A 72,089-nucleotide genomic window follows, 5' to 3' on the forward strand; every position below is an offset into this window, starting at 1 on the left:
TACATCACACTAATTCTGAAAGGTGAGTATGTTGTGAAATGGCATCTCTGAAAGGGTATCAATGTTTTGTACATTTTACATGATATTTTACATACTTAGCTTTGTACTCTCTACCTCTATCTATCTATCTATCTATGCATATATATATATATATATATATATATATATATATATATATATATATATATATATATGCAGACTGCAGTGTTAGTCAAAATTTGGTTTACGGTGAGGAGTTGGCCTTAAATGTGCCTGCGGACGCGTCTGTGCTGGAGTTCACCCATTACCTCTCGGACAAACACTCGGTCCTGTGGAGACAGTTCGAAAGACGGACGGACAAGTCACCAAGGGGCACGGTTAAGGACGGCCGCTGGACAGCACAGAGGATGACCCAAGGGGATCAGGGACGCTACACTTTACTCAGGAAGAGCGGTAGCCAGATATCCAGCACTGTGGTCTCTGTTAAAGGTAAGAGCAATGAAGCGCTTGCTGAGATTATGGGACAGAAGATTGACAAAATAGTAAAAGAAGACAAGGTGTTGCCATATTTCTCTGTAAGTAACTTCTACTTCTGGTTTATATAGGTTGAGGTAACTTTCAAAAACAAAGTGAACTGATTTGCGAATATCACAAATAATATGATTTAAATATCTCCCATCCTTCATTTGTGCAATCACTTGTCTTTATTGATTGTAGGAAAACTTTGCCACATATACTATATGCCGTTTGACATGTTTAAGGAAGTGCTTTGCTTTGAAGAGCCTCCCCTTTTCAAGCCTTTTCACCTCAATTTCACATTTGTTTATGATTTCCTACACTTCCCAGAATGCATTTCAACCACTACTAGCTTACAATTGCAGTTGCTGATTTGTTTGTTGTAGCCTGGTTGCAGTTTTATTTAGTCTTCTTAAGCTTTAGATTATTCTGAGTATGATTAATAAATGTTGCCTCAAAAACTGTTGGAAAAGAGAAGCCCTTGCATTTCTCTTATATGGTTATAGCACCACAACATAGTGGCTACCATTTTAGATTGTGACGGGAAAAATGTTTTCTTAAGTGCATTGTAGCCTTTTGACATGTACTTTAGCTGCAACACTATGGTTACTCATGCGGATCCATCTGCAGTGTGTGTTCTGGGACTCCATTAGTGTAGCGGTAGTCTGGCGGGAGACATGATCATACAATCTGGAGACAATTCCTTCATTCCTCAATCTGGAGACAATTTCTTCATTTTTCAATCTGGAGACAATTTACACACCTAAACTGTGGACACACTGTCCAAAAGTAGGCTATTAAAGAGGTGAGCTCAGTGGAGCTCAGTGGACATTTAAAAAATATTTCAAAATCAAGATCGTCTTCATCTTCTTCTGTGATCTTCCCTGTTTTATGCCCCTTGGGTTGTGAGATTTATCTTTGTTAATCATTGTTTGGTTTATTTAATACGATACATTTTTTTAAATTATGTATTAAAGCGCTTTGAGCTGCATTCTTCGAATGAAAAGTGCTATATAAATAAAGGGTTACTAACTTACTTACTTTATTTACAGAGTGATTTGTAACCAAGATTTGTTTCCCTTCTGTCTCGTTTGTTTTTCTCCCTTCAACTGCAGAACTACAAAAACATGCTCACGTGGCTAATGCCGACGTCAGAGATGACTGGAGAACTGATGTTAATATCTCTGTACGCGAAGTTGTAGTGACTTACATTGAGGCTTCCGGTGAACATGTGCTATTCCAAGACGCCAGTGAGACTGACGTGGGGTACGACATTTTTAGAGGACGTATCGTTCTCGAAGGAGATCGCCAAAAGTCAACTTTCAGCATCAGCGAAGTGCAGCCAAGTGATGCAGGACGATACGAGATCCGTGACAGGAGTGGGCATCTGGCCATCATACTGCTTCTGGAGAGAGACCCTGGTCAGTCGTATGCCATGCTCTGTTATTATTTTTGTATAATTGTAGTTATTTATTCAACTTTAATCTCTTTCTGCGTGTCAACATTTGTCTCTCTCCTAAAATCTCTTTCTGCGTGTCAACATTTGTCTCTCTCCTTCAATCTCTTTCTGCGCGTTAACATTTGTCTCTCTCCTTCAATCTCTTTCTGCGCGTTAACATTTGTCTCTCTCCTTCAATCTCTTTCTGCGTGTCAACATTTGTCTCTCTCCTTCAATCTCTTTCTGCGTGTCAACATTTGTCTCTCTCCTTCAATCTCTTTCTGCGTGTCAACATTTGTCTCTCTCCTTCAATCTCTTTCTGCGTGTCAACATTTGTCTCTCTCCTTCAATCTCTTTCTGCGTGTCAACATTTGTCTCTCTCCTTAAATCTCTGAAGAGTTTGATCCTATGAGTTTAGCCACTCCCCTTGGCATATCTGCGGGCGTGGTGGCGGGACTGCTGTGCTGTTGCTGGTGCTGTTGCAAGGTCTGTAGCGATGATGACGGAGACAAGACTGAGTCCGCCGCTGCTTCTCCAGACACTGAGCAACCCGGCCACGTCCATGTAAGTGTATCTACGTTTTGGGGTGGATTCAGAAGGGGAAAGTCTTAGGGTTAGGGTTAGGGTGGATTCAGAAGGGTAAAGTCTTAGGGTTAGGGTTAGGGTGGATTCAGAAGGGGAAAGTCTTAGGGTTAGGGTTAGGGTGGATTCAGAAGGGGAACATCTTAGGGTTAGGGTTCAGGTGGATTCAGAAGGGGAGCGTCTAAGGGTTAGGGTGGATTCAGAAGGGGAAAGTCTTGCAGGGGTCGTGACCTCAGCCCTTTGTGACAAGAGCTAACAAGTGGAGTTGATTCATGGAGGAAGGAATAAAAACGAGGCACCCCTGATGTCAAACTTAAAGGTGCAGCATTTACAGTAGGATTTTGGGTGATGTATTAGCAGAAATGCAATTTAGTATTCATAATTATGTTTTATTAGTGTATAATCACGAGCAACTAGGAACCGTTGTGTTTTTGTTAGCTTAAAATGAGCCATTCGTATCTGCATAGTGATTGGGTCCTCTTCCATGGACTCTCCCACGTTGCACTGCCATGTTTCTGTAGTTGCCCAGCACTGACACACCAAAACACTGGCCCTAGAGAGGGACTCTTGTGTGGCCCCTGATGGCCACCGTAGCTTCTCCTCCACGCTTGGAAAGAGAGAAGTATTCAAGTATGCAATCTGCACCCTCACTGCTAGATGCCATTACATCCTAAATACTGTACCTTTAAAAACATATTTTCTTTTTAAAACTGGCTTTTAAGTTTAAGTGTAGGGATGCCCTGTTTTTTCTTTCCCCTATACTCTCTGGAATATTGGGGGCTCAAATCCGATATGATTGATTTGGGGTTAATTTAGGGCCTTTGTGTATTGACAGCATCAGACAATGTTGTGGCACTTCTTCCTCTGCAACATCCTCATAGCTCACTGTCACTCTACCACAGAGGGGTAGGGTCATACCTAGAGTGGAGTTGATTTACAGTTACAAGGAGGACCAAGGTTGAGGATTAAAATTACTGAATGAAAGAATGAATGAATGAATGAATGAACGAATGAACGAATGAATGAATGAACGAATGAACTAAATTGCCATTAGAGAATTTGTCTACTACAGCACAGCCCATTAAGGTTAATGCTTTACAGGTAAACCAATATGCAACACAATACAGAAAAGACCGCTACTATGTTCCTGTTCTTTTCTTACCAAGTTTCCATTTTGTAACAGGATCCCAGTGAGATGTCTGGACCAGGTGACCCGTTGCAACCTCCATCTTCTGTGAGAGACCCCTCCGCCTATACTTTTCAAATGTGTCACACTATATTTCACATTTGACACAGACTATACAACAGCCTACACAATCTTTATGCTCTTCTTCCCAACTTCATGAAAATTCAGTTAGCTGTTAGTCCCTGTCAGCTAAGACCCCTACCCTGATTGGTCCCTGGCAGCTAAGACCCCTACCCTGATTGGTCCCTGGCAGCTAAGACCCCTACCCTGATTGGTCCCTGGCAGCTAAGACCCCTACCCTGATTGGTCCCTGTGTGCTCAGTGTCTGTAGCATCCAGAATTGTTAACTGGGGACGCAATATTCTCAATGACACACCAGAGGCAAACCATGCACACATAAACAACTGCTTACTGGGGAAAAGAACACTCAGGAAACCCTGTTTTTCTCTCCATGCTCACAGGCTCCCCCTTCAGGCGACACCAATGAACTACCGGCCTCCATGGCATACCCCCCCAACCCCTGGGAGACAATGTCACGTTGGGCTCTCAACCATGACAAATCAAACACACACAAGGTTTAGTAACAGTGTTTTTATTATACTTCTGTAATGACTATGGGTATAGTACCCTCCATGACGATAGTAGAGTGGGGCAGTCAGTGAATCAGTACGGATGTCGTGAATGTATGCATGCGGTGAAAGTGGATGGAATGTTGAATCGGTGCAAGTGCGTGTGAATCCAGATCTCCGGACAGCGCTTCCTCTCCCTCTCGCAACCGTGCTCTCTCCCTCGCAAACGTGCTTTCTCTCTCAGCCGTGCTTTCACTCTCGTCCAAATCCGTCAGGATCTCCAGGCCATCTAACCATGACTCAGGGGAACTGGCTCTTATAGCACACCGGTCCCAGGTGTTCCCAATAGACCTAGCAACCCAAAAGGGGCGGGTCCGTCACAACAAGTCCACCTGTAAGTCCAGCCATCACCACGCACGCACCCACACACACACACACACACACGCACACACGCACACACACACACACACACACGTCTCTTTGGATCTCTAGTCCAGCCATCAGCACGTACGCACACACACGCACACACACACGCACACACACGCACACACACACACACACACACACACACACACACACACACACACACACACACACACACACACACACACACACACACACGTCTCTTTGGATCTCTAGCCCAGTCATCAAGGCACACGTCTCTTTTGATCTCCTGCTCACATTTATGACAAATCTGTCTGTCTTCAACCTTCTCATCATCATCATCATCATCATCATCATCATCATCATCATCATCATCATCATCACCCACATTGTTACAAATCAGTCATTCCACTGAGATTTACATAAATATTTGTTCTTTTGGCAAATTCAATTCAATTCTATTAATTTCAATTCAATTCAACTTTTTTTATATTATCATTATATTTTTCAAATCCAAAATGACTTGCAATTGTTTTCAGTTGAGGAGGACCTAATATGTTCACATACTGTGTGTATAATAAACAAGGCTTGATTAGGGCGCATGTAGGCAGTCACCCTAATAAGGCTCCAAAAATACTGTTTTGAGGCGCCACCTAGTGGCAGCTTCCTGAGCTAGCCCGGATGAGGTCTGTCCCATACATTCACATATCAAAATTCCAGATATATTTTAGGTATTTGAAGGCGAAATTAGATTTTTCATGAAGGCATTATGTATCACAGCCTGCCTGAATCTGACCGACAAATTGCTTTAGAAGCCAAAGGCTCATCCAGATGTCTGTAGACGTGTATATAAATCATCTGCATCCACAGGACTACCTCCCTATGTAATACAGTCTCTCTGCTTATTTAGGCCGAATCTCGATTCTTCCCCTTGCCCCTTTTGCTTTGTCTTTGTCTTTGTCTTAACCCTAGCACTTGCAAGTGTAAGGGCCAAGGGCTGAAAACTTTCCCCTATGAAATGAGACGCCACTCGGTTTCGGGTACGTCACTTGGCGTCCCTGGATAATACAGGATGGCACATGTAAAGCACAGGTCAATGTCTTCAAACAAGTGCTGTCATTCACAGATATCAAACGGAATTCGCGGATAAGTTATCTGTAGACATGCGTGACTGTATGAGCTATGAAACTTGCGATTTAAAAAAAGTTTCAATTATGGTTGCAAATATATACGACTGTATAGAGCACAAAACTAGACTGTTGTAATTGTTTTGTGGACGGTACATGTAAAGCACGGATCGATGTCTCCAAAGCAAGTGCTGTCATTCACAGATATCAGACGTAATTCGTGGATAATAAAGTTATCTGTACACATGCATGGAGTCAGGCTAGTCCTAGCAAGCTACCATATAACCCAATGAAGTGGTGGCATACGCGCTAGCTGTTACCTAAAACTACCGTTTGAAAGCTTCAGTTAAGACCTACAATACTATGCATCGTTCGTGTCGTTCATTTCAGATCAAACCGAGTCATTATAAACATATAAAAAGTTGTGTAGATAGCTTTATTCATGTAAAATATTCCTCGCTTCAAGCAGCCATTTTTTTTTGAAAATTCCCGAGCTGGGTTCGCTGTGTGCTTTGGGATAGCCCTTGGAGGAGCAAGTGAGCTCAACGATAATCTTAAAAACAAGGGCCATACACCCCTCAACCTTACCCCTTAATCTTGATCAAATTGGGTATTGAGACACCACTAGCTCTCACATGAACGCGCAACTTCGAGGGTAAGGGGTAAGATAAGGGGTAAGGGGAAGTATTGAGATTGGGCCTTAGCCTCAGTTCAGTTAATTTATGTCTTGACAGTGGAAAAATGCTTACCTTTCATATTCATAGATCCTGGGTGTTGGTTTGTTCCTGATTGATAGTGTTTTGTGATTTCAGCCTTACTTTCCTGACCCGGTGTCAAGGCCACACAGCATAGTAGTCCCTGTGGAGGTGTGTACTACTCTCGTCTGTAGTATGCTCATAATGACACTGTTACGCCCTCACATGAAAATGCATGTCCCCTAGTACCGTGGTCTCTAGACCTCTCTTTAATATAGCTTTCCGTTCAGTCATTCTATATTTATTACATTAACAGGTACCCGTGTATCACCTTGCTAATAGTGTTATGGAGCTAGACTACACGAGAGAGGAGAGAAATATAAACTGATATGTGAGCACATTATAGTTAGCCTGGATACCACCCCGAACCCCGCCCACAAAATAATTTGGTCGGGAAGTTCAGTCTGGCTCTGCGGTCGTTGGGGAGACATTTTTCCTGGTAGAAAACAGTACAGCCAATCAAAGTGACAGGGCGGGCTTTATACGATGATCGACAGATGATGAAGAATAACGTAATCAACCACGTCACCAAAGAGCGCTCAGTTCAAATTCGTGTTCAACAAACATGGCTGCCGCTGGAGAGCTAAGATTCTGCCATTGAGTCGGTTTTAGAAGACCTCGACAGCCCCTTAACTTTGAAAGAGGAACAAAGAAACACAATCAAGGCATTTGTAGATCGTAAAGATGTTTTTGCCGTCCTTCCTACGGGATCCGGTAAAAGTTTAATGTATCAGATGGTCATACTACGTTGTTCTGATAAGTTCTAGGTATCCAATTGAGCGAAGAGGCATTTTCTTTCCTGGTTCGTTGAAACACGCCCCATAATCACAACTCAATGGAGCAGACTCAGACTCATATTCTGACTAGAATTATGAGTATGACATCGTCAGGCTACATTATAGTGCTCTGTGTTCAGAGGCAACCGCCCCATTTCACATTCTCGCTTTCCGTCTTTTTTCTGCCGTGTCTTGACAGCGGAGTAACGCTTACCTTTGTTTGTTTGTAGATCTCTCTCTCTACGTACTGTATCTATTTGTTTCTTTCCGGGGTGATTGAGTTTATTTTGTCTTTTCAGCCCAGCGTCCCAGAGTGGGACCTCGACAGCCCCTTAACTTTGAAAGAGGAACAAAGAAACACAATCAAGGCATTTGTAGATCGTAAAGATGTTTTTGCCGTCCTTCCTACGGGATCCGGTAAAAGTTTGGTGATTGAGTTTATTTTGTCTTTTCAGCCCAGCGTCCCTGAGTGGGTTCCCAGCGTCCCTGAGTGGGTTCCCAGCGTCCCTGAGTGGGTTCCCAGCGTCCCTGAGTGGGATCCCAGCCCGTACAGTCCAGCGGCTCCCACTGTTCCTCCTGAGGTGTGTACTGTTGTCTGAGCACCGAAAGAAGCATCATAAGAATAATTCATTAACTTGCAAACCAGTTTGTTTTTTGAGTGACAAAATCTGCAGACACTTAGTGTGATCTTATATGAGAAAGTGTTTATTCTAGTATGTTATCAAGGCACTGCAAAAAAGGTAAATAGGGCAAGCAGCACACTTGGCTAATCCACCCTGTTCTCTCTGTCCCCTTCCAGGCTCCTGATGGAGGAGGAGGAGGAGGAGGAGGAGGGGGAAGTGATGCTCTCACCGCCCCTTCTGCACCCCTCGACCCTGGGCCGCGGTACCAGCCGAGAGCCTGGGGTAGCGGCATGGACGACTTCCTCTCCAGCTCTCCTCTCTGCATGGACGCCTCCACCGACAGCTGCACCTTCACCTCAAACAATCTCAACTTCTAGACCGATGTGTGCCGTTGACAACTCTGGATCGATGGAGCGTTTTTACACACAGTGCGCTGTGACTTAGGCACGTAGTTTCACGCTCAAAGGCAACGCACACACACACACTGACACACGCACACACACTTACTACCTTATCTGTCCTGGGCCTCTTCTGCTGCAGTGCTGGAGTGGATCTGTCAATACCACAGACTCTCACGCCATCCAAAGGGCCACCGTCACTGTCAATACCACAGACTCTCATGCCATCCAAAGGGCCTCCATCTCTGTCAATACCACAGACTCTCACGCCATCCAAAGGGCCACCGTCACTGTCAATACCACAGACTCTCACGCCATCCAAAGGGCCACCGTCACTGTCAATACCACAGACTCTCACGCCATCCAAACGGCCTCCATCTCTGTCAATACCACAGACTCTCACGCCATCCAAAGGGCCACCGTCACTGTCAATACCACAGACTCTCATGCCATCCAAAGGGCCACCGTCTTTCTTTGTTACTTTGTTTCTAATGTCTGAGTGTCTCCTAGTGTCTTACAGTATGTCCTGTAAGTAGGCCATTTCATGGATAATTTTCTTAGCTTGCTAGAATTGGTAGCAGTGCAGGTCTGTGTTATATGTATATACATATTTATCACACAGGATTGTCATTTTCTTACTGCCTCATCAGGTCAAATTTCATTCACAAGCCTTGGTGGCTTTTTTTGTGACTTTTTATGTATGCGATGTTATCTCACTTTTTGTTGATTGTTTTACTTATAATGGTGGATAATGAAAAGACATTTTCAGTCCCAAACGCGCTCTAAATACCCATGTAAGGCCTTCAATATCCAAAAGTGGCCTTATCCTATCTCAGTGCACTTAATCAAGTTATTGATTATTTCTGTTTAAACGTTAACACCCTGTAACCATTACTATGTTTACAAATTACTATTACACTTTCACACAAAGTACCGGTATGGGGCGGTCAACACATTTAATACATTTTTAATGATATTATACTGTCTAGGTTTGGTGAACACCCTGATAAAAAAAGATGACCCCCACCACCACCAGATATCATGTTATTGCATAATTCATTCTGCCTGAAATCTTTACACATTTATTTAGATGTAAGCCATTATGTGAAAATGTAACAAATTTACAGCCATGTTAAGATATGGTAGGTTTAACATACAAGCCATTTCAATTGACTAATTCTGTAGTCCTTTAAGGGATAGAGACTGATGTTAACATTCATTAGATGGAGGCAAAGGTACAGCCTTGGCCTACTGGTTAGGGTTTCAGGCCGGAAACCGTAGGGTGGCCGGTTCGATCCCCGACCAGTAGGAAAAATGTGGGCGGGGGAAGTGGTAGACCACATCCCATGCCCACATCCACGGCTGAAGTGCCCTTGAGCAAGGCACCTTACCCCGATCACTGCTCCCCGGGCGCTGCCAAAGGCAGTTCACTGCTCCGGGTTAGTGTGTAACCTCACTTCACTGTGTGTGTGTCACTTCCCTGAATGGGTTAAATGCAGAGGTGGATTTCAGAGTGTGTGTGTCTACACCACCTCTGCCATAGATAGAACTTTCACTTTCAAAATGAGATGGCAAAGACAGTGGAAGATAACCACTAACTTGTAACTTGTTGCTGTGAGTTAGAAATTCTGAGGCTAAAACTGTGTTAAATAAACAGATTCTTCCTAAGCCGCCTACCCGAGTTCCTTTACTCACTACCAGCTAACTTGAACCATTGAAACAACTTTGGCGTTTTTATACGCCAGAAACAGCAGACTCTTTCAAATGCAAACAAAGATTGCTCTCTGGGACCGTACAGAAGCATGATCAGTATCACAATATTAAGACCCTTTCAAATCTTTTTGTTCATACTGCTTTTCTTTATGAAAAGTGTTGGTTGTCTTTACATGTTGCTATAGTCTAGCACTGTAATAGTTTTCATGGATCTGTATTATTTGTGTTCCAGACCAGCTGAAGTGGTAAGCAAGCAACGTAACTACAATAACCACAAATTCAGTCTTTATTCGGGTCGATGGCAAGGTTGCAATCTAGAAGTTCTAGGGTGACAATGTTCCTTACCCTGTTTAATGCAGAGCGGTTCTCTGTTTATTCAAAAACACACCTGTTTTGGCAGGCGTATAACCTTCCTGTCAACTGAAGTTGTTGCTCTGCTGCTGCTCTGCTTTGTACATTTAAAAATATTTTTTAACTGTATTATTGACAGTTGTACGGCGACCTTGGGTTTCTTGAAATGCGCCCTATAAATAAAATGTATTATTATTATTATTGATTCATCCTTTTGTCTCATTAGCTGGGGAATTAATTACAGTGCATGAAATGCCCTGTATTGTTATTCCTAGGCTTCTTCTTCTTCTTCTTCTTATTCTTGTTACCTTTTTCTGCGATTAATTCAGCCCGAACCGCTTAATGTAGAAACTTCATTCAAACTTTGTCGCGTAGGTCTTGTAAAGGACACTTATGCTATGTATTTTTCACTTTTCTAAACTTTATACTTTTTAAGATATTAAATAAAAACGAATCTAAATTTTCCCATTGACTTACATTGAGCCATTATGACATCATAATAGGGTCTTTAAACTGGCTTGCACCTGTGCTTCACTGACAGCTGCGGCAAATCAAAGGAACCTCTTCTCTGTCCCTCTCAATTTAACTGTAACTAGGAACATTAAGACACCTTCCATTCTCTACTTTTTTTTCTCTCCATCTCTCCATCTTTCTCTCTATCCCTCTCAGTCTACTTTCTCTCACACTCAATCTCTCTTCTTCACTCCATTTTTATCTCCTTTTTTCAATATTTTCACTCTTTTTCTCTTCCACTCTTCTTTCCTTCTTCCACTCTTCTTTCCTTTCTTCTTTCCTTCTTCCACTCTTCTTTCCTTCTTTCACTTTTCTTTCCTTCTTTCACTCTTCTTTCTTCTTTCCTTCTTTCACTCTTCTTTCCTTTCTTCTTTCCTTCTTCAACTATTATTTCCTTCTTTCACTCTTCTTTCCTTTCTTCACTCTTCTTTCTTTTCTTCTTCCACTCTTCTTTCCTTTCTTCACTCTTCTTTCTTTTCTTCTTTCCTTCTTTCACTCTTCTTTCCTTCATCCTCTCTTCTCTCCTTTCTTCACTCTTCTTTCCTTTCTTCTTTCCTTCTTCCACTCTTCTTTCCTTTCTTATTTCCTTCTTTCACTCTTCTTTCTTTTCTTCTTCCTTTCCTAACTTTTGCATTCCATGCACTGGTATTTCCTTCAGGAAATGCATTTTCTAGTTTGATTCTGTTCCTGTTGCGTGCCTCTTTAGCATCTCGGCTGAGGAAGCTGGTGTTCTATTGTTTGGCATGTTGTGTGCCTAATTAAATTAGCCTAGTTCATGCACTGCAGACTTTGCTTGTTGTTTTGCTTAATAAATAACAATTAGGGACCATTGTGATTAGCTGAAATGGGTAGAATATAGTGCAATATTTAATGCTTTCATAAACATTCAAAGAACATCTCTCCCTCCTTCTGTCTGTCTCCCTCTCTCTCTCCCTCCCTCTCTCAATTCAATTCAAATTCAAAAGGCTTTATTGGCATGATTGCATACAATACAACGTTGCCAAAGCATGTTAACATAAAATGTACAATCACAATTAACATAAATAAATAATAACAATTTTAAAAAACAAGTTAAAGATGGTAACAATGTGGTATTTAGACATATAGCAGGTTAACTGTCAATTAATAAACATTAAATATTAGTTATGTGGGAGTGGGACGGGGGTTCACATTACTGTGGAGTTCATGACAGGCTGATACATATGTTGCTGCCAGGCTACAGCAGCCCTCCCTCTCTCCCAGTAGAGTGTGTGTGTGTGTGTGTGTGTGTGTGTGTGTGTGTGTGTGTGTGTGTGTGTGTGTGTGTGTGTGTGTGTGTGTGTGTGTGTGTGTGTGTGTGTGTGTGTGTATGTGTGTGTGTGTGTGTGTGTGTGTGTGTGTATGCACAGCAGTCCTCCCTCTCTCCCAGTAGAGTGTGTGTGTGTGTGTGTGTGTGTGTGTATGTGTGTGTGTGTGTGTGTGTGTGTGTGTGTGTGTGTGTGTGTGTGTGTGTGTGTGTGTGTGTGTGTGCACAGCAGTCCTCCCTCTCTCCCAGTAGAACTGAGAGTCTGTCCAGATCATTTAGATGGTGGAATTCTTGGAATATTTGTGTTATTTTGTCAAAATAATGGTCTCTAAGACTTTGGTTTTGGTTGCACTGAATCAGGAAATGTAGTTCTGTCTCTACTGTCCCCTGATTACAGAGGGAGCACAGCCTCTCCTCTCTGGTCCGCCCGGACTGTCTGTGCCGGCCGACTTCTACTGCCAGGTTGTGTTCACTCAGTCTGTATTTAGTTAAAGGTTTTCCTCAGTTTTTTAACAGACACTGTGGTCAGGTAGTTTGCCACGGTGTACTGTCTGTTTAGTGATACATATGTTTCTTATTTGTTCTGGGATTTTGTTAGTTTTTCCCAGTTATATATTTTTCTTTTTCTTTCATAATGATTTGGTTGGGTCTGATTTTCAGAGATCCTGAGTTTTGAGGCTGAGGTTGTGTAATGACCCGGGTGGGTGATGGTTCACCCAGCCTCAGGACAAGTAAGCAGAGGGGACTCCTTTGTGGGTTCAACTCCTGGCAGCTTAGGGCTTAGGCATCTCTCTCTCTCTCTCTCTCTCTCTCTCTCTCTCTCGCTCTCTCTTTCGTCTGCCTCTGTGTCTCTCTGAGAGTCTTTCTCACTCTCTGTCTCAATATTTCTCTATCTTTGTCTTTTGATGTGGTCAGTGAAGCACAGCAAACATAAGCCATATGTGACAAACCACCTCATTGACAGTGTTAAAAGTCAAACCATAAACTGAGTGCTGTCAATTTTTTTCATTTTCATAAAACACCAATGATTTCAAAGTTAGTTAACATTACGTCAAAACAACTGAATACATCTGTATTCAATGACCACATCCAGCTTTCTACTGCAGTGCAAGGCACAGGTCTTTTCTGGAGGATTAATTTCTGTCACTTGGCTATTTTTACACTGGCTCTCTGCAACTGTGTGAGTTGATTGTGACTCAATGTGTGTGGCGTTCGTCGCCGGGACGACAGGACTCACTAGTCGCTGTATGTTAACAATGAATGGTGACATTTGGCAGCGACAAATGGCTATTTATTCAGCACATGTGTAGCATCTCTTAAGTGCAATCAAAATGGTGACGGCGCGTACATGCGCGTATGGTTTATATACTGAACGTAAACAATATCACGCATGACATCACATGACAATGTGTATATCCACACATGCCTTGTCTACTTAGATGTTTTGAGAATACATGCACCCGCTGACAGACACCTGCATTCTCCGGACACACACTAGCACAGACACTCATATATCTGTGCAATTAATTAAATCAACTTTCATGTTGTACAATAACAAATAATCAGTACATGAAGATTTCATCTAAAAATGTGTGTGCACTTTCACACATAGATTACTTATTAATACTGTCCCAAGTTTGTTATGAACACAGCACTGCAGAAACCATATCCTGTTAGTAGACATTCAGACACTTGAAAACCAATTATATCAAGTTGTCAAAATAAACCGTGTCTGTCATGTCAGTGCTTATATTAAAGGTTTTCATACCATAATAGCCCATGTCACGGTCATTATATGGCAGTTTTGATAATGGTCACATGACACGGTTAGATCACTGGACAGCCCCACTGTAAAAATGATGATGGGATGTTCTGTGGACGAGTGGAGCTCCAACTAAGAAGGCAACCCTCTTCACTGTGTGGGTGTTAGGGTGGACTAAGAGATGGCCAGCCCTCGTCAACGTGTGGGAATTAGGGTGGACTAGGAGATGAATGAGACCACTCGGTCTCTTTGAATCCAAAGCAAGAGGGAGAGCAAAACTCATGAGCATTATTCAAACACTGCGCCTCCCCATTGGTCCTGCATGCAACCTCAAGCATGATTAGTTGTTTATTATTATTATTATTATTTCTGTTGATGTCATGTTCTTTGGTAGGGTATGTTATATTGATGGTTTGACGAACAGAAATAAAATCAAAAATGAAATACAGTTAAATATAAATTATAATAGATATAGAGTTGCCATAGAAATCAATGTACAAATACACTCGACATAAGATATAATGTTATACAATATAATACCAAATACCTTTAGTGAGGAAACACATCACTTGTGGAATCACTTGTGAGCATTCTCAGGAAGGACCCAGCCCCTGACTCCTGACTGCAAATCTATCCACATTAACACATACATGTCTACCGCTAGTGCCCCACCTGCCCCTCCTCTTGTGAGTGTAGCAGATAGCCATCTGACTCCACAACAGACACGTCAGCCATCCTCTCCTCCTGAACAGACCATCAAAACATCCACGTTCCTAAGGCTGATGCAGTGCCTGCCCCCTCCCTCTCTGCTCCAGAGCAGGATGACCCCTCCCTGGAAGAAACAGCTGCTTCACAGGGAGGAGAGGAAGAGAAAGGTCCTGTCGGTAGATGGGTGGTAAGCAGACAATCTGTGGTAACAGGAAGTTACTCTGGTCAGGTGACTGGTTTTAACCAGTCAGAGAGCAGTTACCACTGATGTCTGCTTACCTCCCATCGTCTACCGACAGGACCCTTCAGCCACAGAGGAAGCAAATTCAAGCAAAAGCTTTTAATGACTCAAAACTGGGATTGCAGACTCATCCCTAGAAGGCAGTGTATCGACCTGGGCCTCGTTTCCCGAACGCGTAAAAGGACTTGAAATCGGTCGTAAGAGGGATCCTACGTTGCAGAGCGGTTTCCCGACACCACACTTAGCTTAAGTTTATCTTTCGTTGAGAAGAATTCTACGTGTGGTCAGGACCAGTAGTAACTTCACACTTAGCGATGCAATCCACCAGGGGCGTCGTTCGGCCTATTATAGAAGAAATCCAAACGATGTTTCTGTGTATAGCACATCATGAGAATGTCATTGTTTCACCTGCCTATTCCCATCAAAATAGAAATAAAGAATATTGAGTATTTGAAAATACAGATTATACAAAATAATATGTTATTGAACTAAGGAGATGGCGTTTCTGACTGTGTAGTTAGGCTGCAATATTAGGAAATTGACATGTCATTGAGCGCGGGGGGCAGCTTGCTTCATCAGTGGTAGCGCCTGTGCCTGAGATGAGAAACTTTGAGTTGTTTCCCTGAAGGCACTGAAGCCGTTCAACTTGTACATAAGAAGCCTATGAGTTTTTTGTTTTTGTTTATTTTGTATTTCTACTCTCCTTGGTAACTGTCCTAATATTGCCTAATTGTACTGTGTCTAAAAAGAGAGAGATGACTTTCTTATAACGCGCCCTTTTGTAGTTGTTTTTCAATAATGCCCAATTATGCCCTGAGTGATGTTTTTTATTTGATCTTTTCTAGCCTATATATATTTATTGAGGTATTGTTCTTATGTCGACACTTGTTATATTGGAACTTCATTCATGAGCCTATACATGGGTTTCTTGTATACAAACATTGAAGGCTGCGCGCGCAAATCCGCGGCAGAAAGCCATCTACCCTAATACAAATGAATACAGAAAACCCAGTTTAAATGTTACTTATTTAGCCTACCGTTCCCTATTCTGTAGCCATGAATGCTTGCACACACCCTCAACATATTCCCAAACGTAACCTTGTACATTGTTGGGCCTTTTTCTATATTTGATTTGATTTGATATTTAATTTTTCTTGGCAAACTGATGCTTCCTCCTGGGTATACTGAACATCTTACCAACTCTGTTAGAGCAGTTCACCACACAACAACTCCCTGTCATGTTGCCTTCCTCCACAGCTTTCTCATCCACTTCAACGTTATCTTGCGTCTTTCTGCCGCGAGATTGCGCACGCAACCAGTGATGACGTAGCCGAGAAACCCATGTATACACAATTGAGAAAATCGACTCGTCTGACATCGATGGACAGGCGACCTCCACCCTAACAAATACTTAAGAACTCGTGCACGTGGCGCTCGTGCACCTGACTTTAAGATGATGTTCGGGAAACGCTTGTAAATAGAAAGTGTTACTGAGTCTACTATGTCACCAAAATCCACGTAGGCCATTCAAATACGTCGTTATCGGGAAACGAGGCCCTGACCAGTACAGATGTTCAACGCGCTCCGGATACGCTGAGGCTGGTGACCGAGGTTTCTGGAACAGCCAGATATTGTCTCAGGTTTGAGAAGCTGTCCACAGTGTAATGTGCAGAGCACACTAACAACTTTGAATGAATCTTGTTCGAGATCCTGTTCAAGATAGTGATATAGACAGTTCAGTCCTTTGGAAAGGGTATGAAAAGTGCCAACCCCCCTTCACAGCCCAGAACAGTACATTTCTGCACATGGTCTGCCATTTTCGATGCTGTTGCTTATTGTCTTCTTCGCAATATTGACCCCAGAAAATGACTGGTGATTATCATTGCCATCTATGCCATCGAGTGGCAAAATGTTTCTTGACATGATTGTACTATGCTTTGTCACCAAAATGTTCATATTTTCACTCACCCTTGCAGATGCATCTTGCACATACACACATTTACAGGTCAGGTTTAATTCAACTGACATGGTAAACAAGGCATTACCCAAAAGTGAAATTGTAGTCGTAGGTAGGTACCACCATTCTGACTAGAAAGTAATTTGCGGCCCACTGATGTGCCGCCGCCACGCCCCCTCCGCCTGCACAGATATTCTGACAATAACACGATATTTTCACTATATTCAAGAGTAATGTGGAAATCTGTTCAAATATCAAAGCGAATTCATAAAAATAAAAAAATTCAATGGTCAACTGATCAACATAGGCTCATGTCGCGGACCCCCTGTTGAAAACCCCTGTACTATATCATAAAAAAATGGTTTTAATGTAAAGAACACTTATGACAGCACACTGCTTTGTGTTATGTGATAGGAAAATACAAATAAAGGGATAGTAGTAATGTAATAAGTACAACACTAGTTGCTCATGTAAATAACAAAACTAAAGTGAAATAAAAAGAATAATAACCTACTACTTTGATGTATGGATGATATAATGTTAATGTTAATTGTTAATTAACCTGTACCATTATCTGTAAATCTAAGAAATGCACAAGGAGAGAGAGAGAGAGAGTGAGAGAAGGAGAGCGACAGAGAGAGACAGAGAGAGAGAGAGCGATCTATACAGAGACCACAATGTTTGTCCCAAAACTCAACAGTATCCATGCAGAGTCAGCAGTGTGGTTTTGTGCAGTCAAACTTTTTAACTCAAGAGTTGAGATGGAGAGTTGTGCTTGGAGGAGAGCAGCATGGAGAGTTGTGCTTGGAGGAGAGCAGCATGGAGAGTTGTGCTTGGAGGATCGCTGCATGGAGAGTTGAGATGGAGGATCGCTGCATGGAGAGTTGTGCTTGGAGGATCGCTGCATGGAGAGTTGAGATGGAGGATCGCTGCATGGAGAGTTGTGCTTGGAGGAGAGCAGCATGGAGAGTTGAGATGGAGGATCGCTGCATGGAGAGTTGAGATGGGATTGATTATGTTACTACTGCAGCCTACTGCAGTCTCTCCCATTAAATTAATTGTTATTATTATTATTATTAATGACCAAACTGCCATTCATTAAGGTTGTTGACTACACTGAAGGTACTGTCTGTAGCTATGTGCTGACATGCCTCACAGATAGGTTGTATGAATTGATGTTCCCTTTTCGTTAGGTGAGGAGTGGCCTTGAAATATTTCCGCCATCTAAAGTATTGCCTGTACATGTCATCGTTCAGATCCAACTGAAGCAGGTACTCAGCCAATGCTTTTGGATCAGGGAAGTCATCAACATGGATGAAGGAGTCTGCAGGCATAAACTGCTCATAGTTCCCCCTTGGAGGACCCATGACTACAGGCACAGTCCCCGCTACCAAAGGTCCATTGACCTTTTCTGTGATGTAGTCTTTGCTTTGGGAGTTCTCAAAGGCCAGATAAAATTTACAACTGGCAATAGTGGGGTAGTACTCGTCAGGGCTTAATGGGCGACTTGCAGCTCTGCCATACATTTCCACATTTATGTATTTGCTCAGGTGGTGGAAATATGCCGTCCGTGTTGATGCTCCAGTTCGCGGGCTCATGTTACTCACAATCCAACACACGACTTTGTCTTTCCTGGGAATGACAAACTCTTCAGCCATCCTCACAATGCTTAGTTCATTGCGTACGGTTATGTCGGCATCACGTCGATAGGTAAGGGTCAAATTAAATAGGTCATCCACACCCACTCTCCTGACAGTGTTATTTGAAGACTCGACGTGGTACCAGATCCACCTCTGGAAGTCTGGCCGAGGGGCACTAGGCATGTTTGAGAGATTCCATTTAATATGCTTGTGGTAGAATATGACAGCATCGGATACATTGTACAAGGACCTATCATCTGTCAGAACACAGTTGTTGATGTTAAAGTAGGTCTTGCAGTCTGCAGGATCAATTTTGACATCTAAAGGCGGCAACCACAGTAAAATAATTGGCTTATCCAGGTCTTTAATTTCCACAGGCACAGACGATTGGTCCTCCATATCAGAGAATGGGGGGCAGGAAGACAGCCACAAGTATGCCAAGCACAGGCCATAGAATGCAAGGAAGGTCAAGATCATTCTTTTGTGAGAGTAACTGGACATCATGGCTTCCTAAAGAAATATTTACAATGAGTTATTAATATGTTCACAAAATTGTAATCTAGGATTCACATAACATATTCTGCAAGGTTAATGTGTGTATTGTTACATATGCAAACCTAAGTATACAAATGTGTTCAACCCATCTTCTCATGGCTTTTTTGATATGTAATAAACAAAAGAGATAGTGTTTGATTTGTATGTCTTGTATCTTTGCACATATTAGGGCACGGAAGGAGGAGGAGGGGGGGGGGGGCGTTGTAGCCCTTTTCTTAGTTATTTGCAAACCCCCCTCCAGACCCACACAGACTGCCCTCAATCAAAACAAGCTTTTTATGGTGTGGTCAATTGTATCTATTCAACTTCCAATCAATATGACCCGTGAGAAGTTTGAGGAGATGAATGTAATAGTTAGATTAGACCTTTCCAGCTGGCTCAATACTGCCCTGAGACAAGTGTGTCTTTGGCAGAGAAAAGATCAAGAATCAGTCATAGGGTCAATCACTGTCATAGGATACTATATACAGGTACATTGCACACTTACCACCAGACAAACACAATCAGTGTTGTACTTCTATACAGAAGACTGACCCCACATGATCCATTGAGGAGTTTTCAGTGACACTGGTCCCTATAGGTTATAAGTTTTTGAAGCACCACCAAAAAGTACAACCCCAAATCAGAAAAAATAAGGACGGTATAGAAAATGCAAATAAAAAAAAGGGAGCAGTGATTTATAAATGTACATTGACTCGTATTTCACTGCAGACAGTATGAACACAACATATTTCATGTTTTGTCTGGTCAACTTCATTTGATTTGTAAATATACATCCATTCCTGCCATTCAGGCCTGCAACACATTCCAAAAGAAGTTGGGACAGGGGCAATTTAGGGGTAGTAATGAGGTAGAATAATTCAAATTATGTGATTTAAAGTCTTCGCGAGTAGGTGTGAAAAATTCTAAGGGAAGCGGCTCTTGTTGGTAGGCTGTTACATGGACCGAAATTTAAGCCGCTTACCTTGCCTTGGGAATGCGCAAAGAAGAAGGAGATGTGCTCCCACCTTCTTTGTTCACTAACAACACAAACTTGGATCCGCATTGTGCACAGGCAGCTTCCGACGCCGTTCGCTGCGTCAAAATCATTCATATTCGACACGCTCAGATGTGCCGAGACGTTTTGCAATCTGCAGCTCGTTTACTGTTAGTTGATGAGCCTACCGACGACACGAGTTCAGAGTTCACGCCTCATGTTAACAAAGACACAAACAAAAATGAAACATCCACCTAATGTTATTAAAAACTTGCATCCCCGACTGACACTCCGAACAAATCTCTGTACAAAAAATATGATTAACTCTTTTCAGTGGTCTTGTTGTCACTGAACGATGGCAACTTTTAAAAGCCAGATATCTGCTCTTGTTTTATGGCTGATATGATGAGCACTTGTCAGTATTAGGGTTGTCACTAACACTTAACAAATGGCATTCATATTAGTATTAGCCTCCAGCAAGATATTAATGAAAAATACATGGTGACATCATGGCATTGATAATACACGTATCGCGTTTTCTTTCTAGAGTTTAATTTTTTTGCAGCCAAATTGAAAACTAGATCAACGTCTTAATAAACGAGAATACATGCAATAGGGCCATCCCATATGCCTTCGGCTAACCTTTCTTTAAAAAAGGGCCTTCTGCAACAAGAAAACACAACCCGTACTGATGGATTGCCTGATACTGATTGCCCCCGCTCGTCAAGCGAAAAGTGTCCGATAAAAGTCTTTAAATTAGAGATTTCCTTAGGTAATACTTAAATGCATGTAGCCACACGCACATACATATGCACGCACATACAGTACTGTGCAAAAGTTTTAGGCAGGTGTGAAAAAATGCTGTAAACTAAGAATGCTTTCAAAAAAGGAAGTGTTAACAGTTTATTTTCATCAATTCTTCATAAATTAACAAAATGCAGTGAAGGAACAGAAGAAAATTCTAAATTAAATCAATATTTGGTGTGACCACCCTTTGCCTTCAAAATAGCATCAATTCTTCCAGATACACTTGCACAGTTTTTGAAGGAACTCGGCTGGTAAATTGTTCCAAACATCTTGGAGAACTAACCACAGATCTTCTGTGGATGTAGGCTTCCTAAAATTCTTCTGTCTCTTCATGTAAACCCAGACAGACTCGATGATGTAGAGATTGGGGGTCATACCATCACTTGCAGGACTTTCTGTTCTTCTTTAAGCTGAAGATAGTTGTTAATGACATTGGCTGTATGTTTGGGGTTATGTCCCTGCTGCAGAATACATTTGGTGCCAATCATACGCCTCCCTGATGGTATTTCATGATGGATTAGTATCTGCCTGTATTTCTCAGCATTGAGGACACCATTCATCCTGACCAAATTTCCAACTCCACTTGCAGAAATGCAGCCCCAAACTGGAAAGGAACCTCCACCATGCTTCACTGATGCCTGCAGACTCTCATTATTGTACCTCTCTCCAGCCCTTCGGCTAACAAACTGCCTTCTTCTACAGCCAAATATTTCTAATTTTGACTCATCAGTCCAGAGCACCTTCTGCCATGTTTCTGCACCCCAGTTTCTATGTTTTCGTGCGTAGTTCAGTCACTTGGCCTTGTTTCCTTGTCGGGGTAGAGCTTTTTGGCTGCAACTCTTCCATGAAGACCACTTCTGGCCAGACTTCCCTGGACAGTAAATGTCTGTACCTGGGTACCACTGGTTTCTGCCAGTTCTGAGCTGATGCCACTGCTTGAAATCTTCCGATTTCGAAGGTGAATAAGCTTGATGTGTTTTTCATCAGCTGCATTAAGTTTCCTTGGCTGACCACTGTGTGTACGATCCTCAACGTCTTCTTCAAAAGAGCTTGAACTGCACATTTTGAAACCCCTGTCTGCTTTGAAATCTTTGTCTGGGAGAGACCCTGCTGATGCAGTATAACTACGTTGTGTCTTGTTGCTGTGCTCAGTCTTACCATGTAAATGGATACAAAATAAACATTTATTGTTTACATTTTTCAAAGCATTCTTAGTTCATAGCATTTTTTCACACCTGCCTAAAACTTTTGCACAGTACTGTACATACACACACACACATACACACATGCCCACTCGATGATGTTGGTGAAGCTGCCTTTTCTTAATTTTTTTTGTTTTGTTTGTCCTTTTGTTTTGCTTGTGTTTGTTGTGGTCGTTGTTTGGGGTTGTTTTGTCTTTTTCCCCACACCCCATCTATGGCTCTCTGTCTGACAATCAATGTACGTGATGTCTCTTTGTATGTCTGGTAAAAAAAAAAAAAAAAAAAGTAATAAAAAAAATTAAAAAAAAAGTGTATCTTTGTCGGACTGGCAAAGAGGCCCGGGTGGTGGAATAGCCAACTAGCTTAGCATAACTGCCTTTCAGATCCAATGGTAATGCTACCTAGCTAGGTATGCTAACTGTCGGTATACATCGTTAACTCCACCAAAATACTCATGTCACTGGCTTTAATTTGAGAATGGCATGTTAGTAGTACATTTAATATCAGTACAGTTGTTTAATTACTGCTGATATTTACATTTACGGTCTGTAGCCTGGTGGTCTACTGCCACGTAGGCATGCATGCGCATAACACTCCCTATAAGCGGCTTACCTGTCACCACTAGCTACATGTTACATCGGCCTTGTTTAAGCGTCTTACCGATCAACGAGACTACCTCTCTCGATCGGCTCAGACATCGGCGTAAATATAAGGCTTACATTTTTCCATGAGTTACAAGAGGCAAATATAAGCTTAAACACGATATAAGCGGCTTATATTGACACATGTATACGGGGCTACTGTAATCATGATTTGGTACAAAAGCACTATCCAGGAAAGGCCTAGTCCTTTTGGAGTAAAGATGGGCAGAGGATCGCCAATTTGCCAGCAGATGCATGAGCAAATTATTGAAATGTTTAAAACAATGATTTTTAAAGAAAGGTAGGAAAGGATTTGGATATTTTACTGTGTGTCGTGTGCTCTGGACCAAAGAAGAAAAGGACCATCCAGACTGTTACCAGCAAGAAATCCAAAAGCCAGGGTCTATCATGTTATTGGGTTGTGTAAGTGCCATTGGCAAAGGTATCTTACACTTCTGTGATGGCACCATTACTGCTGAAAAGTACATAGGGATTTTGGAGCAACATATGCTGCCTTCAAGACAGATTCCTTTCCAAGGACGCCCATGCATATTTCAACAATACAATACAAACCACATTCTTGGCTAAATGTCACGACACACCTTCGCCACCTTTGTTTACTGGAAGAACCGGAACAAGTCACACATAAGATGCTTAGGGCTCAGATACACATACAAAAACGCGACGCTAGGAAATGCATTGATTCCTATGGTACGGGGCGCTTTGCGTGAAAGCGCGCCGTACCATAGGAATCAATGTATTTCCTAGCGTCGCGTTTTTACAAAAACGCTTATGTGTATCTGAGCCCTTAATCGCTTGGTGTCTCAGTCCCTAAACATTTTTTAAGTGACGTAAGTGTTGTGAAAAGGAATGGCAACATTACAAAGTTGTAAATGCTCTACTGTCCCAACTTTTTTTGGAAATATGTTGCAAGAATCGAAATTGAATTAAGTGTTTATTTTTATAAAACAATACGATTCATGTGCTGTTGTATTGTTTTCAATGTAATACAAGCCAAAGAGAATTACCAAATCACTGTTTTTATTTTAATTTAACATACCGTCCAAACTGTTGATTTGGGGTTGTACAAACACATATCTCTTCCCCAGCCAGAACACACAGCAGCTACCATGCCCATAGGGTTATTCAAGGCATATGATGTTGACTGCTCTGTTGTTTCATATAGAAAAACGGAAATATTCTATACATTCAGCTATTTTTCCCATCACACACCATCAAAGTCAAAGTGTTGCAAATCACAAATAATCGAGTCTGAGGTATTTCAAGTTAATTGAAGTACAACGCGACGTACCTGGGTTGATGGCAGTTTGAAAGGCAGCAGTTTGGAAAACAGCAACAGCAATAGCAATATTTTGTACGTGGCATGAACGCTGGTGCACTGCTTTTAAGTAGTACAGGAGAGTTGGGACGAAACTAACACTTTTGTATAACGTAACTTACAAAAAGATCGTAAAAAACTGAAATTCACTATTAAGTGACTTACAAACTACAGCTGTCCGCTGTCAAACCCAGGTGCATCTATGTTACTTTGGTCCCTCCTCGTCCTTATGAAACCTCCCACAACGACATTACAACATCATGAAATAGGATTGTAATTTGAAGGGGGAGAAAACATACAAACCAGAACGAACGCACATATGTAGTTAGAGTTAGCCTATAAATAACTTGTCCATGTGACAAACAATAGTTTAATTTAATGACATCACCAAAATATATATATTTTTAAAGCCAATAATGCCAAATGATTTGTTGGGCTGAAGAACATTTTAGGGGGGCGCCAAGTCTTTGCATTTATATCATGCTTTATTTGACAAGAGCGAGAGCCTGTTATACAATATGTATATCTAACTTCGTGTAATGAGTGCACGCTGCCTCTCTGCGTTTGTTGTGTTGGAATGAACCCATTACTGGAATAGCAGGCTCTCAAATTGAGTATGCAATATGAGCAGCACGCCTTTCTCAACGGGTTCTGGCTAATTTGACCATGAGGAACAAAACTAAAGTGCTGTATAATCGGAAACGGACATCTGCCCCTGCGCGTGTGTAATAGTTCACGAGCAGCCTCATGCCCGTCTTTGGACCGATCGAAAACCCTCTTCATCTCGTCCAAAAGGTCCTTGAAGTTGTAGCAGGAGGGCGACTGGGCACATAGGAGCTAAGGTCTTGTCTGCGAATGGGTACATTTCGCATGTGCGAGAGTCGCCATTCGCTTGGCACAATTCGCTTCACGCGAGAGTCGCCACTTTGTGAATGAAGCGCGCTTCACTTAGGACGCGAACTACAAACAAATAGCTACACGTAACCTATAAACGTTGTTGAGACTTTTATTAAAGATAACAATAACAAAACAGAGACAAATAGCCACACGGTCAAGCAATGTAATTTATTACGTTCTACGAATCCAACTGATACAAACATGTAGTCTACTGTTCGGGTATAATCTACAGCAACTCTTGACTTCTATTGAAAGAGATTTTGAAATCCTCAAAACCTGGTTTGATGTTAATAGATTGTCACTCAATAGAAAAATAAAAAACTAATTCATGGTCTTTGGAAATCGAAAAAGGAAATAGGTAAGGACATTCAATTAAAAATAAGTGATGCTGAACGAGTGACCGAGATAACATTTCTAGGAGTGGTCATTGACCATAAATTAACATGGAAACCACATGTTTATTATATCAAAGGAAAGATCTCTAAGATGATAGCAATTTTGTACAAATCAAGAAGCATGTTAAACTATAAGGCCTTACATATTATTTACTGTTCACTTATACTTCCCTACATATCATATTGTGTGGAAGTCTGGGGATTGACATATAAAACAACTGTCAATGAAATCATTATTTTACAAAAACGAGCCATAAGGATAATAAATAAGGTTGATTATTATGCACCCACTAACCCATTGTTTATGAAATCATTTGTTATGAAATTTAATGATCTGGTATATTATAAAATAATGCAAATAATGTATCGAGCTAAATCAAACCAACTCCCAGTCAGCATACAAAGGTTTTTTTCATTTCAAGAGACAAAATATAATCTCAGAGATGTCTGTAAATTTAGTGTACCAAATGCCAAAAAATTAATTAAAAGGAGATGTATATCTGTTGTTGGAATTTCATTATGGAATGATGCTAACATAATCTTAAGAAAGTGTAAGACATTTTTTGTTTTCAAAGGGATGGTAGCTAAAGCAATTTTTGAGGGCTACAAGTGTCCATAATGTATGCAGGATTTTGTGCTGTTTATTTGAGATCTTGCTTCATTGCTCTTCTTGTGACTAACTTTTTGGAGGCAATTCTTTTGTTTGTTTTTTTATTTCCATTACATGTATTACTTGTAAAAAATAAAATAAAAATGCATATGTTGATGGGTAGCTTAAATTGGTCAAACAGGACAGGCTTAAATACAAGCATTATTCTTCAGCTTGTGCCTTTTCAGTCACTTTGAATGTATTATTATTTGTGTTGAACTTGTTTGTTGTTACTGTGTGTGACTGAATAAAAACATAATCAATATAAACTTACATTACCACTGCACACTCACAACCTTACAGATAATGTATTGTATAGCATTTGTATTCAGTATGATATGGCAGCGCAAGATATATGGGGTATGAGTAGTTGTAACATTGGCAGCAATAGTTGGTCATTAGCGCAGATATGATACAGGTACAAGTCAAGTCAAGTCAAGTCAACTCTTTTATTGTCAGATACACAGAACAACAGAGTTGGACTGGGCACTGAAATGCTTAAGACAGGACACCATACCACACTACCATAGATACTAAACATAAATACACATATTAAACAGATACTAAACAGATAAACAACCTACATGAGCTAAACTGAACATGAGCTGGACTGAGAAAGTAGTGCAAACAGCAGTAAAAGTGAGCCAGTGAAGAGTAAAGTGGCAAGTGTAAAGTGAGGAGTGCATTATTCTTCATTTAGGAGTCTGATGGCCTTAGGGTAGAAACTGTTCTCCAGTCTGCGGGTGCGAGACCGGACACTTCGGAACCGCCTACCAGAAGGCAGCAGGGTGAACAGTCTGAAGGATGGGTGATGACAGTCTTTTAGGATCCTGCCAGCTCTTCGGAGGCATCTTTTAAGGTAGATGTCCTGAAGGGATGGGAGTTTCCTGCCGATGATGAACTCAACGGATCTGACCACACTGCGTAGGGCCTTACGGTCCATGGCTGTGCAGCTTCCAAACCACACTGAGATGCTAACAGTCAAGATGCTTTCTATAGTGCATCTATAGAAGTTGGTGAGGATGTCTGGATTCATGCCAAACTTCCTGAGTCTCCTCAGGAAGAAGAGGCGTTTTCGGGCAGCTTTGACCACCTTGTCAGTGTGGGCAGACCAGGTGAGATCATTGCTGTCTGATGTTGATATGATATAAGTACAATGCAACGGAATCTAACCAAAGGAACCATAGCAGAAGAGTGCAGAGTATTCTGCATAGTGGTAATATAAAAATAAATAGATGGGATGTATACAGTATGATATGACAGTACAAGATATATGGGGTATGAGCAGTAGTAACATTGGCAGCAATAGTTGGTCATTAGTGCAGATATGATACAGGTACAGGTGAAGGTAGCAAAATGCTTATGAATGAGGTAAGACATGATAAGATATATAAGTACAATGAATATGAGGTAAGAGTCATGAGGCATGATATGACATAAATAGATATGAATACACTATAGAATGTTAAGTGGCTGAACAAAAAAAATACCAATTCAACACCCACAAGCTAGTTTACACAGCACCAGGTTACAACCATCAAGGCGGCTCCTGGCCTATTGTTTAGGTTGATGGGCCATCAGACCTGGTTCCTGGCTTTTTTGTGTCTTGGAACCAGAGCTCTTACACTCTGATTGTTTGTTTTTGAAATAAATGACATGAAATGACATTGCTTGAACGTGTACCTATTTGTCTCTGTTTTGTTACCGACTTTCAACCACGAGAACGAGTAAAATCTTTAATAAGAGTCTCAACAACGTTTATAGGCTACGTGTAGCTATTTGTTTTGTCTTTGTGAGTCAACAACGTATATGTCTCATTATGCGCCCGTCTCTGTGCAATTCTGTACCGACTTTCAACCACGAGAATGAGTAAAATCTTTAATAAGAGTCTCAACGTCTCATATGCGCCCAAAGTGTCGACTCTCGCCCACTCGAATTGTGCCTGATTCGCGTGAAGCGAATGGCGACTCTCGCACATGCGAATTGTACCAATTCTGAAGCGAATGGCGACTCTCGCACATGCGAATTGTACCAATTCCCAGCTTTGGCCTTACCTGCACATAGACATGTATACGACTGGGCATCCCAGAGAGCGGTCCCCCACTCTCTTGCTCGTCCGGACCATAGACATGTATACATGTCTATGGTCCGGACTGCTGGGTGATGACGTAAGCCACCTTTGAGCGCTTAGAAGGGAAAGAGGTACATGAACTGCACCGAGTAAAATTTGCGCAACCGTTAACCCCCAACGCTGTAGCAAGCAGCCGCCTTGTAAGTTGCAGTTCAAAAACGACAGAGCACTGGGAAAGAAAAGAGCGGCATGTGCCGGGCTCACCAGCGTGAAAGACCAAGAGGAAAAACAGCAAAGCTATATTTTATCATAGCCTGTTTTGCTCATATTCACTAGGGGTGCCAATAATTGTGAAGGGCACTGTACATATATAGTAGCATATATAGGATGTATAGTATACATATATAGGAGTAAATATAGGATATATAGTATACATATAGCGTATACAGGATACATAGTACACATATCAGAATCAGAATCATGTTTATTGGCCAAGTACTTTTTCACATACAAGGATTTTTTTCTGGGCTTAGTTGCTCTCAATGTACTTAAACTGAAAAATAAATAAATATAATAATAAATAAATATAATATATTAATAAAATATGATAATTTGTCAACTGTTCATTAGAGTGACGGCAAGGGGGGAAAACTGTTCCTGTGTCTGCTGGTTTTGGTGTGCAGAGATCTGTAGTGCCTATCAGGGTTTGCTCGGGGATTGAACCCGAGTCGCTAGATCAGTGAACCAGTACTTAACCCAGTGGGCTAGAGAGGACCCAACGGCATGATGTTGTTCTCAATTGCTTTCTTTATTATTTACAAAGAGCAGCAAGCAGCAATGATCCAAACACACAGAAGATCCAAATCAGGGCAAAAGGTATCTTTTTTGTCACCAGAGGCCGCCAAAGCGCCTGCTGCCAGAGGGGAGGAGCTGGCACAGATTATGTCCAGGGTGTGAGGGGTCTGCAATGATTTTCCCTGCCCGTTTCCTGGCTCTGGAGGTGTACAGGTCCTGAATGGTGGGCAGGTCGTAGATATAGTAGTAGTAGTATATATATATAGGATATATAGTATACATATATAGTAGCATATATAGGAGTAAATATAGGATATATAGTATACATATATAGTAGCAGACATAGGAGTAAATATAGGATATATAGTATACAAATATAGTAGCAGACATAGGAGTAAAGCCGTTTATTTTGACAAGATGATGGTTGTTCCAACAACTGCACACATAGTGAATAAAGCCTGTATTACATTGAGGTGCATTATAACATGTGTGTGCATTATAACACGCGTGTGCATTATAACACGTGTGTGCAGTTGTTGGAACAACCTCAACAGAAATGACCACCACTGAACAATACAGAAGTGTTCCGTATGCCCAGGAGCAGGGGCAGGAGGTTGCACAGCAGGATGAACAGGTACTTGAACAAGCGGTTGAGCCAGGGGCAGTTCTCCTCCGGGCACTGGAAGAAGTCAGGCGGGCAGAAGCTGGCATTGTAGGTCAGGTTGTTCATGTGCCCGTCCAGGTTGGTGCCGTAGGTGGGCGCGGCGAGGAGGAGGACAAGCACTAAGCTCCCGCCACAGAAGGCGGGAGCGCTTGGATTAACACCACGTTGCCTACGACTCCAACCCCAGAGATAACCCATCTCAGTAAGCTCTACCTGAAAGCCCATCTCTCTAACACCTGGGCAAAGACTGCAAACTAGTCACTACTGATATGGCGGTGCGCACACAGTCAAACAGAGCAGTAGTATCAGAGTGCTGAAGTTTATCCAAGACAGAGTGGTAGTGTCAGAGTGCTCTAGTTTATCCAAGACAGAGCAGAAGACTCAGAGTGCTCTAGTTTATCCAAGACAGACCAGGAGACTCAGAGTGATCTAGTTTATCCCAGATTCACCCTGTCCTTCTGCCTCACTGGCTTGATGTGTTTTATGCCATAATGTACCTGTAGAGACCTGAGCAGACCTTTCTAGTGATCAGTGGTTCGTTACAGGGATGCGTGGTGGGAGCTTTTTAATTGATGCCTGTGAGCTTTCACCTCCCCTTAAGTTAGATTAGAGTAGGCCTATTATGTGAGTGCAGCCTACCACCATTATTTCTGTTCATAACATCTGGTGGTTGTATGACTTTTTAGTATGGTTATCGACCGTACATAACTTGATCCAATGTTTTCAATTATTACTGACAGGGGTTATTACTGACAGGTGTTTTTAAGTTATTTTATTTTTGGATAATAACTCCTCTGCAGTGGCGGTTTTAGGCACGGGCGAACCGGGCAGCCGCCCGGGGCGGCACTTTTTCATGACACGTGGGGGGCGGCACGAGCACTCATTTTTTAAAAATAAAAGTCATCTGGGCCCCGAAGCCGTTTTCTATGATCTATTTAAGCAATAAGCCCCAAGAGGCCGTGCTTTGCGCTGATTTTAGAACAGGTAAGGGAGTTGTTAGGCACGACGCGAAGCGGAGTGCTGTTAAACCCCCTTACCTGTTCTAAAATCAGCGCAAAGCACGGACTCGCGGGGCTTATTGCTTTTCTAAACCTGTTACTACACATATTTGATATGGTTTCATAAATAAAGACAATTCAATTTAAGAAACAATAGTTTAATGATAAACCGTCATTCTTCCGCCACTAAAAATTATAGTTCCTAAATAAATCGTTGCCACGCAACCCTTGAAGCAACGCAACAGCCAGATGGAACACTGGTATGAAATGCGCTATATGAATGCCTTGCCAATTGCTGCGCAGTAATATGGAATGTAATCAGGTCAAATTGTAAGGTAATCCTGGATTTTACAACGGCTTTTAGCCAATCACAATCAAGGATTTGAACAATCAGGTTTAGAACTATCGTATCACTGTTTGGGGAATTGGCGACTTGGCGCCCCCTGCAGCTGCAGGCCCCCCTGCTCCCTAAGAAGGTGCCTTGCATAGATTCTGTGTGAAGAGGAAGGTGAGGGGGCGCGTGGGACAGTTTACCTCTGGGTCTCCAAAATGGAACTTGTTAGGTTGTAATTCTCCTCTGCTAAAGTAATAAACTAAGCCTACATGGTCATAGGCATAATCATTATTCACATTATTGTCATTGAGAGTACCGGCTTACTTTCACCATTGATGTTATGGCTTAGCCTAAGTTCTCTCTGGTTTAAACTAGCTAACGTTAGCTATTCGCTAGCTAGCTCGAAAGTTATCTAATGGTGTTAACCCTGTAAGCAAAATTACGTCCCCTCGACGTCCTGTAATGGTCTCTCTGAACGTTCTAAAAACGTAAATGTGTATGGTTCCCCTTGACAACTCAAGGACGTTTTGCACGACGTTCCAAGACCGTCCCGAGGACGTTGCGGTGACAACTGGGAAACGTTTTCTATAGGTCCTGGGGACGTTATGCAGGACGTTGCACTCACCTCCCGAGGGCATTGTGGTGACTTCTGGGAAACGTGTTTTAGACGTCCTGGGGACGTTATTCAAGGACGCACCGCGGACGTAGCAGGCACGACCGTTTTTGCTGAGCTAAATGAAGAAAATAAAATAATAATAGATCGTGGAGCCGTCATTTTGCTTACAGGGCGCGCACACACACAAGTTCAAGTTCATTTATATTACACATTTCATATGATATGTATAGACACACACGTTACAAACTTGATTGCAGGCATGGGAATTGAACGTAAACCTTCCTATTACTAAACCACATCGCTACCTACTGTACTAACACTGTCTGATTACTATTGTGTCACTTTAACACGTTTATCACAGTGTGAGACAGCCAACAAACTTAGTCATTTTTTTCCGAGGGTTTGAGGAAAAGCATATTGTAGCGATCTCAGTCACTACGCATTGAGGGTTTTCCTTAATGATTCCTTTTTTAATTAACATCCATGGCACGTCACGGACGTGCGGGCAGGGAGGCAGAATAACTAGCCAAACTAAGAATGATGAAATAAAATAAATATGAATACTTCTCTACTGATCTGTGCTATAAATGTAATGTCTGCATGATATCAATACAATGCATACATAGGAAGGTCTATCAAGTGTCTAGCTTTAACATTGAGCTTTCCACCGGCCTTTAAAGATGCTGCAACAGAGCTCACCGGTCAAATTCTCTGATTGGAATTTCTTAAAAATCCCGTCTCGCAAACACAATCTGGATTTGACAACAATCCTAATATTTAGGGCTATAAAGCAAACGTGCACTGCCCTTATTATGTTTTAAAGGAACAGGCTAATCTGCCGTTAGAAAGTTATTTAACAACACGCATATCCTGCATTTTAAATAAAGGGCAAACCCTCGGTTTCAAACGAGGAGCGAACTGAGTGAGAAGGATCCAACATGGCCAAGCAGACTAGCCTTAAAAGCTTTTTTTCAGAGGTCAAACACAACTGATGAGGGTAAACCGTAATCGTAATAAAACCTGTAATACCTGCAGTGTTGAGTCTGAACGGGTTTCATTTTATTATACTGTCTATGCCCGTGCGTGAGCTCGCAGGAGCCGAGAGTGGTAGGCTATTGCAGACAGAGATTTGGAAAAATTCGCACTCGCAGCATATTGAAAATTGGAGCTGTGAACTTAGTTCAAAATTTTGAATTATGAACAATTAACTGAGCTAGTTCATGTAGAAAGTGAACTTTCCCAACACTGAATACCTGAAGCCCTATAGATGTTCGAACAGCATCACCAGAGAAAAGCCGAAATGTCGGGCGTTTATGTTGTTATGGAGTGACACGTTCTCTTGGCTAAGGTGCGAGGTAATTGATAGTCACAGTAAAATGTTCTGTTAGCACTGCGAAAAGGCGATGCAAAGGATTCACAAGAGGGTCGAATAATTTAAGAATCTCTGCTCTCATTGAACAGAGCAATGACCATGTTGCGGCGCTCATTTAAACGCCACAGCAGGTTGCGTTTAAAGGCGACTTATTGACACGCATCAGACATTACTCATCAGACATTACCATTGTAAACTTAGGAAAATAAACATGCTGCATTCTAAACTACCTGATTATGTTATTATTTAAGCTACGCAGGCCGTCAGTTTTCTTCAATAGGCTAATTTAGAAGCAGAAATAGGATAGATATTTGGCCGGCTTATCATTACAATGTCGGGCAAATGATAGCCTAAACATTTTTCTCTAGCGGAACCTCTGGTTCAGAGAGGACCATCAGAGGACGTCAAGGAGGCGTTTTGGAAGGACCGAATGCGAATGTCCCGCAGAGGACCACAGGTAAAGGTTACGGGGACGTTTTTAAAGGACGTCCTGGGGATGTATGCCGAGAGACCAAATAAGAACGTTCCCTAAAAGTCCGTTTTAAGGCTCATGCGAACGTCACGCATGAGGACCACAGGTAAAGGTAACGGGGACGTTTTTGAATGACGTCCTGGGGACGTGTGCTGAGAGACCAAATTATAATGTTCCCTAAAAGTCCGATTTAAGACTCATGCGAACGTCACAGAAGGACCAAAGGTAGACTTGCTACGAACGTCAAAAAACTTTCTTGTAACGTCCTCTAGCGAACGTTGTGGCGGGGACCAATTGGGGACGATTGGGGACCTTGCGAATGTCCTGTTAACGTCTTGGGGACGTTCCCTGTTTGTGGGGAAGTATCGGACTGCGTGTGTTTTCGCCGAACGTTCACGTTGTTATTTTAATCCATAAGATACTAAAATGAGCACATCGATTGTTAATCCATTATAAAATTTAGCATTTTGATTGTTTAACAGAATGGCAGATGTTTGACACTGTCATATAACTGACATAGGTACGCTAGGACACTGCCCTGTCAGGGACAGGGTAATGCTAGTAAATAGACGTAGGTCTACATCTCAGTGCCTCTCTCCAGATGAGTTAAATTAACTGAAGGTAAATTAAAGTAATCTTTCCCTGCGGTGCATGAACAATGATGGTATGGGATGTTGTTATCTGCAATCGTGATGACCGTGAGATGGATTCTCCTTGTTGCAATGTGATCTGTAAATTCTCGCCTCCAATTTAAGCTTGTCACCCATCATATCTAGTTTTACATTTTGTACATATCCCTCCATTGCATAATGAAGTCCCTTTTGAAGCCTTCTAGACGAAATAAGGTCCTTTTCTGTCTGAAGAAGATGCCTAGAGCCTTTTGGGATATAATTTTGACACTGATAGTTGCTTTTGTGAACTGTAGTCTGCTCCTGTAATTTGTCCGAGTTAGCAACAGTAACTAATATAAGGGAGGCCGGGCTTAGCGATAGGAAAAATGAGAAATGTAAGTGTGTCTTTCAATAATATAGTTATAATTAAAAGCAATTTTTTTTTTTTCTGGTTTCACACACTCACAACCAGTGGTGGTTCTACATGGGTCTCGACCGGGGCGTAATTCCCTGTAGAACCGCCACTGGGCTGTTGAAGCATTCTCTAAAAAGAAATTGTACTGACCCACCTCTGTTTGTGCTTAGGGTCTGGCTCGTGGTATTAAATTAGAAAAAATATTTTGCCAAGTAATTAAATTAGCCTAGTTCATGCACTGCAGACTTTGCTCGTTGTTTTGCCAGATAAATAACAATTAGGGACCATTGGGACGAGCTGAAATGAATATAATGCAATATTGAATGCCTTCATGAACATTAAAAAAAAAAACATCTCTCCCTCCCTCCCTCTCTCTCCCTCCCTCCCTACCTCTGTCTCTCTCTTTCCCCCCCACTCTCTCTCCCTCTCTCTGTTTCTTAGGGAAACCATAACCTATGCTGACATCAGGTTTGCTAAATGTATTTGCTTCACGAGACAAAACATTGTTCAAATGAGCTGGAGTGATAGGTCCAGTGTGACATAGGCTACGATTAGATTTGTATGTACTACATTACATTGCATGCACACACGTACAGAAATATTTTGTATAATGACTGCCATCCTCTGTATGCTGCATCAATCAGTTCATATCTGGACCTGGACTGACCCTGTGCTTAGTAAGGCTTTGGCTCTAGCATAACATAATGAATGTGTTCAAGTGGACCAGGAGATTACCAAGGTCATGCTCAAGGCCACGGAGTGATGCTCTAATGTGTTTCTACAGTAAGTTGGAGGTGGTGGTCATTAATAACATCACAAGGAAAGCAGAACATTAGAAGAGTGTGTGTGTGTGTGTGTGTGTGTGTGTGTGTGTGTGTGTGTGTGTGTGTGGAGGAGGTGGTCATTAATAACGTCACAAGGAAAGCAGAACATTAGAGTAGTAAAACATTACTATATTCATATAGATCACTTTATCTTCCCTACAACAGCAATTACATTTTGTACACACACACACTCTCTCTCTCTCACACACACACATACACACACACACAGGTGGACAGGCAAGACAGGTGTCTGGCAAGTTCACTGTGACTCCCTGCTGCTACGTAAGGTGTGCAGAAGTCTGACTGGCATGCTAAAGAGCAACACACACACACACACACACACACCTAGACACACACTCACGCACGCACACTCACACACAGAGATACAAAGAGACACACACTCACACACGCATACACACTCTCTCACACACACACACACACACACACACACGCGCACGCACACACACACACACACAAACTCACTCACACACACACACAAACTCACACACACACACACACACACACACACACACACACACACCTTCAGGCTGCCGATGCCTTTAAGATCTCCTTCTCTGATATCCTCCACGCCTTCCTCCATTTAATCTCTCCCTCCAGAGAACTGTCCCTCCTTCCATGTGCTCTACCCCCCTCCTTCCCTTCGTCATGGTCCTTTTCTCATGTAAAACTCTTCTCTTTTCATCTTTCAATTTTCAATTTTCAATTTCAAATGGCTTTATTGGCATGAATGCGCGATACATTGTTGCCAAAGCACTCAATACAACAATATTAACAGCAGATAACAGCAACATTAGTGATATTCATCTTTGGTATCTTTGGTATCTTTGATATTCATACAGTGGTATTCATCTTTCTCTCCCTTCTCCTTCCTCCACAGGACGCATGAGTTGGCTGGAGGGATTGCTAATGTGTAGTCAGTAATAAGTGTAGTCAGTAATATTTTTAAGACACTTGAACCAGCACACTCTTCTTCTTTCATCTTTCACTCGATGGCTAGGCAAGGTTTCCTAATAATGATGAATCTTAGTGGTTTTGAGTATTCTCTATGAGCGAGTTGTGCAATAACTTTGTACACACATGTTCGGTGCGTGTCTGGGTCATTTGGTTCCGTCAAAATTAATTTTCGATAATGACCGCTGGACTATAGATTATCCCTCACTCCCAGACGCTGTCCATGTAAACAGTGCTGAAATACCACCTTATCAGGTGACATCAGACGCTGTCCATGTAAACAGTGCTGAAATACCACCTTATCAGGTGACATCAGACGCTGTCCATTCAGTGCTGAAATACAGGTGACGACACAGCTGACTTTTCAACCTACACGACATACTACATGCTTATCCACTTACAGACGAATAAACTTTAACATCTGCATATCTAATTTAAGAATAAACCTTCTTCGAGGAGTCCTATGACACACACACACACACACAAATAATGCTTAAGACTTTTCTTTAGTTCTTTGCCGTTTAGTAAGTAGGAACAACATATCAGTCAAACTGATACATAATGGCAGGGATCTTATACACTGGGGCAACACAGTGTGCAATGGTGGACAAAAGGTGGACAAATGGTGGATGTTAAAACACAGTGGAAACTAAACCAGGGCATTACACGTAAAGCAATGACTCCTATTCACGCTGACACTAACATGAACATTCTCACAGCACTCTCGCACAGGATTATGGGGAACATTCGCATAATTTCCACCTTCTTAATTTCACGGGCTTTCTTGCTCTTTCCATTTCTTCTATTGTTTTCTTTCCTGAGAAGCTTTCTGTATTCCCTCCTTCTCTTCCTTTCACACTTGCTCACCCTTGCTTGTCTGGTCTTCAATGATTTTGATCAGCAATCATCCAAATACCCAATTCCATCCTCAAATAATCTCATTTGTATTGCTGAAGTCTCTTCTTCATTTCGTGGGCAGATTCCTACTCCCACTCATCTTCTCTCTCCACATGCTCACTCGAACACTCACAGTTCCTCAGGAGTGTTTTCTTCCTGTTCCACAGAAGATCAGAAAAAGCAAGACTTGAATGTCAATAAACCAGCAATGTCAACAACTTACCAGTCAAATCAAATATCAATGTCAACAACCAACTAGTCAAGTAAAATATCAATGTCAGCAACCAACCAGTCAAGTAAAATATCAATGTCAGCAACCAACCAGTCAAGTAAAATATCAATGTCAGCAACCAACCAGTCAAGTAAAATATCGATGTCAGCAACCAACCAGTCAAGTAAAATATCAATGTCAGCAACCAACCAGTCAAGTAAAATATCAATGTCAGCAACCAACCAGTCAAGTAAAATATTAATGTCAGCAACCAACCAGTCAAGTAAAATATCAATGTCAGCAACCAACCAGTCAAGTAAAATATCAATGTCAGCAACCAACCAGTCAAGTAAAATATCAATGTCAGCAACCAACCAGTCAAGTAAAATATCAATGTCAGCAACAATGTCAACAACCTGGTCCATCTCCTCCCTTTGCTTTGCCCCGTCTTGTGTTTCTGTTGTTTGTGTTTACGTCCTGGGTTGTGTGTCTGTTGTTTGTGTTTACGTCCTGGGTTGTGTGTCTGTTGTTTGTGTTTACGTCCTGGGTTGTGTGTCTGTTGTTTGTGTTTACGTCCTGGGTTGTGTGTCTGTTGTTTGTGTTTACGTCCTGGGTTGTGTTTCTGTTGTTTGTGTTTACGTCCTGGGTTGGCCACTATAGCAATACAATAAAAATCAAAACAAAAAATGTCTTCAGTACTTGGATTCACTGTAGTATAAACTTTGAACACTTTTGCTTTTAAATGTCTTATTTTAAATGTCTTTCGTGTTTAAATGTTCATACTGCTTTTATAGTAAACGAACACAAATCAAATCACTCAGAAATGCCCATATTACGATAGATAATAATATTACTCCAAGATGGCATTACAGAGATTTGAATACAGATATAAGTGTTTGGGGGGTACCCTTGCCTAGCCCAGGGGTCGGTGCAGGCAGTGGTATTTGGGGGGTACCCTTGATGAGATGGAGACACGGCTGCAGGGAGAAAAGGCGGGAGAAGGGGGCAGGGCTCTGTATCTGGAGGAGGACAAGGAGGAGGGGGAGGAGTGTGTGTGTGTGTGTGTGTGCGGGTTCATTAGCAGACAGCTGGGAAACAGGCAACATCGTGCTGAAGCAGCGCTGCGTAGAATGGTGGATCTGTGCGTGACGTCTCCTATCACATCTTGTGTCAAGGTAAGACGAGAACAGAACAAAAATGGACAGAAATAAGGAAAGCAAGGGAGAGAGATGGAGGAAAAGCGAACAGGAGAGGGAGAAAAATGGAGATGACTGATGATAGAGGGTTGAGGGAAAAACCCTTAGGAATGGAAGGCATCTGATTCAATGCTACAAGCGTGAATGGTGAGCAGTGTGCTGCCTGCATCAGTAGACATGCAGTATTTCTCTGAGACCGAAGTACTTGCCGGTATGTGCTCTCATGCAGGAATATGTGTCCTTGTCAGTAGTACTGCATCACCAATGGATGTTCCTTTATGTGTTGTTCTTATTGAATAGCTCACAGGGTGTTTTATTGATCTAACATGTGTGTGTGTGTGTGTGTGTGTGTGTGTGTGTGTGTGTATGCACAATGTGTGTTTCATTCATATCATGTTCTTATCAAGTCATGCATATCAAAATCCAGTTTCATTAAGTAGCCATTGGTGGTGCAGGCGATAATGTATTCATGTTCACATTCACCTGCTGGTGCTTTATACCTGGGAAGGCAGCCAGCTGTGTTGGTCTACGTGTGTGTGTGCTGTGTGTGAGTGTAAGTGTGTGTGTGTGTGTTTGTAAGTGTGTGTGTGCTGCGTGTGAGTGTAAGTGTGAGTTTGTGTGTGCGTGTGTGTGAGTGTAAGTGTGTGTGTGTGTGTGTGTGTGTGTGACTAAGTGTGTGTGTGCTGCGTGTGAGTGTAAGTGTGTGTCTGTGTGAGTGTAAGTGTAAGTGAAAGTGTGTGTGTGTGTGTGTGTGTGTGCCCTGTACTCCCGGGCCAGGCTCTCACCTTCTCCAGTACCGCTGAGTGCTTATGAAGGACCGCCGGGTCGTCTCCATGGCAAGCCGCTCCAGGAGGTGAGGGCTGGCGCACAGGACCATGGCGGAGCATCGGCAAACCGCGTACACCTTGGCCATCCTGGCGTGCTGCTTCTCGGGCTCGTCCACACTGGGTGAGATCACGTTTGGTGCTCTCCTTCTCTGTCATCTCGTCGGGTCTTTTACTCCTTCATCCCATCAATTTGATGACAGACTTTACCTCCTCTCTGTCTGTTTTCACTCTATTCAGTCTATTCCCTTGCCTCCCTCCTTATTACATTTCCACCATCCATCCTTCCTTCCCGTTATCTATTTCAACCTCTCCATCTCGACTCAGTTACTCTTCTATTATTTCACTCTTTTCTCTCTCCCTTTATCTTCTGAGCTTCACCTTTATCTGTCCTCTCGCTGCAAAAGTGCCTCAAAGCAGTGAAAGAAAAAGGGATTTTTGTCTTTGATTAAGAGCCTAGTTATCAGACACAAGACTCTGACTTTGTTATGGACCCAACTGATAAGTACAGCGACCTTGGTCTCTTATATTTCCTGGGTCTCATATATTCAGATTGTAAGGGATCTGTTTTTCAAGTCTTCAGAGGTATTCTGGTTTTGCAGACTGACATGCTATCAAAACATATATAAGAAGATGAGACCATTCATCATAGTAATGATTACGTGTTCACCATTCTTAAAGGTCTAGCTCGGAACTCTGGGCATGCAGGAAGGAAGAGGAGTAGAATAGTATTGTGATTATGTTACAAGTGAGCACTTCACAGCACTACACAGACCTACTTGAAGCCCTAATGTTAGTCTACAGCAAGAACACACACACACACAAACACACACACACCCACACACACACACACACACACACACACACCACACACACACACACCACACACACACACACACACACACACACACGCGCACACACACACACACACACACACACACACACACACACACACACACACACACACACACACACAAATATAAAATCACTCCCTCTGTTCCTCTATCCAGATCTGCCACTGCTATACTTTTCTCACATGACCAGTCCTATGACTCATGTGATCATTATACTCACACAATGAAAACTCACCCTCTTAAGACCTAGCACATAGAACCTCACGCACCCTCTTCAGACCTAGCACATAGAACCTCACGCACACTCTTCAGACCTAACACATAGAACCTTTGCTGTGAATCAGCAGTTCTTCAGAACTCAGAGGTGGTATGGTTCTGATCGGTTCTGACAAACCTTCACTAGTCTTACACAAATAACTCATCCTCAACTCTTCCTTTTTGTGCTTTTGACAAACATAGGCTATAGCCTATCTTTCATACAGAGACACAGAAAAGAAGCTCTTGTGGATTTGCTACTGGAAACTGCATCCTCTTTCTAAGAATGTACCTGGATTTCCTTGGCTGGGTGGTACAGCAGTGTCCCCAGACAGCATTACTCTTCCCTCTTGACATCCAGCACTGAGACAGGGCCCATGGGAGGGTGGGGTGATGGATCACAGTCCTGAGTCGGTTCCACATGGTCGCTCGCTGAGCTGCCCTGGCAGGAGCCAACAGAGATAGCAGTGCAGGCTCATAAAAGAGTCTGTTTATGGCATTACTTTCTCGCCAGCGGGCAAGAACCCAACACTAGCAGCCTAGGTCGTTTTATACAGCGGTGAAGGAAAGTCTCTGGCATTGACATCTTTTTTTTAACATTTTTAAAAAAGATTTATTTTTGGGCTCTTTGGCCTTTAATCGATAATTAAAGTGAAGAGTGGGACAGAAAATGGGGGGGAGAAGTGGTGGGGAGTGGACAGGAGAAATGACATCAGAACCTGTGTCCTCTTTGGGCATCAAGCCCAAATGTGGTGGGGGCTACTGGTTGCGCCACAGTGCCCCCCAAGGAATGGACAACTTTAACAAATCTTTTACATTCATATGCCTTTGAAAGCATTTAGAGACCTTAAACGTCTGTCATCAGAGAATCAGAGGCAGTAATCTGTCCACTGTCAGCTGCAGTTAATAGACTTACTGAACTCATCAAGAGTTTCAAGGAAATTGTTTGCTGTAGATGAAATATCCCGACCGCATGGCTGCTAGTGGCAGCGCACAGTAATGCATTTGCCCGCTTGGGGAATTCATCATTGCCTTGCTAATTACATTAAGTTTGTGTGCAGATCTTGTTTGATGTCTGATCTACCTAGTGAGTCCTGGTTTTTAACAGAATAGTAGATTAGACACTGATAAGAAGAATAGGGGGATCACAGTGACCTCAGAAATACATTTTGAATTAGTAATCAGACATTGATTACAGGTAATAGCCGGAAAAGCACTGAGAAACCAGACGTATCTTTCAAAGCCATAAAGCCAGGGAGAGGCTTGTACTGATTGCATGAAGGACGCAGAGAAAGACAGATATGCCACGCTGTGTTCCCAGCATGCATCTGCGCCAAAGGTTTGGTGAATCTCATCAGGCAAACAACGCAGGAGACATGGAAGGTCATCCCTGAACATCCCAGCAGTCAAACCCCTTGCTGGCTACTGAGGCACTGGAAGAGTGATGACGCTATCAGCATTTGTGTGTGTGTGTGTGTGTGTGTGTGTGTGTGTGTGTGTGTTGTGTGTGTGCTTGTGTGTGCTTTGTTTGGCTACAATGAGGATGCAGAGGTTATTCAGACTCTTCTGGATTTAGTGGAGCATCGATCTTGCTGTCACTAGCGTTCTCTTTGTGTGAAAATGAGAAAATGGGACTGATGGTTTGTCTGTGAGGAGGGAATAAAGGGATGATATATTTGCTAATTGGTGGCATATTGATCCGGGAGGCCAGAAATGTACCCTATCGATCCCCCTCCCCCATAAGGGCAGTTTTGGAGCGCAGACTGGGGGGTTGGCTTAAGACCAGAGCCCAGTCACCCAACCTTGGATTTACAGTGGATCTGAGGGCATACCAAATTAATTCATAGGCATATTAGGATCGATTTAAGGCCCAGCTCTGATTTATTGTGACGAGAACTGCAAGCAATCAATATAGGGAATATTTTATGATTTTATACTCGTACTCATGTTGGTTTCTTTCACTGACTGGACACTAAAATAACGAAGGAAGTCTCATGCATATTTCTTCCCCCCCCCCCATGAATTCATGCCATAAAAGCTGGTGAGCCAAGAAAAAAAAAAAAGCAGACATTTTATGGTGTCTCATTTTATTTTTCCCGGGCTGGTCGTCAGACACTCGGACATCTGCCGCCTGAAGGCGTGTGTGTTTGATTAGGGCGCCGTGCTGAGGTGTGTGTGTGCATTTAATTCTTCTGGCTGACATGCTGTCCTTGAAGCGCCACACATCTCCCATCTTCCTCCCAACATCTGTGGTTTAAACTCCCCAGCCCGTACCGGTCTCCTCTGTGAAATCTCCATGGACAACATGAAGTCGCTGTCACTACTTGCCAGTGCTTGCTTGTACACACAGCATGTAACCCAATACAACTGACAACGCATTACACACATCCATCTCCCATGACACACGGTGTTAATTAATGACAGCGAGCGACGCATCCCTCCCCGTGCTGTAACGTACTTACAGGGCCCTTAGTGCACTGGGCTTTCCTACCGCTAATCCAATTGCAGGAAGCCAAAGCGGAAAAATGAATGAGATCAGAGGATGGAGCTGTGTGTGTGTGTGTGTGTGTGAGTGTGTGTGTGTGTGTGTGTGTGTGTGTGTGTGTGTGTGTGTGAATGAGATCAGAGGATGGAGCTGCTGTTGGGGCTTTGGTGTTGAGATCCAATCACACACAGAGCCGGGCCCAAGAGCCGTTAGGACCCGGCTGATAGCAGGATCATTAGGAGATACACAGGACCATAAACACCCACCACGCTCTGGCGTGATATACACAATCAGTGATGTTGATGTGCAGCAAATGGACCCTGTCAGGGTCTGGATGTGCCTAGTGAGCAGCTTAAAGCAAACAGGTCAGTTGCTGTGTATTGGTCAGTGGATTGATGGTGTTATTGACAAAGTGACGGTGAACAAGGTACACACGGCTGTTGTGCTGGACGAGTAATTGGATCTTTGTTTAGAGATTTCCACCCCTCCTCTATCTATCTCTATCTCTTTCTGCCTCTCTATCCCTCTCCTTTTCTCTCCCCATCCTTCAATGTGATTTATAAAAATAGTTCCATTGTCAACGTCTTGGTTTGGAATTTTAAGAATTTTGAATTAACAGTTATCATCAACGCAAATATATCATTGCGGAGTGATTTATTATTAGCTGTGAAAAGTCCCAAACTGTTGGTATGTTGACGGATAATCCAACTCATGGAAAGTCTCTCGTCCAATCAGAAACAGCCAAATAACGCTATAGACCCCAATTGTTTTATAATGACATTTAACGCAGATCTGATTAAAGTAGAGTTGCTGTGTCTCTCTGCAGATAGCCCCAAGTTGTCGTCTTATGCCAAGAATGAAGACAGGCTATTCAAAGAGCTCTTCAGCAACTATCAGAAGTGGGTGAGGCCAGTGGAAGACCTCAACGCAACAGTGCGGGTCAAATTCGGCCTGGCCATCTCTCAGCTCGTCGATGTGGTGGGATATTTCACATTCTCACTGACTACAATTCAACATCCATTTGTTAAGAAGCATTTAAAGGCAATACAATGGAAGCTCGTTGTGTCCATTACAGCCAGGCTGTTTTTGCAAGAAGGTTTCATTGCCTTTATTTGTCTGTCGCTCTTGACAGCAAGTACACTCATTACGGTAATGTGTCACAGTAACATGTTTTATCGCTGACAGGAGTGTTAGGAGTTCTGGCTCAGGCTGAGTGGTATTTCTAGGAGTACGTGCTCAATGACCTTTCTTCCTCTGCACTCAGTGATATCTTTAAAAGGTCTCTCCTGTGCCAATTTGACTTCCTCTCTAGGATGAAAAGAACCAGTTGATGACAACAAATGTCTGGATGAAACAGGTACTAAAAATGAACGTCTTTTAAAAAAAACTCAAGCGTGAGGCAAAGACTTACCCGACGGTGTTCAAATTAGAGCATGCTGAATATCACAGGGGAAATATGAATCCATTTGTATTCATTTTGGGTTTTTTGCGGGTTTGTGTATCTAACACAGACTACTCTCAATTTACTTTCAACACCAGGCTCTTTTAATCTATGGCTGACTCCTGTGATATTTTACAGACATTTCTTTAATCTACCACCCACTCTTGTCATGCACACACACACACACAGACACACAGACACACACACACACACACACACACACACACACACACACACACACACACACACACACACACACACACACACACACACACACACACACACACACACCAGCACCCATACTCCCAGCCACCCCCTCCCTGCAGTCTGACAGCTTTATTCATCTGCTGAGATTGCCTGTGCCCTCATTGGCTAGATAGACGTCGGTCCCCAGCAGGGAGGTGAATGGGTCTCTCTCTACTGAAGACGATGACACACAGAGGGGAAGATGGAGCGAGAGAGAGGGGAAAGGACAGGGGAGTGGAGGGGAAGATGGAGTGAGAGAGAGGGGAGGGGACGGGGGAGTGGAGGGGAAGATGGAACGAGAGAGAGGGGAGAAGGGAGGGGACGGGGGAGTGGAGGGGAAGATAGAGTGAGAGAGAGGGGAGAGGACGGGGGAGTGGAGGGGAAGATGGAGTGAGAGAGAGGGGAGAGGACGGGGGAGTGGAGGGGAAGATGGAGCGAGAGAGAGGGGAGAGGACGGGGGAGTGGAGGGGAAGATGGAGCGAGAGAGAGGGGAGGAGGGGAGGACTTTTTCAAGAAGGGAGACAGAGACTTAGATTTGCACACCTTAAAAAGACAGAGATAGATAGATAGATAGATGGATAGATAGATGGATGGATAGATAGATAGATAGATAGATAGATAGATAGATAGATAGATAGATAGATAGATAGACAGGTAGATAGATAGATAGATAGATAGATAGATAGATAGACAGGTAGATAGATTTACTTACAAATTCAGTAAATTTCATTGAATCCCTGATGTGTTGGAAAGTGTTGCTAATAACGTTTTTGTATCTTGCTGTACTAGTTCGAAAAGAGGGACACATTTAAGGAGCAGTAATGCATCAGCTTCTCATTCACTCACTGTATATGAGGTCCTTTAGTTAAGAAGTTAATGTTGTGCATACATCATGATGGATATACATCTGTGTATTATGTGACTGCTAGGTTAATGATGCGGTATCTCATGATGGATGTATCTATGTAGTGTGTAACTGTTAGATTAATGATTAGAGGTTAACATCATGGGGAAGAAGGACGGAGAAATGACTGATGTTTTTTTCCATCAGGAGTGGATAGATATGAAGCTGCGGTGGAACCCCCAGCACTACCTGGGGATTACTTCCATCCGAGTCCCCTCCGACTCCATATGGATCCCAGACATCGTGCTTTACGACAAGTAGGTGGCAGCCAGGGTTAGTCGCTGGATAAGTTAAGCCCACTAGTTACCTAGATCCCTTATGAGGTTAAAGCCGTTTTAATTAATAAATTTTTTTATCCACTGACTGTAACAACGATCCATTAATATTTGTAATGTTACCAGAAAAACACTGCCTCCTAGTGGTGCTCTATGGCAAGAGTAGCAGAATTATCTATTTTGTTGCTAAATGTGCTGAAGAGAATTAAACCAGTTGACAGTTTTTGTAATGTTTTTTGTAATGTTTTTTTGCAGTGCAGATGGCCACTTTGAGGCCACCATCACCAAAGCCGTGGTGAGATACGATGGGACCATCTCCTGGACCCCTCCTGCTAACTACAAGTCCACCTGCACCATAGACGTCACCTTCTTCCCCTTTGACCTCCAGAACTGCACCATGAAGTTCGGCTCCTGGACGTATGATGGCTCTCAGGTTGTGACCCCTCAGACATATGATGGCTCTAACCCAAACCCTAACCCTAAAGGTGGCTGCTTGGTTCTGCGTTGGTGTCACATTGTTGCGTAAAATATACTCATAGCAATTCATGCTCCCTTAATGGTTGCAGGTGTTGCCAAGCAATTCACACCCAGAACAATAGGCTTGCGTAAAAAATGGCGCAAGTCTAGAAAAAGGGGCAGACGCACGCAAGACGTGAAAAGCCGCGCAAGGGTCGCGCAAGGGGCTTACGCTTACGTCTCTGACCATAAATCAGCCTTAACCCTCAGCCTTTTCTGGTTTTAATAGGAGTCTCGACAATAGAATCTGGGTGGAGACATTACATCTCTACTTGTTGCACTTCTGAAAGTGTTACTGCCGGACATTCACTAACACAACGATCATCTTATCTAAACCCCCTTCAGGTGGACATCTTTCTGGAAGACGTCGACGTTGACAGACGGGACTATTTCGACAACGGCGAGTGGGAGATGGTCAAGGCGACGGGCAGCCGAGGGCTGAGGATAGACGACACCTGCTACTACCCCTCCATTACCTACTCCTTCCTCATCCGCCGCCTCCCGCTGTTCTACACGCTCTTCCTCATCATCCCCTGCATCGGCCTGTCCTTCCTCACCATCCTGGTCTTCTACCTGCCGTCCAACAGCGGCGAGAAGGTCTCCCTGTGCACCTCGGTGCTCGTCTCCCTCACCGTCTTCCTCCTGGTGATCGAGGAGATCATCCCGTCCTCCTCCAAGGTCATCCCGCTGATCGGCGAGTACCTGGTGTTCACCATGATCTTCGTCACGCTCTCCATCGTCATCACCGTCTTCGCCATCAACATCCACCACCGCTCCTCGTCCACGCACCACGACATGGCTCCCTGGGTGCGCCGCATCTTCCTGCACCGGCTGCCCAAACTGCTCTGCATGCGTAGCCACGTGGACCGCTACGCCACCACCACCGCCACCGCCAGCAGGGGGCAGCAGAGAGCAGGAAGACTGGACACGGGGGGCTTCATGAAGGGGCCGGCGGCACAGGAAGAGGAGGCCACCCCGCTGCTCAGCTCCAGGAACAACCTGCAGGCCGCCCTCGACTCCATCCGCTACATCACACAACACGTGGTGAAGGAGAACCAAGTGCGAGAGGTGAGGCACACACACACACACACACACACAGGCTTCTGTTCAGACAGACAGATAGACACACACACACAACACACACACACACACACACACACACACACAGGCTTCTGTTCAGACAGACAGATAGACACACACACACAACACACACACACACACACACACACACACACACAGGCTTCTGTTCATGTGCTTCTGTTCAGACAGACAGATAGACACACACACACAACACACACACACACACACACACACACACACACACAGGCTTCTTTTCATGTGCTCCTGTTCAGACAGACAGATAGACACACACACACAACACACACACACACACACACACACACACACACACAGGCTTCTGTTCATGTGCTGTATGTACACTAGTCTATAGATCACCTGTCACCCGCACTGAGAGAAGACAGACAGATAGACACACACACACACACACACACACACACACACACACACACACACACACACACACACACACACACACACATACATGTAGCATTCATACATACATACTTGCAAGAGAAGAGGTATTCATTCACTGTATGTGAATGTCAATAACCCTTTAGGCCCCTTTGTAAAGTAACTTAAACTTCGTGTCCTAGCTGGGCCACACACAGAATGGGTCATTTGCTCTCAATGAAATAAGAAATGGGGACTTGTTCTGTCTCAAGGAAGGGTTGTACAAGTTGCAGTGTTTCTGAGAAAAACACTGCCTCCTAGTGGTGCAAGATGGCAAGAGTAGCAGAATTATCTATTTTGTTGCAAAATGTGCTGAAGAGAATTAAACCAGTTGACAGTATATCAGACGAATAGGAAGAGCAGGAATTCTTACCCCCTGTGGATTACCCAGTTAAAGGCCACAACGATTGCCACTGTCCATCCAAACAAATTTATGAAGACTTCACCTGTTTTCTTACGATGATATACTACTTTTTTAAACTTTAAATTTCAATCATGTCAGTATTACGTGATTAAGTGATTTAAATACTCTGCTTGGCATCGTTTCTGATGATTGTGCTGTAAACCTCGGTTTTTACACAGAGCAGTAAAAGTCCAACACCTGTGGGTGTCTTCTTAACACCTGTTGATGCTCATCGCTGCCTTCTTAACACCTGTGGATGCTCACCGCTGTCTTATTTTGTTCCCAGGTGGTCCAGGACTGGAAGTTTGTTGCCCAGGTTCTGGACCGGGTGTTTCTGTGGGCCTTCCTGCTGGTGTCGGTTCTGGGTTCTGCTCTTCTCTTCATCCCCGTCATCTACAAGTGGGCCAACATCATTGTGCCGAGCTTCAATGACATCAGCAGCTGAGCGTCCTGCTTCGGACCTCATTAAGACACACACACACACACACACCCTCACCCACACTAGACACTGTGCAGCAGCTGAACCTTGTGCTCCGGACCCCATTAAGACACACACACACACACACCCTCACCCACACTAGACACTGTGCAGCAGCTGAGTCTCGTGCATCGGACCCCATTAAGACACACACACACACACACACACACACACCCTTCACCCACACTAGACACTGTGCAGCAGCTGAGCCTCGTGCTTCAGACCCCATTAAGACACACACACACACACACACACACACACACACACACACCCTTCACCCACACAGCACACTGCGCAGCAGGCTGATGCCAGCCTGAACCAATGCCTTCCAAGCACAAGCACTCTGACCATACGCTTATGACCTCATGACCTCATGACCTTTATCATCAGGAGGAGTTCTGAGTCAGTGGAAGTTCATAATATGTGTCACTGTCACTAAACTGAGTTCAGTCAAGCACACAGTGCTTTGCATTTAAAAGGGAGACTACATGAAAGAGGTTATGTGATAGACCAACGCACTTTTGGAGGCTGTGTTCGATTTATATGAACAGAAAGAGAAAGCCGTCTCTATAAATGTCCTGGTTTTAGGAATGAGGCGCTAGAAGAGAGTAAAGTTTCCAAAACACCTGATGGCATGTCATAGGAGAAGAGCACCTATTTACCAGAATGTTCCAGTCCGTAACTGGATAAATGTATCTGGAGAGTTTAGCTTGAGCTCTCTCATTACCTGTTTGGATAATAAACATTTTCCAGAGACGGATTTAAAGGTGCAGTTCTTGATTATGATCTGTCGCACTTTTCGCTGAACTCAGTGAAGTGTTCCTGTAGCTGTCTGTGCAGTGTGTGTGCTTTAACACACTGTGCTCCTGTAGCTGTCTGTACCGTGTGTGTGCTCTAACACACTGTGCTCCTGAAGCTGTCTGTGCAGTGTGTGTGCTTTAACACACTGTGCTCCTGAAGCTGTCTGTGCAGTGTGTGTGCTCTAACACACTGTGCTCCTGAAGCTGTCTGTGCAGTGTGTGTGCTCTAACACACTGTGCTCCTGAAGCTGTCTGTGCAGTGTGTGTGCTCTAACACACTGTGCTCCTGAAGCTGTCTGTGCAGTGTGTGTGCTCTAACACACTGTGCTCCTGAAGCTGTCTGTGCAGTGTGTGTGCTCTAACACACTGTGCTCCTGAAGCTGTCTGTGCAGTGTGTGTGCTCTAACACACTGTGCTCCTGAAGCTGTCTGTGCAGTGTGTGTGTGTGTGCGCTAACACGCTGTGCTCCTGTAGCTGTCTGTGCAGTGTGTGTGCCCTAACAGGCTGTGCTCCTGCACAGTCTTGGCAGTGTGTGTGCGCTAACACGCTGTGCTCCTGTAGCAGTCTTGGCTCTGAAAATGGGAAAACAAACAACACGGCTCGGACTGGGTCATGCTCTAGTCCAGCCAATCACCATCGTTGCTTCAGGAGCATGGAACGAAGGATGTATTTGTAGGCTGTGGTGCTTAAAATGTCCACAACCTTTCGCCAGAATCAAGGACTTCACCTTTAAACCTTTGCAGCCTCGAGAGGCCAAACTTGAAAGTAGACAGAGAGCTAAGGGGGGCCATGTATGATGGGCAAATGATTAAAAAAGTGTGTCCTCAATGAAAAGAGTTCTAACGTGGTAAGTTTGGTTGAGAATTCGTTTTAGATTACTCTAGGGTGTGTTTGAATGATAGATGATTTGCTTTGACCTCTTAAATTGTGTGCAAGCTATGTGTGGAATTTCCTCCCATTACCTGACAGAACCCTGACTGTCGTGCGAACACTGGTGTTGTCCTAAACTATGCTCTCCATTCTTGCCTTTACAAAACGTGTAACTGATCTTGCCTTGTTGCTGTTGTGCAGTCCAAATGTGATGCTATAACACAGGTATGTCCAAACCAGATGAAGTGTTCCTGGAAACAAATTGTTCCATAATCCATCCAAAAACCAAGCAATGAATGTATTACAAAAGAACAAGAACACCAACACTTGTGAATGTCATATGATTGTATTCTGTATTGGCTTCCAAATGGAGCTTTATTTACAACGATACGTATTGTCAGATAAGTGGAATACACTCAGATATATGCCACATGTTCTCAGAGCTGAGGCTTCCACACTGTCCCCTATAAGTGAAATTGTAATAAAGCTCTTAAAACATAAAATGTGCCCTGCCACAAAATGTGTGCTCTCAAAAAAATCCTCTCTACCTAGCCAGTAGTGCTCTGTTTTTGTGTGTGTGTGTGTGTGTGTGTGTGTGTGTTTGTGTGTGTGTGTGTGTGTGTGTGTGTTTGGGTTTGGGTTTGTGTGTGTGTTTGTGTGCAAAGCCACTGCCACTGCCAGTGGCCATAGTATTTGCCATTTAGCTCTAAGTAGTCATGAGAGTGTGAGTCATAATCATATTTTATTAAACACTTTTACAAACAATAGATTCATTAAAACATTTCATTTCAAAGGCAACCTAAACCCTCAGGAATAAGAAACGGAAAGGAGATTTTAAAGATGTCATGTGATCATTAAAGACATAATGCCATTTCACAGCAACAGAAAGAACAGATTGACCGTAAACCGTAGCACCGGACATATAGAACAGAATCACCTTTAACCGTAGCACGGGACATATAGTGAAACATTCCTGGTATGGTACCTGTTTCATCTGCCAGACTGGACACAAAGGGCCCACTCATGGTGCGGAACCTTCAACAGTAATGGAACTGTTTAGAACCATTCACAGTATTAGGTCTTACACCATCCCACAAGTAATCATTTAATCATTAGCATCAGTCACGGTATTACGTCTTACACCATCCCACAAGTATTCATTTCATCATTATCACTTATAAGCTTATCACACAAAAAAGGCCTTTCTTTCCAAATGGATAATTTGACACTGATTTCCATATTGGTGCAATTCCTAACGGAATTCCCATGGAATAAGTTAAATATTCCCACAATGCAATTGTGATTTTAGGATAATTCCCTGCATAATACTACTGCAGAACTATCGCAGATAATAAAACAGATTTTGACAAATTATGTAAGAGGAAATATGTGTTCCTTAACAGCCAATGGTTGGAGGTCTAATCATTTCAGTCTTAACGGTACTTTAACATGTTAAACAGCAGCTCACTCTCAAACAGCATTGCAAAAGTTTAGTGACTTACTGTTGACTTTCTTCTGATAATTTACTAGGCATAATGTAAAACTTTTTATAGAAGGAGGCTTCTTGATACTGTGAAACCTATGACGACTAAACACTAGAAGAGAACCACACTAGGTTACTGACCAATAGAAGAGAACCACACTAGGTTACTGACCAATAGAAGAGAACCACACTAGGTAACTGACCAATAGCTGCCAGGAGCCTACTGTATGTGTGGGTTTAAGCTGAATGCTTGACCCCATCTGAACATGTCACAGTACTTTGGTCTCTATTGACCAGCACAGCACACAGACGTGTTCAGCACCAGGCTGCGGAGTTGCACAGTCTTAGTGAAGGAACATATGCCAAGGTAGGTCTGTTTAACGCTGTCTCTACACATAGACATAATCGGGCATTAAATTAACCGCACCATAAAATAATAATGTAATCATTACAGAATGCATGTATGTATGTATTTTCACTGCAGATTTTATCAAAGGAATATACAAAGATCTGGAATATCTAATGATGATATTGTGCAGACTATTTTATGGTCGTAATGGTAGTGTTTCAAAAAATGTAAGACACAAGGAGAAAGTCACAGAAAGAGCAGATATACAGGAGATCAAAGCTATCACAGGGATCACGGGATAAGCTACACCACTAATGAATATATATACTGCAGAATTATAATAATAATAATAAGACGGAAAAGAATATATAGAATTTAAGTGTGATAGAATATTAGGGGTAGTGCTGTTGGTGGTGGTAGTAATTATAGTACTACTAGGAGTATCAGTTGTAGCAGTAATACATTTTACCATAAAGATAATATATAATGCTGGACAAGATTATTAATAGTGGTTGGAGGAGAGTGGAAGTTTGTCTTTTCTCTTCCCGCGGGATTTCATCATTAAGAATGTTTATTGTTGATTTTCAGAATAATGGCAAACCGCTTCCTGAGAGGTTCTCCATCATACCCTCTCGTCCTGTCACTCCTCCTCCTCCTGTGTGTGTCCGACTGCTTCGGAGGGAAGATTCTAGTGGCGCCAGTGGAGGGGAGCCACTGGGTGAACATGGACATCCTCATCAGGGCTCTACACAACCAGGGACACTCCATCACAGTGGTACGTACCACCAAGAGCTGGTACATCAAAGCGGACTCTCCCTACTATGACTCGATCACGGTGCCTGTCGACAAGGGGTTCGATGAGGAGTTTGTCAAACCGATCCTTACGCAACTGATGGAAGTTGAGAGAGGCAGCAGTTCCCTGATCCATTTCCTTCCTCTGCAGCTGCTCATGTTCTCCGCCATGTCCAGCGCTCATGACATCACCTGCCACATGGTAACCTCCATGTTTGAGGACAGAGCGCTAATGCAGCACCTGAATGAGAGTCAGTTTGACCTGGTTCTCACCGACCCCTCATTCGGCGAGGGCATTCTGCTGGCTCACTACCTGAAGCTGCCCCTGGTGTACAACGTACGGTGGGTGACCAGCACTGAAGGACACGTTGCTCTCGCACCTTCACCGGTGTCCTACATACCAATCACAGGATCAGGCCTGTCTGATAAAATGAGCTTCTTACAACGGGTGAAAAATATGCTTTTCTACCTCCTCATGCAGTATCAGTTTAGGTTCCTAGTTAAAGCACAATACCAGGCAGTATGTGATAAGTATTTTGAACCTAAAGTCGACTTTCATGAGCTTGTGCAAGCAGCTGATCTCTGGCTGATGAGGGTCGACTTTGTGTTTGAGTTTCCACGCCCCACTATGCCTAACGTTGTTTACATGGGTGGGTTCCAGTGTAAGCCGGCAAAGCCCCTTCCTCAAGACCTGGAGGACTTTGTACAGAGCTCTGGAGAACATGGAGTCATCATCATGTCCTTGGGGACATTTGTCAGTGCAGTTCCGAGTGACATTGGAGAGGACATAGCAGCAGCTTTTGCTGAGTTGCCCCAGAAAGTCATTTGGAGGCACGTTGGGGAAAGACCCTCCACCCTCGGTAACAACACCCTCCTAGTAAAATGGATGCCCCAAAATGACCTGCTAGGACACCCTAAAATCAGAGCCTTTGTAGCCCATGGTGGAACTAATGGAGTTCAAGAGGCCATGTACCATGGCGTTCCTGTTCTGGGAATTCCTTTGTTTTTCGACCAGTATGACAACCTGTTTCGACTGAAGGAGAGAGGAGCAGCGAAGGTTTTCTCTATCGCCGACATCAGTAAAAACACCTTCCTCCAGGGCTTACAGGAAGTGCTCCATGAGCCGTCCTACAGGGAGAACATGCAGAGGCTCTCCAGGCTGCACAGGGACCAGCCAATGAAGCCCCTGGACCGAGCCCTCTTCTGGATTGAGTTTGTGATGAGACACAAAGGTGCTGCTCACCTGCGCACAGAGTCCTACAAGATGCCCTGGTACACCTACCACTCAGTGGATGTAGTACTGTTCTTACTTGCTGTAACACTCAGCTTCGTGTTCATAGTGGTTTATGGCATCAAAGTCTTTTGCTGCAGGGTTTGTTTGAGGAGAAAAATAAAACATGAGTAAACTCATGCTAATGCATTGACATATGTTACTGATCTTGCCCTACATTTTTTTTTGAGAACAATGTGCGTGAACAGCAGTGTGTGTGAACAGCAATGTGTGTGAACAGCAGTGTGTGTGAACAGCAATGTGTGTGAACAGCAGTGTGTGTGAACAGCAATGTGTGTGAACAGCAGTGTGTGTGAACAGCAATGTGTGTGAACAGCAGTGTGTGTGAACAGCAATGTGTGTGAACAGCAGTGTGTGTGAACAGCAATGTGTGTGAACAGCAGTGTGTGTGAACAGCAATGTGTGTGAACAGCAGTGTGTGTGAACAGCAATGTGTGTGAACAGCAGTGTGTGTGAACAGCAATGTGTGTGAACGGCAGTGTGTGTGAATAAAATATCATGCAGTCCTATCCTTAGTATCCATGCAGTGTTCCCATGTACAGTATATTGTATTTTGCATTCAAATTCAAGCTAATGGAGCCTCTCTGTTCAAGTCAAGAGTATTGTCTATGTGTTGACATCTTAAAGTCTCACCCTTGCATCTTGCCACTGATCATAAAACAGTTCAAAATACATATAGTATTTTCTTAACGGTGTGTGGTACTCTGTAAATATGATTAGAAGTGTCTATATAATATACTCAATGGTGTAATGTAACTATGTGTAGAAATCCCTTTATAAAGGATAGAAAACAATATGTATATTGCTTCATGGTGATATAATGTAAGCACTACGTGTTCCAAACAGCTCACTGTGACGATGCATTTCTCATACATCCAAAGTTCCCCTCACACTGCCTGAAAAATGACTCAGGTCTGCACTCTAGTGGTGATACAAGGGACTTTCCATCTAGTCAGAGGTCTACACATGCAGGTTCAGTTATATATATATAATATAATGTATTCACCACTATAAATAACTATACATCTATTATACCTTGGAGCACAGCATTTGCCCTTTAAAAAGTCCTGATAGGACAACTGTACTCCTTAAAATAAACAAGGGGTGTTTCTGCATGGGGACCTAATCCCCCCCCCCCCCCCTCCCCCTCCAATCATAGATATTGGGGGGGTTCTCATTGATTGTCGTTGCTGTTGTATTCAACTGTACTCAGGGGGCCCACTTCCAGCTTGGGGCCCCAGGCAATAACCTGCTTTTACTCTCGTGTGGTGTTACCCCTGAAAATAAGCCCTCACTGTAAGGTTGCTATTTTTTTTGAATGCCCACCTAAGCAGCTCTGACATGTGAGTGGGCCATATGTAATCCCATTAGCATTTTTAAAACTTGTGACACTCAATTTTGAGGAGCACTTTTAGCCACACAAAACAGCAGCCATTGAACTTGAGTGGACCTGAATGAACTTTGCTGAACTTGACGATTCAGATGGTGTAACTGCAGGTCATGGCACTCAGGGCAAAAAAACGTAATGCTCTCTCTGTCCTTTCACCCAGTCGTACTATTTCAATGTCTTCAACCACTGTAGAACCATCATCTATATACATGCATGCATACAATCTTCATTTACATGGAAATCACATCCTCTCGTTATAGTTTTAAAACACAATCTCTCATTCAGGGGAAATGTTCTGTGTTTCTTTAAGAACAAATGTCCCATGTTATCATACAAAGTACTTTGAACTCTGAAGGATTAAAGGCCCCTTACAGCCACGCGGGAGCTGGCCAAACCCTAACAGTCACGCCGGAGCCGGCCACACTGGCAGTGATAAAGACCTTCCAGGCTGCGTGAGCGGAATCACTGCTATTTTTATTATCTGATTACAACGGAGGATCGTTTCAGCCTGATTGGTCACTTAATCCAGGTGAGGTCTATGTCAGTATATCAGAGAGAGAGAGAGAGAGAGAGAGAGAGAGAGAGAGAGAGAGAGAGAGTGAGAGAGAGAGGAGTGTTGATTGTTGGTTGTAATCCGGGTGAGGTCTATGTCAGTGTATCAGAGAGAGTGAGAGAGATAGAGAGAGAGACTGAGAGAGTGAGAGAAAGAGAGAGAGAGAGAGAGGCACTGGTCCAGTGGTCTTAGTTTAACTGGACAGAGAGAGAGAGAGAGAGAGAGAGAGAGAGAGAGAGAGTGAGAGTGTGAGAGAGAGAGAGAGAGAGAGAGAGAGAGGAATGTTGATCTTTGGTTGTAATCCGAGGTCTATGTCAGTATATCAGAGAGAGAGAGTGTGAGAGAGGAAGAGACAGAGAGAGAGAGAGAGAGAGAGTGAGGAGTGTTGATTGTTGATTGTAATCCGGGTGAAGTCTATGTCAGTATATTTCTTGATGTAACCTTTATTAGATGGCTTAACACTAACCTTACATGCCTCGATATGAGTGTATTTGTCATGTATGTATTTTGCATACCTTTGCTGTAACTGAAGCACTAGGGTGGAAATGCAAAGATCCTAACAAATCTATAGAACAACAGCATGAATATCACCTACGAACATATATTTGTATTACACAACTTTTCTCTAAATTTGCTAACTGTAGGAGATCAATAGAAACTGAATGTATTTATACGTTAATAAAGTCAAGTGCTTTGCTAGGGCAATAGCTACAGCACTCTGACTGTTGAAACACTAGTTTAGTTATGCAAATCACATGTAATGAAACCTTAATGATAAATAAAATGGTAATATATACAGATGTGCCATTTTCACAGACATACTCTGGCTAATGAATATGTCAAAAATATTTATAGTTTGTCTGACTAGTTGTTTATTACTCTTTATAACCTTGAGTTATCATACCCTCTGGGGAAAGAGGCCCACTATATATGTCATCATGTGGTGACATTTATTTTCCCTCATTTATCCTTCTCAATGTGAACCTCATACTGTCTTCCCTAACGCCCAGCAGGATTTTCTGTAGATCTTCCACACCCTTCGCAGTCGTCCTGCCAAATGTCCGTCATTCACAAAGACTGACCTAATTATCAAGCTAACGTATTTTTTTTCTCTCACAGAAATATGTCTGCACATTTCTATCGGAATCTCCTCCCATCTTTCTTCCTGGCGATGATCCTCTACCTGTCGGGCCGGGGGTGTCTGGGAGGGAAGGTGCTGGTGGTTCCACTGGAGGGGAGCCACTGGGTGAACATGGACATCCTCATCAGGGCGCTACACGACCAAGGACACTCCCTCACAGTGTTACGCACCACCAAGAGCTGGTACATCAAAGCGGACTCTCCCTACTACGACTCGATCACGGTGCCGGTCGCAGAAGGCTTCGACGAGGAATTCATAAAGTCAATCCTGAAAAAACTGTTTGACATAGAGAGGGGTAAAAGTTCGGCGCTTAATTTCATAGGTCTGCAACTCCAGGTGTTGGAGTTTGTCCCGAAATCTGTCGACCAGGTGTGCCAAATGGCGACCGCCATGTTCGAAGACAAAACCCTGATGAAGAGGCTGAACGAAAGTCAGTACGATGTTGTGCTCACGGACCCTGCGTGGGGAGCCGGCATCATGTTGGCTCACCACCTTCGGCTCCCGTTAGTCTACAACGTCCGATGGATCACAACGGGAGAGGGACACCTCACGTTAGCACCGTCACCGATATCCTACATCCCAATAACAGGCTCGGGGTTCTCGGACAAGATGGCCTTCTCCGAGAGGGTTAGAAACGTGCTATTCTATTTACTGCTGATGGTGCAAAACAATGTGATGATTAAGCCGCGGTACCAAGCTGTGTGTGATAAGTATTTGACACCAAAGGTTGATTACTTTGAGCTACAGCAGACCGCTGATATTTGGCTGATGAGGGTCGACTTTGTGTTTGAGTTCCCACGCCCCACTATGCCTAACGTCGTTTACATGGGTGGGTTCCAGTGTAAGCCAGCAAAGCCCCTTCCTCAAGACCTGGAGGACTTTGTACAGAGCTCTGGAGAACATGGGGTCATCCTCATGTCCTTGGGGACATTTGTCAGTGAACTTCCGAGTGATATTACTGATGACATAGCTGCTGCTTTTGCTGAGTTGCCCCAGAAAGTAATTTGGAAGTACACTGGAGAGAGACCTTCGACCCTGGGCAACAACACCCTGCTGGTTGACTGGATGCCACAGAATGATATTCTGGGACACCCCAAAGTAAAACTCTTTGTGGCCCATGGTGGAACAAATGGAGTGCAGGAAGCTCTTTATCACGGCGTTCCAGTTGTGGGAATACCTCTGTTCTTCGACCAGTATGACAACCTTCTCAGGCTGAAAGTAAGAGGTGGGGCAACAATCATTACAATTTCTATCATAGATAAAAACACCTTCCTCCAGGCTGTACAGGAAGTGCTCCATGAGCCGTCCTACAAGGAGAACATGCAGAGGCTCTCCAGGCTGCACAGGGACCAGCCAATGAAGCCCCTGGACCGAGCCCTCTTCTGGATTGAGTTTGTGATGAGACACAAAGGTGCTGCTCACCTGCGCACAGAGTCCTACAAGATGCCCTGGTACGCCTACCACTCAGTGGATGTAGTTGTGTTTTTATTTGCTGTGATGCTCTTTGTTGTCATGCTTTCCTTTGTTGTAATCAGATATACATGTTGTAAAGTTTTTGGAATGAAGAAGATAAAACATGAATGATTTCCTAGCAGTGCCAGACCACAGGAATGGGATACATATTTAAATGTTTAAGTATGAAATGTTCAATATTTAAATGTTGACAGGTGGTCACTGAATAAACTGATGCAACCTTCATTGAGGTTTTGAAATCTTCAAAGAAAAAAAAATAAACATGGTTTAATATATTTAAAGTATATATTGTGAATGTTGGAATGAAAAAAAGAGTTGTGAAATTAAGTAGAACTAGTAGAGCATATTAATGTATTCAACTAAGTCTGTGCTGAACACTGAAACCCACAGACACACTTTAACAACAATGGAACTATATCCACTAACACTTCTAATTCATCATGAGGAAGATTTAAAGTGCATATTTACTATCAATGTCTAATTCAGCAGGAGGAGAATTTAAAGTGCATATTCACTAAGATTTAGTATTTAGACAAAAGTCCAACTCATTAAGAAATTAAAATGGAGAACAATCAAAACAATTTCACTTGAATAACAAAACAAAACATGAAGGGCTTAATGTTTGTATTTTATTCCACTGAAGGGAATAGATAGCTCACAGGCCCAGATATCTAAGAAAGGTAATTGGCTATAATCTTATTTCATTTGACTGAGGTTTTCTCTCCTCTTATCTCTTCTCCAATTATACACATGAATGTTACCTCATGGGGATGACATCTAAGGGAGATTTTTTTTCTGCTCATTATTTTTGCCTTTTCTTTTGAATTACGTAATACCCATACGTTCTTTTCTGACACTTGACCTTGCACGTCCATGCTGAACATGCCTGAAAGAACCGACCTGCGAGCATGAACACACTCATGAATATTCTCTATATTGTTATTGACAAAAAAAGGGAAAACTTCCAAATGTCAAGCTTTTATCTTTGACTGTATAAACGAGAGGATGTTTGTCCTGTGCATATGTGTGACTGTGAGTGTGTGTGTGTGTGTGTGTGTGTGTGTGTGTGTGTGTGTGTGTGTGTGCGTGTGTGCGTGTGTGCGTGTGTGTCGGTGTGTGTGTGTGTGTGTGTGTGTGTGTGTGTGTGTGTGTGTGTGTGTGTGTGAGGGTGTGTGTGTCTAAGTGTGTGTGTGTGTGTGTGTGTGTGTGTGAGAGAGAGAGAGAGAGAGAGAGAGAGAGAGAGAGAGCACTAGCATGTGTGTTAGTGTTACTATTGAATGTGAGTGAGATAGAATGAGTGTGTGTTGGAGTGTGTAACGGTTCTACAGCGGTCCCCACAGCGGTTCCCTGGCTTATACAACTCCTCAGCCTGATGTCAGAAAAGCGCATCTTTAGGGTGGCTACCCAGGACATTTAGACATTCACCTTTATCCTACAATCCACTGACAGGCACATGCCTCTTTGACAAATGTGTTATCTAACAAACTGATGGACACCGACCAGAGGTTTTTGTTAAAACTGCAGCATCAACATATGTGTGATAAGTGTCTTGCAGCCCAAGGTAGATTTGAATGAGTTTCTGCAAGTGCAACGTCAGCTTTGCACTTTGTCCATTCATTGATATGTTACAGGTCAACATATGCCAACATATGATAAGTGTGGTGTGTGGGGGTCTATTTATAACAAATATCTAGTATAATAATGACGTAAATATTCTACTATTTACAAAGATCTTTTCTATCTACTGTCCTCCAGCACTGTCCTCCAATCTGGGAAACGTGGGGTTAAATTTTCGTGTCGTGTGGAGTGGGTGTTCAAAGATCATTTACATAAGGAGAATAATTTGCCTGCCGGGATAATGGTTTGTCCTGCGACCGAGTGAATCCGTTTAATCCGAAGTAAGTTCGGTAAACCTGCAACAGACCTCAAGGACGATGAAACATAGCCTACTTGTTCTCGTTCGTCGTTTTAAGTTTGGCTTGTTTACCAGATTAGCTGCACCGATAAAAGTTATGTTGGTATTTTGACTGTCAACTCAGGAAATGGGCATTAATCTTGCATTACATAGCCCGTCCCACACTTTTGTGCAATACGGGAAAGGTTGCGTGCTGTAGTCGAAAGTACACTTTCAATGGCAGTTTATTCACGTGTTAACGTAGTGTGTTATCTGGTTTGCGTGATGTTTTTTATGTTATCGCTTATGTTACGCACGCAACCATGTTAATCGCAAATCTGGGGGGTATTCAAAGTAGTCTTCGTGGTTAAGTGACACACCTTGGTGTTTAACCTTCTATTAGAAGTGTTCTATGGCTTCATTCTCTGAGCAAAACATGACCCACGGAGCTTTTATAATATGAAGAGTCCACACTGTGTTTACATGCTGAAGAGAGAGTGTGTGTGTGACACGCGTGCATAAGTGGCTATGCCTACAATCAATCATGTAAGGTTGATAATTAATTGTGAGAGACATTTAGAGGCGTTGTGTTCATACTTGGGGTAGGGTTAGCCTGTCAGCTCCAGAAATGGACATCAATCTTTCATTGCCAAGAAGGTGTAGAGCAGGGTCAATGGGAAGTTGTATACCAATCAAATCAGACAAACAATCTAGTACTCTAATCCAGAAATCATACATTTTGGGACAGTCCCACATTACATGCATGAATGTCCCTAATGTACTGTGTAGACAAAGAGTACAAAACGGTTGTGGTGCTAGTCCTATTAAGTGTCTGTCTCTAGGGGTAAGATATGCTCTATGGCAGTGGTTCTTAACCTTATTGGAGGTATGGAACCCTGCAAGCTTCATCTGTGCATTCCCCGAACCCTTCGTTATTGGAAAAATAAAATATGATTTCTTCAAAACATAGGTATATATAAAAACGGCCCGACATTGCTAGTGTGAACCGGGCTATACTGTATGTGTCTTGAGTCTTGACCCCTGCTGAACCCCTGTGAGTGACTCAACGAACCCCTGGGTTTCGATCGAACCTTGGTTAAGAACCACTGCTCTATGGGTAATCTTCATGTGAATGAATTGGCGAATAGGATTATGGAAGCTTCTACATAAATTATGCCAGCTTGTTTCCCAATTTGTAGTTCTCCCTCTTAACCTCATTGATCGATCCCATTCCCCAGTATTGGGTTAAGAAGACAAATGTGAAAGAAGTTTTGAGTACAGGAAAGATACAGTGTTTTTAGGAGTATCATGGAACCATTAAACTACAGTGTGTTCTTTCAGCCCTGGATGAAAGATCTAGAAAAATATGGCTTGCCGGTTTAACAGCAGCCAAGAAGATTATTGTACAAGTCTGGGTGCCACCCCACAATTTATCATTCGAACATTGGTTGAATACCCTTTTGGACATTGTTTTTCTTGAACTTTCCTCCAAACACTTAGAACCTGGAAGGCTGGCATCTCCAAAGTGAAGGACATTATAATGAAAAAAAAAACTATTTTGAATGTGTGACCTGTTGACACTAATGTGCTTTGTTGATATGATTTGTTATATGAATATATCTCATGTGAGTAGGGGGTGGGGGGGTTATGACATGTTTGGGATATGTTATTGTATATATGCTTAATAAGAATGTTTGAAATATTGTAGTCCCAATTTAAACCAATAATAAAAAAAAAAATATCTTGAAAAAAAGCTCATTGCGTACGCGTAGCCCGTCCCGTGCTTGCTGTAGTCCAACGTACAATTCGCCAGCGTCCACTTTAGTGGCAGTTTATTCTCGTGTTTATGCCGAATGTAGTTGGCGCGTTGTTGATGTTAAACTACCATGTTAATTGCACATCTGTGGGTATTCCAAGTAGGCTACGTGGTTAAGGGACATACCTGGGTGTTAAACTTCCTATTAGAAGAGCTCTATGGCAGACAAACATTTAGCTTAGCTTGTTTTATGTAAGGGATAACGGCCGACGAGCTGTGCAGTTCTACGAAGTTAATGGACGCTGCGGGGCAAAGAACACCACGACTTCGTAGAACTGCACAGCTCGGAGGCCGTTATCCCGCTTATCTCCCGTTACAACATCCAAAAATGTTTTTATTATTATTGTTATTTAGAATTTCCTTTATCTTTAGGGAATTTAATATGCATAATAACCTGATGAATTCTTGATTTGAAGCCTAGTGCTCCCGTTAGAGAAAGTAGTGCCTGGAACCGGCTGTTTTTCAAAAAACAAAACGTTACGTTGGTTGTTAATGGTAACCATTCAAGAGCATTGATATGGAACGGCGATTTAACTTTTCTACTGGGACTACGTCCAAGGTGTGCGGTTCCACGAACTTAATGTACACCCCATTAGCCAATCAGAAAACAGTATTTCGTTCCAGAGGGAGATAAGCAGAAATAAAACAGACCCAAACATTGCGCAATTTTCTGTCCATTCTCTTTGCAAACAACAGACCTATGAAGTATGATGATGATGCTACTGGTGCCATCTCACATCAAGCAGTATGACAGAGATGGGTTTTTATTTTTTACAGGTGGTGCCAAGATGTTGACATTACCCATTTTGTCCTCGCTCCTATGCCTGACATTGCACACTTGTCACGGGGGAAAGGTACTTGTTTATCCAGTGGAGGGGAGCCACTGGGTGAACATGAACATCCTCATCGAAGGTTTGCACTCCAAAGGACACGACATCACAGTACTGCGCTCAGACAAAAGCTGGTACGTCAAAGACAATTCCTCATCCTATAACACCATCACTGTTCCAGTGAGCGCCAGCTTGGACGAGGAATTTATTCAAAGAATCATTAAGGACACCATTAACATCCAGAGGGGGCATAGTTCCGTGTTTGTCTTTGTGACCTTGATGATTGACATGTTTAAGATGATGAAGGAGGCTCACGTCACCTTGAAAGAGATGATTGTGAACATACTTGAGAACCAAGAGCTTGTCAAAATCCTCCAGGACAGTCACTATGATATACTGCTCACAGATCCTTGCTGGGGTGGGGGGACAGTGTTGGCCCATTACCTGCATCTTCCTCTGGTCTATAATGTGCGCTGGTTACCAGTTGGAGAGGGACACTTCGCTGTTGCCCCTTCACCGGTGTCCTACATCCCACTGACTGGGTCGGGCTTTTCAGACAAGATGACTTTCATAGAGAGAGTCAAAAACATGCTTTACTTTGGAGCTATGGTCATCCAAGATCGCTTGACTCTGAGACCAGTATACCAAGAGGTCTGTGAGAAGTACCTGAGTCCACGCAGTGATTTCTACACGCTCATGCAGTCTGCAGATCTGTGGCTGATGCGTGGTGACTTTGTGTTTGAGTTCCCACGCCCCACTATGCCTAACGTCGTTTACATGGGTGGGTTCCAGTGTAAGCCAGCAAAGCCCCTTCCTCAAGACCTGGAGGACTTTGTACAGAGCTCTGGAGAACATGGGGTCATCCTCATGTCCTTGGGGACATTTGTCAGTGAACTTCCGAGTGATATTACTGAAGACATAGCTGCTGCTTTTGCTGAGTTGCCCCAGAAAGTCATTTGGAAGTACACTGGAGAGAGACCTTCGACCCTGGGCAACAACACGCTGCTGGTTGACTGGATGCCACAGAATGATATCCTGGGACACCCCAAAGTAAAACTCTTTGTGGCCCATGGTGGAACAAATGGATTGCAGGAAGCTCTTTATCACGGCGTTCCAGTTGTGGGAATACCTCTGTTCTTCGACCAGTATGACAACCTTCTCAGGCTGAAAGTAAGAGGTGGGGCAACAATACTCTCTGTTGCTACTCTAGAAAAAGGCACTCTGCTCCAGGCTTTACAGGAAGTGCTCCATGAGCCGTCCTACAGGGAGAACATGCAGAGGCTCTCCAGGCTGCACAGGGACCAGCCAATGAAGCCCCTGGACCGAGCCCTCTTCTGGATTGAGTTTGTGATGAGACACAAAGGTGCTGCTCACCTGCGCACAGAGTCCTACAAGATGCCCTGGTACGCCTACCATTCATTGGATGTAGTGCTGTTTTTGGTTGCTGTTTTGTCCTTGATAGGTGTGATTATTTTTTGCTGTTATCAGGTTTTTGTTACGCCTGTGTAATAAAATAAAAAATAAGGTAGATTAAAAGGTTTACAATTGCAAACAGAACCTGGATTCTACTGTAACGGCTGCCATTTTGTATTACTAATTTTAATAATGAGCAAATTATAAAAAGTAAAAAAAGTCTGAGAAATGTATGACTGTAATAGAAAGGTATAAAATATCTTATCTAAAAAGTGTGCTACACTTTTTACAGAAGAGTGATTTGGGTATACTGTGATCACCAAGGGTCATCCGATTAGAAGGAATAAAAAGGGTCTGAATTACCAATTTAGTCTTTGAAAAAATCAAATGTGTATTTAGTCACATAGTCTTGTTTGGGCATGCATAGTGTAACTCTCAAAGTGTATTTGAGTTTGACCCTCTGTTGTGGTTGACACTGTATTTTAATCTGAATAAAATAATTAGGCTTACTGAATAAAACGGAGTTATGGACTTTTGGTGGGAATCAGGAAGGTCCAATATTGATACTGAGGCAAATTACACGTGGAATGTTGACCGTGTCAACTTTTTCATATGTTTAGGCACTAACTAAGCAACCTGTGTCGTTTCTACGAAAATACGTGAGTGGCTCTAGTTTTGTGAAACTCAATTTGTCAACAAAGAGTTAACGTTGCATAACGTGACGGTGGCTTCAAAACCACTCGTCGCTTTTGGGAGAGAATGTTGACAGCATAAAACGGGGCATGCATTTCATTGAGCGCAGAGCAGCGCAGCGTCGCTTACTCAAACTCCAGGTCGTCAGATGGATTTCTTTCATTATGCCAATCCAGGAAGTGTTCATTTTTCATATGTTGGCACATCAGCGATATTTGCACTAAATAGACGTTTCTCTGATGAGTTGGACTTGTAACTGACAATAGGCCTACTAATATTGTAAATATATAAAAGGTAAGTTCTTTCATACGACATATTTGTCGAAAACGTGTATTCTGTAGCCTAAGGATATAGGACTTGTAAGCCGTAAGCTTGACCTAGCCTTCTCTATGTTCGTATAGAAACGTTATACAACTGTACTAGTTGAATGTAAGAATAATTTCAACAACACTTCCACTCTGTTGTATAGCGTGAAAAACCACGAAAAACTTTAGGGTCGATATTACAACAAAGGTTATTTCAAATGGAAAATACTCAAACTACATTGTCACAAAGTCATTAACATTCTTAAAATGTGTTCAATTTCACCGTAATGTCATCTGGTATGACACATTTTTTTAAATGTTGTAGTTTAACTTGAAAATACTTCCTTCCTCTATGATGAAATAATTACTTCCTCTATGTTGTGGTAGTGAAGTGTCCCTGAATCTATGAACAATGATTAACATTGAGGACATTTAATGTTCCTTTAAAGTAATCATAGTGGGAGTGGGGGGGTCTTTTTCAATAGTGTTATTTCAAATACAGTGCAAATGTGTGTGAGCGTGCACTTGCATATGGAACTGAGTGATGACCAGAAATGATTTGCGGCACACAGAAGAGGTTAGACCTTGCATCATCACAGACTGAGCGAGTTAACACTGTTGTAGTGTGTTGAGTGTTCAGATTGGTTATCGTCAGGGACGTGCACTGAAGTGGGCTAAGGTTGCTTGGGCAACTGCCCGTTTGCCCTCCACGACTGAAGTTGCCCCCCCAAAGGAAATATATATATTGCGATCAGGTGACGGGGCGTGGCAGCGGCGGTTAGTGAGAGTTTAAAATGATATTGGCAAAATTTGCGATCAGGGGACGGGGGCGAGGCAGCGACAGTGACAAAAATGTACGTGTTGCCCCTTTTTTCCAGGGCAGAGCAACTGCCCTTCAAAATTCCTGTGCACGTCCCTGGTTATCGTTGTTTAGCCTAGCATCCCACAAGTCTGAACACTGCTGATAATTCGTCAAGGGTCCATTTACCATTCCATGTTGTCAAGGGTAAAAAAAAAAAAAACATAAACATGTGTGCCATCTTACGGAAAAGGTTTGAATTTGTCTTATTTGTAAAGCTATTTACAAACCATGTTAAGTAACAGATACAGAACAATGATCTAATCCATTATTAATGATGGGACCATACTTGATTTACCAGGTGCATTCAGATTTAAGCACAGAGAATGGACAGTAGTCAGAGTCCAACTTGTAGTAGTTGTGACCCTTTACTCTAAATGCTACTTCTACTCATGAAGTTGCATTCAAATTGATGTTCTGTTTAAGCCGGCCATACATTTGTTGTGGAGCTGAAAGCCTAGGTTGGAATATGATTTTTAATCTTTCTCTTGTGTGTGTGTGTGTTTGTTTGTGTTTCTGTCTGTGTCTGTGTCTGTGTCTGTGTCTGTGTCTTTGTCTGTGTCTGTGTCTGTGTCTGTGTCTGTCTGTGTGTATGTGTCTGTGTTTTTATGTCTATGTCTGTTTGCACGTGCTTTAGGGGGAAACAGATGAGCTGGTAAGAACACAGCCATGACATCATCAGTCAACCTCTCCATCTGTCTTCTGACCCTTCTAATTCAGCTGACACTCAGTGGAAAGGTACTTGTATTTCCACAAGATGGAAGCCACTGGGTAAACATGAAGGTGCTGATCGAGGAGCTCCATGCGCACGGCCACAGCGTGACGGTAGTCCGCCCCGCAGACAGCTGGTATATCCAGGAGCACTCCCCCTACTACAGCTCCGTCACCATAGACATCGCTGCAGGAGCAGATGAGGCTTTCTTCAGCTCGTTCGTGTCCAGGCAGCTGCAGATTCGAAGGGAGGGATCCTCTGTTTGGACTCGGCTCGCTTTGGACATGGAGCTCAAGGAGAAGTTCTCGGAGGTTCACCGCAAGGTCTGTGAGATGGTGGCACAGATGCTGGGCGACCCTGAGCTGGTGCAGGCTCTTCGGGACGCCAGGTACGACTTGGTTTTAACAGACCCTGCCAACGGCGGAGGAGTGATACTGGCCCACTACCTCAAACTGCCACTCATCTTTAACGTGCGGTGGACGGTGCACGGCGAGGGTCATTTTGCCGTTGCTCCGTCGCCACCCTCGTATGTTCCATTCCCCGTGGCCAAGCTGACTGATCAAATGACGTTTGTGGAGAGAGTACGCAACTTTCTCATGTATGGCTTCAGGATGTATCTTTACCGCCGTACTGTTGGGCCATCCTATTCGGCCTTGGTTAACAGGTACTTTGGTCCAGACGTGGACTACTTTGAGCTGTTTCAGGCGGCAGACATTTGGCTGATGCGAGTCGACTTTGTGTTTGAGTTTCCACGCCCCACTATGCCTAACGTTGTTTACATGGGTGGGTTCCAGTGTAAGCCAGCAAAGCCCCTTCCTCAAGACCTGGAGGACTTTGTACAGAGCTCTGGAGACCATGGAGTCATCATCATGTCTTTGGGTACCTTGGTAGGGCAGCTTCCGAGGGATATTGCTGATGAGATAGCTGTTGCATTTGCTCAGCTGCCACAGAAAGTAATTTGGAGATACCCTGGCGACAGACCATCTGCTCTGGGAAACAACACCTTGCTAGTGAAGTGGTTGCCTCAGAATGACCTATTAGGACATCCCAAGGTCAAGGTCTTTGTGTCTCATGGCGGCACAAATGGTATCCTAGAAGCCATCTACCACGGGGTGCCAATAGTTGGCATTCCCTTGATATTTGATCAAGCAGACAATCTTTCCAAAATGCAAGCTAAAGGTGTGGCAACCGTAGTGGACATTGCCTCTTTGGACAGAGTGGTGTTCCTCCAGGCTGTACAGGAAGTGCTCCATGAGCCGTCCTACAGGGAGAACATGCAGAGGCTCTCCAGGCTGCACAGGGACCAGCCAATGAAGCCCCTGGACCGAGCCCTCTTCTGGATTGAGTTTGTGATGAGACACAAAGGTGCTGCTCACCTGCGCACAGAGTCCTACAAGATGCCCTGGTATGCCTACCACTCAGTGGACGTCATACTGTTCTTGCTTGCTGTCATGACCACTTTTGTGGCTACTTTTGTTTTTGGAATGAAATTTCTGTGCACCAGGATTTGTTGTAAATGCAAGTCAAAACAAGACTAATATAAATAGATAATAAATATGAATATTAATATAAATGTAAATATAAATTACCAATGTAGATTTATAAATAACAGGCCAGTATAAGATCAGATCTCTCTTGGGACTTTGCCTGTTGGCTACGCCATTAACCTGGAATGCCAGACTGCTTGTTACACACATGACAAGCTGGCACTTGCCACAAATATAGACTTATTGCAACTGAATGTAATGTGTTCTCAGTGATTAGGCCATGTGTGCGAATGTATGTTTAGCCATTGGGACTGAGAACAAACTGTTGCGATTCAGGTTAGAGACGTGACCTTTATAAACAAGATACATGTGATCATTCAACCACACTATGCTTCCCTTTGTTTTGTTCTATGTGCAATTTTCAAGGATTTTAGGTGTCTGGTTGTTTGGTTTGGCTTTCTGTCAAGTGGTGTGTGTGTGTGTGTGTGTGTGTGTGTGTGTGAGTCTGTGTGTGTGTGTGTGTGTGTGTGTGTGTGTGTGTGAGTGTGTCTCCCCACTCCTTAGAGTCATTTGTTTGCTGTTGGATAGGCTTGGTGTAGAACTGGTTCACCTGGCCTGTTCTTCAAGGGTCGGATTACTGAGTCATTAGCTGATGTTGAGGCTTGAGGACTTTTGTTACACCTCTAATAATGCCACTCTGATGAACACCAGTGTGAGGGAGGTGCGGGTTTTCAGCAGTACTGTACATCCATGCACACACTTAAGCACTTCCTTTAGTCAAAATGATTCAATCCTGCTTTGTATGTGTAAAAGGACACAGCAAAGTGTCACGACCCAGCCTGGTCTGCCCCGCCCCCTGCTATCAGTGTTCTCTATTCTCCACAGCTGAGTAGCAGAGTCTGGGCAGGTGTGCCGAATGAGGGCTTGATGAGCTCCAGAATAAGAAGGCCTGGGAGCAGCAGTGTGCGAGAGGCTCCCTCTCCTCGACGCGTGGTTTATGTTCGTTTGTTTGACCTGTGTACCCTACTGAGACACCCGCTTGCACCACACTTTGTACTTTATACTGACTGTTTCTACTATACTTTAATAAATGTCAGTTTTATTATACAACCTTTGCGTGTTGAACTCCCATTCGTGTTACATGCAGAGAGCCGGCACGTGACATAAGAAAGACAAATCAAATAAAGGCTTTGAAGTTAAGCAGCAGGAGTGACACAGCTCTTCTCTTTTAGCTGAATGTTGAGGCCCAATCCACGGAGCAGCTTCTGGATTTGCCCATGCCAGAACCCTCTCTGCTTGGGCCAGTGAGTGAGTGCTCACCTCGTTCCTGTATGAAGGCCATTCAGCAGTTTGTATGCACACACTCACACACACACACACACACACACACACACACACACACACACACTCAACAGTTTGTATGCACAAACACACACACACACTCAGCAATTTGTATGCACAAACACACACACACTCAGCAATTTGTATGCACCCTTGAGGTAGAACCGGTAACCCAGATGGGAGCAGATGTATACTTAGTACATAACATATAGCTTTTCTGGTGAAGAATAATTGTACTACTTATATTGATTATATAAGCACCTTCCTTCATATTAACTCTTGTCCCCTAAGGACAGTTAGAGTACATATTTATCAGTTTGCCTTATTTATCTACTGGAGAGAACTAGGGTGTTATGAGTTTGCCTTATTTATCTACTGGAGATAACTAGGGTTTTATGAAACAAACTGGGACAAAGGTTCCTTCTCAGGTTTGTAAATATGCATGTCCTAAAATGCACATTTTGATTTATTCAGTTTGTACACATTCTATTGAAAACAACATACAAGTGAGGTCGATTACAATCCATTCAGCAGCTGATGAAAGAGAATGATGAATTTGAAAATAAATGCCAAAATTCTAATCAAACCACCTTACGCAAGTGCCATTAAGTTGTATGTGAAAACCTGAGGACACAAGAGCACGGCAGGCAGGTAAGAATGGTGGAGTAGTTTGACTCACTTTACCTCTTTTGTGATACATCTGCCGTCTTTCAGATTGGATTCCACTGCATTCCAGTGCATGATTAGGGACAATAACAAACCCTCAGGCATTTTAATATCATACCGAATCTCCACAGACACGTACTGAATTTATGTTTAAATATAAAACATAAAGAATAGTAAAAAAAAAGAAAGAAAATAAATTCCTGTTAGTAGCCATAGATATACAGCATCTCATCACCAGCGACACACATCGTTGTAGACATCTGATTAACATTAAATTAATATTTTATCTCATCTTTGCAGTGATTATCCATAAATGTTTAACTAATCAGATGTCACTTTTATTGTATTTTTTTTTTAATCAATGTTGATAAAAAAAGGAGGTCGTTTTCATTCTTGTTTCGACTTTCGTTTACAACAAATCCTTGTGCACAAAAATTTCATTCCAAAAACAAAAGTAGCCACAAAAGTGGTCATGACAGCAAGCAAGAACAGTATGACGTCCACTGAGTGGTAGGCGTACCAGGGCATCTTGTAGGACTCTGTGCGCAGGTGAGCAGCACCTTTGTGTCTCATCACAAACTCAATCCAGAAGAGGGCTCGGTCCAGGGGCTTCATTGGCTGGTCCCTGTGCAGCCTGGAGAGCCTCTGCATGTTCTCCTTGTAGGACGGCTCATGGAGCACTTCCTGTAAGCCCTGGAGGAAGGTGTCTCTGTTCAATGAGAAAATGTCCATGACCTTTGCAGCCCCTTTAGCTCTCATCTTTGAAAGGTTGTCAGGTTGATCAAACATAAGTGGGACACCAAGAATTGGGACACCATGATATATGGCCTCCTGAACGCCATTGGTTCCCCCATGGGCTACAAATACTCTGGTCTTTGAATGGCCAAGGAGGTCGTTCTGAGGCAACCACTCGACCAGCAGGGTGTTATTGCCAAGGGTCGATGGTTTTTCTCCGGTGTACCTCATGATGACTTTCTGTGGGAGCTGGGCAAAAGCGGCAGCCATTTCCTCTATTATGCGTTTTGGAAGTTCACTGACTAACGTCCCCAAAGACATGATGATGACTCCATGTTCTCCAGAGCTCTGTACAAAGTCCTCCAGGTCTTGAGGAAGGGGCTTTGCTGGCTTACACTGGAACCCACCCATGTAAACGACGTTAGGCATAGTGGGGCGTGGGAACTCAAACACAAAGTCGACTCGCATCAGCCAAATATCAGCTCCCTGAATCAACTTAAAATAGTCTACGTCTGGACCAAAATATTTGTTTGTAAAAGGAGCATACATTGGCCGAAGGATAAACTCGGCTTG

The 72,089-nt window shown here is 43.1% G+C and overlaps 6 protein-coding genes and 1 pseudogene across 8 annotated transcripts in view; 5 read left to right on the plus strand and 2 right to left on the minus strand.

The window, feature by feature from the left end:
• The window catches only part of LOC308369137 (uncharacterized protein), a 16,143-nt gene extending 6,161 nt beyond the window's left edge, over positions 1-9,982 (plus strand). For both annotated transcript variants that reach the window (XM_080843481.1, XM_080843482.1), the window contains 8 exons: positions 1-22; positions 199-468; positions 1,611-1,916; positions 2,331-2,497; positions 3,699-3,749; positions 4,163-4,276; positions 7,768-7,893; positions 8,112-9,982. The exon at positions 1-22 is cut by the window's left edge and continues 114 nt beyond it. In XM_080843481.1, the coding sequence (XP_080699607.1) occupies positions 1-22; positions 199-468; positions 1,611-1,916; positions 2,331-2,497; positions 3,699-3,749; positions 4,163-4,276; positions 7,768-7,893; positions 8,112-8,312 (1,257 nt within the window). In that variant the 3' untranslated portion in view covers positions 8,313-9,982. The remainder of the gene's footprint in view (positions 23-198; positions 469-1,610; positions 1,917-2,330; positions 2,498-3,698; positions 3,750-4,162; positions 4,277-7,767; positions 7,894-8,111) is intronic.
• A 7,957-nt stretch (positions 9,983-17,939) lies between these two features.
• On the minus strand, positions 17,940-19,007 carry LOC308369227 (4-galactosyl-N-acetylglucosaminide 3-alpha-L-fucosyltransferase 9-like; the record flags this gene model as incomplete). The annotated part of the gene is made up of 1 exon (XM_080843569.1): positions 17,940-19,007. One exon carries the CDS (start codon positions 19,005-19,007, stop codon positions 17,940-17,942), a length of 1,068 nt encoding a protein of 355 aa, XP_080699695.1.
• A 20,280-nt stretch (positions 19,008-39,287) lies between these two features.
• chrna5 (cholinergic receptor, nicotinic, alpha 5) lies at positions 39,288-48,590 on the plus strand (the record flags this gene model as incomplete). The annotated part of the gene is made up of 7 exons (XM_080843485.1): positions 39,288-39,360; positions 43,657-43,808; positions 44,143-44,187; positions 45,569-45,678; positions 45,952-46,129; positions 46,558-47,280; positions 48,432-48,590. 7 exons carry the CDS (start codon positions 39,288-39,290, stop codon positions 48,588-48,590), a joined length of 1,440 nt encoding a protein of 479 aa, XP_080699611.1.
• Positions 48,591-52,798: 4,208 nt separating this feature from the next.
• LOC308369228 (uncharacterized protein) lies at positions 52,799-58,876 on the plus strand (the record flags this gene model as incomplete). Its single annotated transcript, XM_080843570.1, has 4 exons — positions 52,799-54,289; positions 55,422-55,504; positions 55,937-56,050; positions 57,271-58,876. The coding sequence occupies exons 1-4, from the start codon at positions 52,850-52,852 to the stop codon at positions 58,874-58,876; spliced, it is 3,243 nt and encodes a 1,080-aa protein (XP_080699696.1). The 5' UTR covers positions 52,799-52,849.
• Positions 58,877-63,284: 4,408 nt separating this feature from the next.
• LOC308369142 (UDP-glucuronosyltransferase 2A1-like) lies at positions 63,285-64,839 on the plus strand (annotated as a pseudogene). Its single transcript has one exon. The product of its transcript is annotated as a UDP-glucuronosyltransferase 2A1-like (transcript).
• Positions 64,840-67,244: 2,405 nt separating this feature from the next.
• LOC308369138 (UDP-glucuronosyltransferase 2A1-like) lies at positions 67,245-68,825 on the plus strand (the record flags this gene model as incomplete). The annotated part of the gene is made up of 1 exon (XM_080843483.1): positions 67,245-68,825. The coding sequence occupies one exon, from the start codon at positions 67,245-67,247 to the stop codon at positions 68,823-68,825; it is 1,581 nt and encodes a 526-aa protein (XP_080699609.1).
• A 2,343-nt stretch (positions 68,826-71,168) lies between these two features.
• Positions 71,169-72,089, minus strand: part of LOC308369423 (UDP-glucuronosyltransferase 2A3-like) — a gene marked incomplete at both ends in the record, with an annotated part of 1,473 nt that continues 552 nt past the window's right edge. Inside the window, one exon of the mRNA XM_080843847.1 lies at positions 71,169-72,089. This exon is cut by the window's right edge and continues 552 nt beyond it. Coding sequence (XP_080699973.1) covers positions 71,169-72,089 — 921 coding nt within the window.

Source organism: Sprattus sprattus, assembly GCF_963457725.1.
Source record: "Sprattus sprattus genome assembly, chromosome: 8".
In the NCBI taxonomy this organism is placed as follows: domain Eukaryota; kingdom Metazoa; phylum Chordata; class Actinopteri; order Clupeiformes; family Clupeidae; genus Sprattus; species Sprattus sprattus.